Raw genomic sequence first — 72,089 nt, 5'->3', positions numbered from 1 at the left:
TTGCTTTGCTTTCTTGACTTCTGTGTCTTGTTTCTGAATTCTTTCTGTGACAAGGCAAGAACCTATCACCCACAACAAGATTTACCTGTGTTTTTGCTATTGAGTTGCATGAGTTCCTTATATATTTTGGATATTAACCCCTTTAATTCATATGTATCCACAAAAGACTCCAAGTAGCAAAAACAACCTTGAGAAAAACAAAGCTGTAAAGATGGCACTTTCTGATTTCAAACTATATTATAAAGCTATAGTAATCCAAACTTAACGGTACTAGCCAGAGTACTAGCCCAGAAATAAACCTGTGCATATACAGTCAAGTAATATTTGACAAGGGAGTCAAGGATGCTAAATGGGATTAGTATATGCTCTTCCATAAATGCTGTTGGAAAAGCTGAACATTCATATACAAAAGAATGAAATGAGGTTTCTATCTTAAACCACTCACAAGAACTAACTTACAATGGGTAGACTTCAATGTAAGACATAAAACTCCTACAAGAAAACAAAGAGAAAGTTCCTTGATTTGGGCACTGGCGATGACTTTTTGAACACAACACCAAAAGCAAAAGACAAGCAGAGACAAAAATGATTAAGTGGGACTACATCAAACAGAAAATCTTCTGCACGACAAAAGGAAGAATCACAAAAGTGAAAAGCAACCTACGAAATGCGACTTCATTCTTTCATAAGAAGAAATCTCGAGACATAAAAACAATCTCATTTTTTGAAAAAGGCATGCCTATAGATAGCCATACACATGTACAATGCAGTAGTTATGTTCCAAGACATGAGCGCGCCTTGTCTTAACAGGAAGATCCTGATTGCTCTGAGAAATTTTTCTTTGCTATTTTTCTGACTTATAAGAAGAGAGCTACAGCAGTTGGAGAAGTTTGGTTTTGTTTTGTTTTATCAGGTTGTCTTTAGGAGAGATATTTGGGGGATGATACTGACTCATTTAATTTTTTACTAGACCCTGTTGTCCGTGTGAGCAATATTTAGCTAGAGGAGAAAAAAGGGAGCATTCTTCCCTGACCTATATTCTTTCAGGCTATGAGGTATGAGAAACCATAACCTGGGTGCTCAGCTGGATTTTCCTGGCACTTCAGAGGGAAAATGCCAGAAAGGTTTGTGACCTCATTGTCTAAGGAGGTTTTTTTGTGGGTCTTCCCGAATGCTCAAATGTCCATGCATGACTGAAGTTCGGAACCTGCATTGGCAGGATTGCCAAGGGCTGCTGTCCCTAAATAAGATAAATAAAAATGACATGGATGTAACCATTATTGATCCTGATTTTGTGGACATATGCATCAAAGCACAAGTGAAGCTCCCTGGACCCTGCCTGGTGACTCATCAAAGCGGAAGAATGGATTGGTTAAGTACAGCCTTGTTTTGACTTAGTTGGGTTAGAATTATGGGAATGGGCATCCATGGACTTAGAAAAAGTGAAAAGAATCTTGGATTCAGTAAATAAGTCATTCCTTGCGCCTCCTAGTGATTAAAGAAGTAATATAGAAGAAAGAGAACCCAGTTATTGAGGTGATGGAGTGCTATTCTTAAGATGGTTGTAAGTCTCAACATTTCTGTGTTTCCAACAGGTAAGAGGCTAAGGGAGAAAATAAAAATATTTGTTAACTCGGTATATAAGGACAAATTTAATAACGTAGTAAAATCATGTACAGAGTGAAAAGGTGCTGAGCCAAGAGGAGACTGAATTAGTGAAAAAGGGAAATGTTACAACTATAACCAAGGCCCCTGACTTTGATGGGCTTTGTGATTCACAAAGGGTCCTATGCCGGTCAAATATTTGTTGACTTTATCTGCGAAAGAAACCTCCACCTTTGCTTACAGCATTATTCAATTCTTCAGGTAAGATTATTCAATTCTGTTTAAAGGACGTCCCATCCCGCCCTTGTAACTTTGTAGCCAAAATCTGCTTTCTTGTTTACTTGCCAGCTAATAGATGACTCATCAGCCTTAACCTCTGTCTCCTTTCATTCACCACAGATCATGCTGGCCTGTCCTCTCTGTTCTCCTTTGCTTTGTCCTTGCAAAATTCTTCCAGGTTTCTGCTTCCTGTTTAGACCATATCTCACGGTTTGATCGAAGAGGATATTAGAGTATAATAACTCAGTCCCACAGAAATAATTTGAAAGGCTTTTTTCTAATCTCCCTGAACTTGCTTTTAATCAGAATGCTGGCTATCCGGGGAGATGGTGGACTCAGTGTCCTCCGAAGACTATCTCTGAAGATTCAGCTCAGCTGTGAAAGCTTTAAAGGAGAAAGGAGAAGTAATCTCACTTGATGATTGAGATAGGACGTCAGAGTCCTTGCCATCCTCCACTGTACGCAGGCTGGTCAATCTCTCATGACTTTTTTTTAATAGACAATTTTTTAGAGCAGTTTCAGGTTTACAACAGAATTGAGCAAAAAATACAGAGTTCCCACATAGCCCTCCCCACCCACACGTGTGTACTCCCTCACCCTCAGCATCCCTCATCAGTGTGGCATATTTAGTAAAATTGATGAACCAACATGGGCACATTATTATCAGCCAAAGTCTGTAGTTTACATTAGAGTCGATTCTTGATGTTGTACATTCTGTGAGCGTTGACAAATGCATAATGACATGTAGCCACCACTATAGTGTCATACAGAATAATCTCATTGCCCTAAAACTCCTTTGTGCTCCATCTGTTCATTCCTCCCTCCCTGCCTCTCCCCAAACCCCTGGAAAATACGATCTTTTGATTGTTTCTGTAGCTGTGCCTTTTCCAGAACGTCATTTGGTTGTAATCGTACAGTTTGTAGCCTTTTTAGACTGGCTTCTTTCATTCAGTAATATGTCTTTTAAGTTTCTTCTGTGTCTTTCATAGCTTGATAGATCTTTTTCCACTGCACATGTATTTTAAAATTTACATATGTGTACTGTTCATTGTTTCTAAGAACGTTTAGAGCTTTAGCTTTTTTACTTACATAGTTATCGAAGGAATAAAGCCAATCACAAAACAAAAATTAATTCAAAAAAATACATACACCCTGCTATTAACAGCAACATTATTTATAATTGCCAAGATATGGAAGCATCCTAAGTGCACATCAGTAGTTGAATAGATTGTACACTGTTCGTTCTTGAGATTACTGAGGGAGAAGGTAGGGAAGAAGTCTGGTCATCTGTTAATTACTTATTCTTCTTTCCTACTTCTTTGATCTACAAAAAAAAAAACAACAAACAAACAAACAAAAACCTACCAATTAGGCAAAGCACCGTGTGATCAAAAGAGTTGAAAGTGGGGTGGGCTGATTTAAAAGTTAGTTACAATGTTGTTAAAGTGACAGGCAAAAAGGATTTCCTGCTGAAGGTGGTTTCTTGCGAAGAGCTGTTTACAACAGTAGCCCTTCGTGGGTCATGAAGGCTCTTGAAAAGAAATTAGAAATGCTTTCTCCCTCCCCTTCTCTCTACTTGCTTGATTTAGATATGTTTTAAACCATTTCTCCGGCAACATGCCCACCTCCCCCCAAATATACAACTCAAATTTTTCAGTAATGAGAGAACCAACTTGCCATCCGTTTGTTGGGAAAGAATAGGTTCTTGCCTCGCGCAGGAAAGAATTCAAAAGTAAGCCATGGTAAAGTGAAAGTAAGTTTATTCAGAGAGATAACACACTCTCAGAAGGTGAGAGCTACAGAGGAGGACCACGAGGTGTGGGCGTGGTTAGGTTTTATGGGCCCGGTAATTTCACATGCTAATGGGTAGGAGGATTGTTCCAACTACTTCAGGGAAAGGGTGAGAATTTCCAAGAAATGCTCCCCGTCCACTTTTTGATCTTTTATGGTCAGCCTGGGAACTGTCATGGCGCCTGTGGGAGCACAATGAGACTCAAGGTCTACAGGAAGTCAGAACTTCTGCCGTCTTGGTTCTAACCAGTGTCTCCTTCCTCAATGGCTGTGTCATTCCTTCAGTGGTTGTGCCCTGCCCCCTTTCCTCCCACTTCACCTTCTGCATAAGCAAATTGTCATTCTTTTTCCTGCCTTTTAAAATTAAAAATCTTGGAAATGTTTCTCATGGTCTTCACTGTGCCAAACCCAAAGACGTTTTGCTTCATGAAAGATACTAAATACTACCGGCAGTAGTCAGGGTGACAGGTGTAAAACAGGGTGCTCGGTACAATAGCTTTCCACAACTTAAAACACTGTTCCTTTCTATTTTCCACATCCCACGGCTCCTAACCTGGTCCACATTCTACCTCTCCAGTCTCAACTTCCATCCCACTTTGCACAACTCCAGATGCTTCAGTTGCTCTGGGATTCTTCTGGGAGAACACATTTACTCTCATCTCAAGGGCCTTGTACTAAATCGATACTAAGACCCAGATGGCTTGCAACGTACCTTGCCAGTGGGAGACTCGGTTTTGTAAAACAATTTAGGTCAAAATTTAACCTGAATTTCTTGAGCTTATCAGTTAATTCATTTGTTCATGTCGCTCGACAGAAGCTTTGAGTAACTACTGCCAAACACTATTTTTCACCTTGAGCAAATGTAACTTTAAAATAAGACTCAGATGGATTTTAGACTCTAGGGGAGATGGGATGGCAATTAGAAGTTAAAAAAATATATTTTCAGAGAAGGATAAAAGTTATAAAAAACAGATGATAATGGGATAGGTTAGGATAGAAAATGACTGGAAGGCTTCCTGGATTAGTAGTCACTTAAAGTCTTGCAAATAATGTGAGTAATAAAATTCAATCTTACATAGATCTATGAAAAAAGAAACATAAACACAGAGGACAGTAAGTACAAAGTCTCAAGGTAGCAACAGGCATGAGGTGTTTGAGAAATGCACAGAAAAATCATATATGTCAAGCAAGAATGAAATAAAGTCAAAGTTTAGGTAGGGACTTGATCATACAGTTCCTCAAATGACATGTTAAAGCATGTGGATATAATTTTAAGTGGAGTGAGAAGCGACTGGACTGTTTCATTCAGTGCCAATATAATTGACCAGATGGTAAATTTAATTGTGAGGACAGAGAAATCCCTGATATCGTAAGCTTCTCCTTAGAGAAGGAATCATAAAATCATCTGATAGACACCTATGATTATGATCTAAGATGCATTCTTGAGTATATTTATACTGGTATTTTTGTAGGATCTTTGTTCTCAAAGATATTGAACCAAGGGCAGAAGTACACTGAATGGGCATCAGAACTGAGGGAAGAGAGTCTACATAGCTTTTAAAAAGCCATTCTCGAGGAGGGAAATAGCTCAGTGATAAAGCGCATGCACAAGGTCCTGGGTTCAATTTCCAGTACCACTATTAAAAGAAAAATTAAATAAATTTTTTGAAAAAAGCCATTCTCATTACTACTAGGGCAGTGGAATACAGTAGGATGAGAGCAGGTGCAGAGAGATCGGTTTTCAGGCTATTTCAGTGATCTGTATGGGAGACTATAGGTGCTGGGAGTGGGAGGGTAGCACTGGGAAGGTGAGAACTGATCTATAGTGTATATTTTGGTGGTACAGTTAACAGGATATGCTGTTAGAATGGATCTGGGTGGGGGTGGGTGAAATGGGTAGAGGTTGAGGAAAATAGTGGAATCAAAGAAGACCCCTAGGTTTTCAACTTGGGCAAATGAAGGGATAGTGGTGTCATTTATTAAGAAGCAAACATGAGAGAAAATCAGCTAGGATGGTTGAAGATATCAAGGGTTTTGATGCATTAAATTTTAAGATGTCTATTATGTATACAAGAGTAGTTATTAAGAAGATGGTGGATTACAGAAGTCTGGACATCAGAATTGGAAATAGAATGTTGGAAGCTATCAGTTAACATCATGGGAATTGACAAGATCACAATGAGATATAAAGTAAAAAGGGAACCAATGGCAAGGCACCAGGATGATCTCAGTAAGCTCCGGGAGCAAGGTACTTATCCAAAACAAAACTCAATTCCCCCATTATTCTCAGCAACTAGCCAGACAATCCTTATAAATCAGAGACTAGATTTAAAGGGGATTCTTAGTGAATTCCAAGAATTGAGGTAGATCAATAGATTATTATTGGACCCTTTCCTTCTAGTCTTCACCAAAGAGTCACATGCATGCATTTTGGAATCGTGTGTAGATCTCATAATCAGATAACTTCCCTGACAAAGGAGCTGTCTCTTGCCTGACAATTCATCCCTGTTAACAAGGTGTTGAACAAAACTGCAACTCTTAAAAGCTAAGTTATCTTCTTACAAAGTTTTCTTCTATCTTTCAAAAGAATAATGACTCTTCTCTGTGATGGTTTCTAGGGTGATATAGGATATTGGGACCAGCAAGACAGCCAGTATACTAGGCATTACAACTCTATGCCATGATTTTTACAGCTTTTGCAGAAATTCTTTCCAGAAGAACAAAGGCAACACCCACAGAACCCATAGGCAAACTTCACCTTGCCCTCCAAACATCAGTGTTCTGTGGTCTCACTGTGCATCCCTGTTTTGGACCATTGAGCAGTGGGCACAGAAGCTCGATGTTACTGTTTCAATCCCCATGGATTGAGGTGGCTTCCAGATTTAAAGGGGTTGCACTTATTATTTTTTGGACATTAAAAAGCAACTTCAAATATGAAGGAATTTAGAAAGCCACCACCTGTTCCCAGGGCCCCAAAATACCAGAGAAGACCTTAAGCATTTCACCTCAGGCTGATCTCAGACACAAAGACAGATTTAAACAAGAGCAATAATAATGGATAATAAATAATCATAGCAATAATAACAACAACACTGTCAACAACTGCGAATGCTGGGATAAGGAGATAATCAGATTCCTAATGTCATTACATTATAAAATTCAAATATCCAATTTTTAACAAAATATCACAAGGAACATGAAGAAACATGGAAGCACAGGCCATTCAAAGGAACAAAATAAATGGAAAAAAAATCCTTGAAGAAGCCCAGATGGCAGACTTATTAGACAAAGACTTTAAAGGATTGTTTTAAAGATGCACAGATACTAAAGAAAGACATGGGAAAAGACATAAATAAGACAGATGAACATAATGACAATATTAAAAAAGAGATAGAAATTATAAAAACTGGAACCAAAAAAGAAATTTTGGAGCTGAATAGTATGATAACTGAGTAGAGTAGAAAGTCAAGAGAGGAAATCAATGAAAAACCTTGGTTCTTTGAAAAGATCAGCAAAATTGACAAATCTTTAACTACACTGACAAAACAGAAAGAAGGCACAAATTAAAAAAATTAAAATTAAAGTGAGCATATAACTTACAGAGACCAAAAAAGTTTTATTAAAGAGCACTGTGAACAATTGTACAACAGCAAGCTGGATAACTTATGAAATGGACACGTTCTTAGAAAAACACAACCCAATAACTCTGAATCATGAAGATACAGAAATTCAGAATAAACCTACACTAGTGAGGAGATTGTATTAACAGTGAAAAACATTCACAACAAAGAAAAGCCTTGGACCACATGTATTTACTGATGAATTCCACTAAGCAGTTAAAAAAGAATTAACACCAATCTCTTCAAAAAATTAAAGAGGAAGGAACACTTCTTAACATATTCTATGAGACCAGAATTATTCTAATACTAGTGCTAAATAAAGACATCATTAAATACATTAGAGAGCAATATCCCTTGTTCATATAGATGTAAAAATCCTCAATAAAATAGTATTAAATGGAATTCAACAACATATTAAAATGATATTCACCTTGACCAAGAGGGATTTATCCCGAGAATGTAAGAATGTTTCAACATAAAAAAATAATTGATCAATATAATATACCATATTAATGGAATGAATGGAGAAAAACATGATAATCCTAACTGATACAGAAAGTGGCATATGAAAAAAATCCAATATCCTTTTATGATTTTAGAAAACTCTTCAGAAAACTAGAAATAAAGGGAAAATTTCTCAGTATGATGAAGTATATTTATGGAAAATCCACAGCTAACATCAAAGTCAAAGAAAGACTGAAAGCTTTCTCACTGAGCTCAGGAAAAATGGAAATGTATAACTTTCATTCTGCTATTCAACATTATAATGGAAGTTCTAGCTTCAGCTATCAGACAGAAAAAAAAAAAAAAAAAAAAACCACATCCAAACTGAAAATGAAGAGGTAAAATTATATGGAACCATAAAAGACCTAGAATTGCCAAAACATTACTGAAGAAAAATAAAGGGGCTGGAGGAATAACTCTCCCAGACTTCAGACAATACTATAGAGCTATAGTCATCAAAACAACATGGTATTGGTACAAAAACAGACATATAGACCAATGGAACAGAATAGAGAGCCCAGAAATGAACCCACAAACTTTTGGTCAACTAGTCTTCGACAAAGGAGGCAAGAATATACAATGGAATAAAGACAGTCTCTTCAGCAAATGGTGTTGGGAAAACTGGACAGCAGCATGTAAATCAACAAAGCTAGAACACTCCCTTACACCATACACAAAAATAAACTCAAAATGGATCAAAGACTTAAACATAAGACAAGATACAATAAATCTCCTAGAAGAAAACATAGGCAGAGCATTATCTGACATACATCTCAAAAATGTTCTCCTAGGGCAGTCTACCCAAGCAATAGAAATAAAAGCAAGAATAAACAAATGGGACCTAATTAAACTTACAAGCTTCTGCACAGCAAAGGAAACCATAAGTAAAACAAAACGACAACCTACGGAATGGGAGAAAATTTTTACAAATGATGAAACCAACAAAGGCTTGATCTCCAGAATATATAACCAGCTCATATGACTTAATAAGAAAAATACAAACAACCCAATCCAAAAATGGGCAGAAGACCTAAACAAGCAATTCTCCAAGGAAGAAATACAAATGATCAATAGGCACATGAAAAAATGCTCAGTATCACTAATTATCAGAGAAATGCAAATCAAAACTACAATGAGGTATCACCTCACACCAGTCAGAATGGCCATCATTCAAAAGTCCACCAATGACAAATGCTGTGGAGAAAAGGGAACCCTCCTACACTGCTGGTGGGAATGCAGTTTGGTGCAGCCACTGTGGAAAACAAAAGACTAGGAATAGACTTACCATATGAGCCAGGAATCCCACTCCCGGGCATATACACAGAAGGAAACCTACTTCAAAAAGACACCTGCTCCCCAAAGTTCATAGCAGCACTATTGACAATAGCCAAGACAAGGAAACAGCCTAAATGTCCATCAACAGATGACTGGCTGAAGAAGCTGTGGTATATTTATACAATGGAATACTATTCAGCCATCAAAACCGACAACATAACGCCATTTGCAGCAAAATGGATGTTCCTGGAGAATGTCATTCTAAGTGAAGTAAGCCAGAAAGAGAAAGAAAAATACCATATGAGATCACTCATATGTGAAATCAAACAGAAACAGACCCATAGACATAGAATACAAACTTGTGGTTGCCAAGGGGGAGGGGGGTGGGAAGGGATAGACTGGGAGTTCAAAATTTGTAGATACTGACAGGCATATGCAGGATAGGTAAACAAGATTATTCTGTATAGCACAGGGAAATATATACAACATCTTGTGGTAGCTCACAGCGAAAAAAGATGTGACAATGAATATATGTATGCTCATGTTTAACTGAAAAATTGTGCTCTATATTGGAACTTGACACAACATTTTAAAATGACTATAACTCAATAAAAAATTTTTTTTAAAAAAAGATATCAGTTTTTGCTTGCTTCGGCAGCACATATACTAAAATTGGAGTGATACAGAGTAGATTAGCATGGCCCCTGCACAAGGATGACATACAAATACATGAAGAGTTCCATATTTTGAAATTTTACATACTGACAGGCCTATGTAGAATAGATAAACAAGATTATACTGTACAGCACAGGGAAATACATACAAGATCTTCTGGTGGCTCACAGCTAAAAAAAATATGACTATGAATACATGTGTGTTCATGTATAACTGAAAAGTTGTGCTCTACTCTGGAAATTGACACAACATTATAAACTGACTATAACTCAATAAAAAATGTTAAAAAAAAGCAAAGACATTCAAACTGAAAATGAAAAGGTAAAATTATCCCTGTTCATAGATGACATATCCTATGTATAGGAAATCCCAAATTATTCACAAGAAATCTGCTAAAACTAATAAACAAATTCAGCAGAATTGCAGGGTTCAAGAGGAACACACACAAAATTTAGTTATATTTCTGTATACCAGCAATGAACACATGAAAAGAAAAATCAGGAAAGCAATTTCATATAAAATACTATCTAAAATAATGAAATACTTAGGAATAAATCTAACCAAGGAAATGAAGACTTGTACACTGAAAACTATAAAACAATGATGAAAGAAATTAAGGAAGGTCTAAGTAAGGGGAAACACAGCCCATCTTCATGACTTAATAGTGTTAAATTTCAATAATACCCAAAGTGTTCTATAAATGCAATACAATCCTTATCAGAATTCCAATAGCCTTTTATTTACAGAAGTGAATGGAGAAAACAATCCTCAAATTCATATGGAATTACATGGGGCCCCAAATAGCCAAAACATCTTGAAAAAGAAAAATAAAGTTGGAAGACTAATACTTCCCTACTTTGAAATGTACTATAATGCGATAGTAACTTAAAACAATATGGTACTGACATAAGGACAGATCAATGGAATAGAATAGAACAACCAGAAATAAATCTTTATATGTATGGTTAATTAATTTTCTAGAAGGGTGCCAAGACTTTTCAAAGGGGAAAGGACAAACGGTACTGGGAAAATTGGATATTCACATGCAAAAGAATAAAGTTGGACTTATTCCATATGACCTTATACCATATATAAAACTAACTCAAAATGAATTAAAATAAACTTAACAGATAATGCTATAAAACTCAAAAGAAAACATTGGAGAAAATGTTCATGACACTGCATTTGGAAACAACTTCATGTTACCAGAAGACCAGGCAGTAAAAGGAAAACAATAAACTGGACTTCATCAAAATTAAGAAGTTTTATGCCTTGAAGAATACAATCTACAAAGTGAAAAAAATCTAAATAATGGGAGAAAATGGCTGCAAATCTTATATCTGATAAAGGACTAATATTCAGATTATATAAATAACTTCTAAAACTCAACTAAAACAAAAATAGGTAGGTTATTAAAACAGAAACACACACACATGAAAAATAACAGATACTGGCACAGGATAAATTGGAACCCTGTGCTTTGTGGGTGGTAAAATGGTACAGCCACTGTGGAAAATGGTTCAGTTTTTTCTCAAAATGTTATGCTACTATATAATTTACCAATTCCACTTCTAGGTATATGTCCAAAATAATTGGAAGATAGGGATTTTAATATACATTTGTACACTAATGTTTATAGCAGCATTATTCGCAAAAGCTAAAAGGTAGAAATAATCCAAGTGTTCACCAACAAATGAATGGGTAAACAACAGATGGTATAAACACAAATGGAATATTATTCAGTCATAAAAAGGAATGATATTTTGATATATGCTACAAGATGAATGGGCCTTAAAACATTATGTTTACTAAAATAAATCAGGCACAGAAGGACAACTATTGTATGACTCCATTTATATGGTGTATCTAGAATATGCAAATTCATAGAGAAAGTAGAATGGAGGTTGTCAAGGGTTGCAAGAAGAGTGTAAGGCAGAGTTATTGTTTAACTTGGGTAGAGAGATTTTGTTGGGGATGATAAAATTTTTGAGTCTAGATAGTGGTGCTGTTGTATAAAACTGAAAAAGTATTTAGTGCCACAGAATTTTTGGTGTGGGTCTCTTTGGACTTATCCTAGTTAAAATCCTCTGAGCTTTTTGAATTTAGATGTCTATTCCTTCTTCAGATATGGGAATTTTCAGCCATATTTCTTCAAATAAACTATCTGCCCTTTGTCTCTCTCTTCTGAGACTCCCATAATGTGTATATTGATCTGCTTGATGATTTTCCGTAAGTCCTTGAGATTTTCTTCATTTTTCTTCTTTTTCTCCTTCTTCTTTTTACCTTTGAGTTCCTGTGACTTAAGAATTTCAGATGACTTATCTTTGAGTTTAATTCCTTCTTCTCTTTAATCAAGTCTGCTGTTGAACTCCTTGAATGAATTTTTCAACTCAGTTATTGCATTTTTTAGCTCCATAATTTGTTTGATTCTTTTTAATAGTTTCTATCTGTTGATATTCTCATTATGTTCTTGCATCATTTTCCGGATTTTCTTTAGTTTTCAATCTGTTTTATTTTAGCTAATTGAGCTTCTTTAAGACAACTATTTTGAACTGTTTGTCAGGTAATTCAAAGATCTCCCTTTTCCAGTGTCAGTTTTTGGAAATTTATTTCATTCCTTTGATTGGGCCATGTTTCCGTGTTTCTTTGTATGCCTTATTTTTTCCCTTGGGATTTGGGCATTTGCAAAATACAACCACTGCTCTCAGCTTTTACGGCCTAGGATTGGATAGGAGAAGGCCTTCACCAATCAGCCCCACTAGAAATTCTAGGGGCATCACTAACCTTTTTCGGGATGTGTTTTCTTTGGAATTATGTGTGTAATTTCTGAATTAGAGGAGTTTGCGGCCTTCTTTTTTCAAGAGGTCATAATCTCTTCTTCTCTCTAGTGTCTGTCTGCAGCACTGCAGGTTCTCTGGTGCTGTAAAAAGTCACTGAGCTTTCCTTTATTCTCAAGGGCCCTCAAGCATCCAAAGTATTCTATTTCCCTGTCAGTGCTCCAAGTCAGACAAGACAGCAGCTGGTCCCTTGGGAGGTCCCCAGAAAACCTTTAATATTAGTTACACATTCCACTCCTCTCTCACCTCTGGGAGAGACTCCAGTCTGTGAGCTGGGTGTTTTCTTCCTATCACACTGAGGCACGTCAGCTTGAGGAAAGGGCTATCATGAATAAAATGCCACAGCTCCCTTACCCATTTCAAGGTAGCTATTCTTGACTTTGCACTCACTTGGGTTATTATAACTTCTTAACTGATTTCTAGAGATTTCATAAAGCCTCTTTGGTAGCAATAGCTGTGGTTGGCAACTTACATAAATGGCTAGAGTACAAGATGCAGTTCATGATAACCTGGGTCCTAAAGGACCACAGTATGATGGTAACTGCATTTAGCTTCTGGTTTGTCTGTGTGTGTGTGTGTGTGTGTGTGTGTGTGTGTTCTCCTCACATTTGTTAAAAAAAATAAAGCATGGGTAATTTTGTGATGAAAAGGATATTACATTCAGACTGTTATGTAGTCATACAGAGCCATTTGACAAACCCCCACACATTGTTGTCTATCGCTGGGAATGATCAGACTCTGATTTAGCAGAGGTGATCAAATATGGAGAAATCAAGTCTTGGATTAATTGAATGCACCAGTATCTTTATGTGACTCTGACCTGAAATCATCATGAAGTATCCTAGGATGTATATACTGTTGACACTGGAGACTAATAGTCTATTATTATTTCAGGAAATGGCTTAAGGTAGCTTTTGCCAAACTGTTCCTCTCTCCCTTATTTTCTGCAGTTTCCTAGACTAGAAAAAAAAAATTCCCAGTCCTCCAAGTTTATGTTATTTCCTGCTGTATCCCAGTATATTCTAAAACAAATTAACTCTTTGTCTATTGAGTTCTTTAATGGGAAATGCAATTGATTGTCAATGAGAAAATGGAAAAGAGGAAACTTGAGAATAAAGGAAAGGATTTGTTAATTTAAGATTATTTATTGTTCATTCAATTTGTGCTAATGAGTAGGCTGTACTTCAACTGAATTCAAATTCAGTAGCCTTGGAATGTTTTCAAGATATGACTTCAGTTTAAGTTTTTTGCTGCCTGCACAGAACCTTGGATTTCTGCTGGCAACTTTTCTTGTATTTATATCTTGTAATAGCTGAGAGAGGGTCACTGGGAAGAAGCCCTTTGAGCACTGTTTCAAAACTTAAATGTACAAATACATTTAAGGTAGTTACCTGGTGATCTTGTCAAAATGCAAACTCAAATTCAGCAAGTCTGGGTGGGGCCTGAGATTCTGCATTTCTTATGAGCCACAGGTAATTCTAGTACTGCCAGCATGAGCACAGACTCACCATCAGGGATCTACCTGATGCCTGCATCACAGCCTTCCAAATATGAAACAAGAGGAACTTTCTAAGGACAATTTTAAGGACAAACTGAAGATCATCATTTAGACCTACTACTGAGTAACTGTTGTGTTGCTTTAGTTAAGAGGGCAGAATTTCAAATATCTTGTTATCATCCAGTATTTCTCACCGGACTCAATGGTACTTAGACTGATAAAGGTCAAAAACTGTATTCAGTGCCTCTTGTGAACTTACTTTCTTATTGCTTTTATCTTGCTGTTAAGTCACTGAGCAAGTAGGAGATGAATATTTAATAAATATTTTAATGTTTAACAATTAGTTTTTTTAATCTGTTTTCAAAGCCTATTGGGATAAATTGGTTTTGTTTTAAGGAGTATTCTTTTTTAAGGAGAAGCGAAATAAAGCTTTGACTGTTTGTGGGAGGTTGGAGGAAGTGGGTTGTGAGTGAATAAAGTGTGTGTGTGTGTGTGTTTGTGTGTGTGTGAGAGAGAGAGAGAGAAAGAAAAAGAGAAAGACAGAGATGTGGGGGATAATGACGGAAAGAAAAGGAGAAACTGAGAGAAAATGTGTAAGGATGTCTACACTGACGTTTTCTTGATTTTTTCAGTGAAATTGCAGTGCATCTATTTTTCAGTAAATGCACTCTTCTCTGTGAAAGAATATGTATGGGTGAAGAAGTCACTAGGCTACCTGGGATTACTTCCTTGCTGGACCCAGATGACTCCATTAACAAAGCCCAGGGGAGGAAGGTTTTTCTTGCTTTCTACCCTTCAGTCTCAAGGACTTAAGATTTCTAGACAGTTTTTATGAGTTGAGGTCACCAATACCCAGACTTCAATAAATCCAAAAAAAGAAGGAGCAGGAGGCCAAGCAATATGAAGACCCAAGTGAAGACATTTAGACAGCTGAAATGAGTGTCTTCGTATTTACAGTGATTTCTTTTTCCATATTGTTTTATGTATTCCTTCCTGAGTTATCTCCAATACCACTTATTCACAGAAAATAAGCCTACACATTCCTGCCACACTCAGTTCACTTATCATTTAATGACCTCTTCAAGGAGTAGTGAAAGATCACAGAGGAATATGTAGAGATCCCTCAAGCAAAACAAATCAAAACTCAAAAATAAATAAATAAATAAATAAATAAATAAATAAATAAATAAATAAACAAACAGGAAGCTTTCAGTCTGACTAAGCAGATGAGACAAATACTTTAGGGATTATTTGGCAGCTTGGTTTGCCTAAAGTTAGTGAATGAATATTGTGGAGGGCAGTGGGGAATAACTCTGATGAGACACGTTAGAAACATATTTTCAGGCTTTAAAAGCTAAGGTAAAAAGTTGTTGCACAGGCTATTAAAAATAAGTAAACTTACATTGATTGTACCAGATATGCCACACTGATGAGGGATGTTGAGGGTAGGGGTGGTTTTGTGGTATGTGTGGTTCAGGAGGGCTATGTGGGAGCTCTGTATTTCTGCTCAATTCTGCTGTAAATCTGAAACTGCTCTAAAAAAGCAAAGTCTATTTAAAAAATAAATAAATGAACCTAGCATCCATCTAGTATCCCAGATCCATCATCAATCTGTCTAGGTTGGATTTAGGGAGTTAAAATAATTTGGATATGTATTCAAATCCATCTTGTTATTAAATGTATGATTATATGTGTAATTAACCCTAGCTAGAGATTTTCATCTGTGAGGAGAGTTAACACTACCAATCTCAGTGTAGTAAGGATTACATGAGATAGTATATGTAGAAAATGAAACATAATACTTTCCACACAGAAAGTGCTCAATTAAAATGATGATAACAACAAGAATGATGATGAAGATAATGATGGTGGTGATGATGATGGTGGTGGTGATGATGATGATGGTGGTGGTGATGGTGATGATAATGGTGGTGATGGTGATGATGATGGTGGTGATGGTGATGATGATAGTGGTGGTGATGATGATGATGGTGGTGGTGATGATGATAGTGGTGGTGATGATGATGATGGTGGTGGTGATGATGGTGGTGGTGGTGGTGGTGGTGATGATGGTGGTGGTGATGATGGTGGTGGTGGTGGTGGTGGTGATGATGATGATGGTGGTGGTGGTGATGATGATGGTGGTGATGGTGGTGATGGTGGTGATGATGGTGGTGGTGATGGTGATGATGATGGTAGTGATGGTGATTTAGATATTGTCTCAATTCAAATGCCCCTGGAAGCAGATACAGTGTCAGGGATTTGTGTGCAGGTAGCTTATTTGGAGGCTTTACCTGAAAACAGCAGTGAGGGAGTGGGAAACAGCAATGAAAAAGAGAAAATCACCTCAAAAAATTGCATCAATGAATTCATTACTACTCGGAGCAACCAGAGAAGGAGAACCAGGTTCTTCCTGGGGGAACCTCTGGGACACTGTAGAATCTACCATCTGAGAAGGCGGGAAATTGGAGGATGTTTATCAACTGGCTACTGTCCTCCATCAGTTGATGTTTGACAGAGGCAGGCCCTAACCGAGCCCAAATTTCTGGGTGTGTATCATCACACCTGAGCATCCCTCAGTATTTTGATGAACAACTCCAGAAGCAAAGCAGGAAAAAACCTGAGGCACAACGGCTAGCCACATGCACGGAACTCTCCACCACTGCACCATTCAAATCAGATGGGCAAAGGGGCAGTGGCATGTGATGACAGTGATTTCCTTAAATTCATAGTGCAAATTAGCATCACGTACAACATTGCTTGTGAAAGTTATGTAATACTATTTGGCCTTTAAATTTCTTTTCTTTTTTCAATCAATATAATCTCCATGTCTCTCCACACCTCCCTCCTCCACCCTTGTAACAGCTGTAATTTTTCACTCTTTTGAACTCCTTGCAAAAACACACAGTTTTTCTCTTGTGCAAACTTTTCTCTTACGGCACTTCTCATTTTCTACTAGCATTACAGATACTTGAAGAATTATATTAAGGTAATAATTACGTTGCTGAATGTTCACTGTTCAACAGGTGATACTGGTTTTCAAGCATTAGATTTAACCCATCCAACAACTTCTCAAAGGCAGAAAGTTTACAGGTAGAGAAACTGAGACTTGAGTTGGATAATCATCACACCAATTATTACACCGATGTTAAGTGTTAATATTATTAGGAAATGGCTGAGTCCAAAATCTGGCCTTTGATCCCTGCATCAGAGGTTGAAAATGTAAACAGTCCATAGCTTGGTAAGAAACACAAATTAAGATAATGAGGTTAAGTAGGTACAGGGAAAACGGGAGCGTGTATGAATGCAGCATTACAAACGTGGTTCCAGGTAATTATTGTCATGTGGAAATTCAGGTAAGAGAGAACTGCATTCCAAAATTTGATTTGAAATCTGTTAATTTTTAATGTCTGTTAAATAATCAATGCCAAAAGAAATCATATCTGTGAGGCTCAACAAAAACACATCTTTGCTCATGATGGAGTCTGTGGACCACCGATTTTTGACTTCTGTTATAACTCATATGATCTCAGCTCTATTATTAGATTATACATCCCTGAGCTGAGATTGCTCCTCTCTCATGACACCAAGCAGTTCATCTCTCTGAGCCTTTTCTCATCTGCAAAATGGAAGCAACAACGCCTGTGCTCCTTTCGTAGGACAGCTGGAACAGAGCAGCACGAATTGGGAGGCTTAAAACAGAAATGTATTCTCTTATGCTTCTGGAGCCTAGAAGTCCTAAACCAAGGTTTCAGCAGGGCCATGCTCTCTCTGACAGCTTCTGGCTTTGTCCCTGACAATTCTTGATGTTTCTTGGCTCACAGCGCATAACTCTAATTTCTGCTTTCAATATCATCTTGCTGCTTTCCATCTGTGTGTCTTTATATTCACATGTGGTGCTGTCTTTCTGTTTCTGAGTCTCTTTTCTTTTTAAAACGTCACTGGTCATACTGAGTTAAGGGTTCACCCTACTCCAATATGACCTCATCTCATGTGCAGGAACTCTTTTTCCGAGTAAGAGCACATTCTGAGTTACAGTGGGTTAGGACTTCAGCATATATTTTTGTGGTAGAGAATTCAACCCAGAAGAATGCCTAACTCAGAGGGCTGTTATAAGGCAGTCATCATTTGGATTTGTCCTGTCTGAGTTACGTCATGTTTCCCCATTCAGCGGACTCATTCTTCCTTTGTTCTGGAAAATTCCTTGTAAAATTTTGTCTCTCTTCCATTTTCTCAATTATATCTTTCTGGGATTTGAATCAGATATATATTAAAATTCCTCATTCCATCCTTCATATGTCTGAATCCATCTTTCACAATTTCCAGCTCCTCATCTCTGTTTATTGCATTCTAGATAAATTGTTTGTGTGTCTCCAGATCACCTATGCTCTCACAAATGTTGTATCTTCCTTATAACCTGTCTGTTGTTAATTGCATTTGATATATGTCCTTTATACACGTTCTACTTTCGTTAAGTTGTTCTGATCGTTCTCCATTATAAAATAACTGATTTTTGTTTCCTTTATTTGAATCCCTCAGACACTGCCATTCTATACTCTGTGTTTGATTAGTCCAGCGTCCACATGTCGTCGGGGACATAAATTTGGAGTTTCTTGTTTCCGCTGATATATTCTCACGGTGGTTTGCTTTCTAGTGTGTTTATAAACGTTGTCTGCTAGTACAGCTCCTATTCTGAGTGAAAGACCTGGGGGCCAAACTTGGGAAATAATTCCTTCTGCTTTTGCTGCCAGGTGACAAGACCAGATTCAAGACCTCATACATTTTCTCCCCAGGGATTTGGCCCCAGTGCAATTCCCAGGTCCACCTTCCACCTTGTGCAGCTTCCATAGGTCAGCATTTTTATGATACTGCTGTAATAGAAATCTGATGCCAGGAGACCACGCCCCTCCCGGCTGCTGCTCCTCTCCAGCTCACGATGTCTGCAGCTTCTCTTCCCAGCCAACCCTAGCTCCCAGGGGTTCCAATCCCATCCGTGGGCCTGAGTGCCCTGGCTACTCGAGGGCCAGTTCCTGTTTCAATACCTCAAAGAACATGTGCTGTTAAATTCTCAATGCGGTGGTGGATGCGGGTTTCAGAGAGCTCCCAGTTATCTCTGGTACTAGATGAGGACATCCAGCAGTGATGCTTAATAGAAGATATGTATCAAAAAAACACCTAGAATTATGTTTGTATATTCAAACCTGGAGCCTCACCCTTGGAGCTTCTGAGTCAATAATCTGGAGTCAACTTAAATATCAATATTTTCAAGCATTTCCACTAGCAGGACCAATGTAGATTAAGTACTTATTTCAATGTCTAGTTCTCCTTAAATATTGAATATAAATGAGCGACTTTAGAGGCATGTTCATTTGACTCTCCTTCTCAAGAAGCTACATTGGCTCCATATTCCTTTCACATCAGTTTAAAATTCCACACTGAGGCTGTTTGTGATAAATCATCTTAATCTAGATCCAATCTCTCTCTCAAACCACACTTTCTGCTGATCCCAAACAAACATCCTTTGATTCAAACAAAAATTTAAAAAAAATAAAATAAACTTTCCCTCTTCTTTGACTCTGGCTTTGGCTTAAAAAAAGTTTTTTTTATTCTTCTCATTGGATTGCTCTGGTCTCAGAGAATAGAGAATTTCTATTCTCTATAGCTGTTTTGTTTTTCGTTTTTTGTTTTTTTTTTTAAATCATGGACTTTAGAGTAAAGCAATCAAATTATACTTTGCGGTCACGGACTCTGCTTTTGACAAGGGGAGCTCTCCACGGTGAATCTCGTTTTCTGGTCTTTAAAACTCAGATACTAGTAATAACTGTTCAGCAGTATTGAGTGGGTGAAAGGACCTCACTGTACCTAGAACGCAGAAATGCATCAGTGAGTGAGTTACGTTCTCTCTCCCCCGTTACCAATCCGAGCACCACGCCTCTTGCTTGCTGCTCTGCGAGCCTGTGCGCACTTCCTCGATTGTTTCAGGTCATGTTTAAGTGTGGCTCCTTCCTGATGCCTCACAGCACGTTTGCCTATGCCCTCATTTATCACCGCTATAATTCTTACCAATGCTTATATTTTATCTTCCTAAATTATCTTCAGTTCCATAAAGACAAGTGCATAGTTCAGTTCTCTGCTTTTATCTTCCATGTTTCCTGAGCAGTGCCCAGCTGGGGAGTGGCGCATCACACAGAGCAAGCAGTAGATGGGGACGAAAGCGGGCTTCTCACCCAAGTTGCAAAACTTGGGCTTCCGAGTCTCTGGACTGTTTACCTGATCTTATTTGTAGAATAGAATCAATGCTCATTTAACCTCACTTGCACAGTTGTTATGGCAGGCTAAGTCACATGAAAAATTGAGAAGCATTTTACAAGGTATACTTTGACATTACCTTGTTTTTGGAATATAGCACATGGCTACTACAGGGAGACACTGTGGTATGGTCTTTGCACACACCCTGCCATCCTACAAAATAAGAATGATTATGAGTTCCCCCATACAGATGAGAAAACCGAAATTTAGAAATGTTAAATAAATTGTCCAAGATCTTCAGCTAGTAAACGCAAGTTGATCTTAGAGCTATTGAATCTCAAAGTCCACCTGGATAAGCTGTACGAAAGGGAAGGTTTTAAATAAGAAACAGATAAAACAACCTGTTATAGCTGGTTAGTACTCTCATTAAGATGCATTATCACAAATGTCCTAAAAACATAAAGAAGAATAAGAAATAGATAAATTGTAGGGGTAAGTGGATGTCTAACGGATAAAAATGACACATCTATAACACAAGCAGAGGGATCTTTTACTTTCCGTGCAAGGGCTTTTTAAAAAAATTACTATGCTTCCTTGAAAACACTGCTTAAAATTGTACTGCTGCATTAATTTTTTTTATTGAGGTATAGTCGGTTTACAATGTTGTGTCCATTTCTGGTGTACAGCACAATGCTTCAGTCATACATGAACATACATATGTTCATTGTCATACTCTTTTTCACCGTGAGCTGAGACAAGATCTTGAATATACTTCCCTGTGCTATACAGTATAAACTTATTCATGTATTTTATATATACCTGTCAGTATCTGCAAACCTCGAACTCCCAGTTTATCCCTATGTAACACTCTAGGTATGTATTACTATTTTCTGGTTCCATATATTAGTTGATAAATTGGTCATCTTTATACATCATCCCTATAACTTATTTGCCTTCTGTCTACAAATCCTCATCCAACCGCAGATAATTCCATTTCAGTCATTATAGGATCCTCTTCCTTTTACCAGGGTTTTGACTGATTTGAGGTTGATTACGTCAAGAAAAACACAAAACGGAAAGAAAACCCTTTTTAGTCTATCGCTACAATAGATTTCAGTTTTCAAAATTCAATATATTACTGGGGTACAATTTATGTAAAATAAAATATGTCTCTTTTAAGGACAGCGTTGGATTATCAACGGCAAATGTACGTCGTGGTATACCACCCATCACCCCAGAAAGTCCCCTTGTGCTCTTTGCATTGAATGGCCCTCCACCTCTCCTCAGGCAGTTAGTGATCCTATTTCTATCACAGTACATGACTTTTCCTATTCTAGAACTTCATATAATTGGCATCATAGGGCAAGCATTCTATTGTATAAGAGTACGTGGCGTATTTCACTCACAATAGTCATAATGTTTTCATCCGTGTTTCTGCATGTATGCATACTTTGTTCCTTTTTTAATTGCTGAGTCACATGCCAGCATCTGCATTTAACACAATTTATTTACTCATGCCATGCACCTATAATGGATATTTGGGATGTTTCCGGTTTTTAACATCTTCATTTTTGAGGAAACAGTGAACCCTTGCTCTGTAGCGGCTCTCTGCTGAGCCTCCCAGAATCAATGGGATAATCAATTAATCATGTAATTATGGTTTTACATTCCCAGGCCATCCCCTGTAGCCCGAATACCACCTCAGCATGCCTCAGTTCAGTGGCGTGTGGCCCTGGCTGGTGGAGGAACCCTCGTGTGAAATCCTTAAGGCGTTTGGGATCAACAAATAAATATAAAAATGGAAAGGAAGAAGTGTACAGTGTCTCCCTGTGGCAAGGAGCACAAGACGGTGCTGCAAACTGGACTGAGTAATTACAGCAAAGGAGTAAAGATAAAGACACCCGGAGAAAACGCTTAGATTCAAATCAACACAGTGCATTTTATTCTAAATAAAATAATTTCACACACGTGGCCTAGAGTGCAGGGAGCAAAACTGGTACCCACAGGCCCAAAGGCAAGTCTGTTTCTAATTGCATAGTTTTAAAACAATAGTAATAGAGCTGTCAATATTTAATTTAGATATTTCATGCCCCTGTGTATGTATGCACACACACACGTATACACACATCACTGAGCATTTTAGTAACTCTGGGTCCTCATTCTCTTAAGATAATAAGGTAATAATCCCCATGGTATTTTCAGTAATAAATTAATAAACATGAAGTTCTGATATCTGTATTTTGTTACTAGCCTATTTTTCCTCAAATAAATCTGAAAGATAAATTGGTCACCTTGAGTTTATTTCTCGGATAACTGATTGCACATGTGTTTACAAAAAGCAGTGACCTCCTGTGCCTTCTTGGATTCCTCCATCTTCAGTATTAATTAGTATTCCAATATTTTATAACCTACTTCTGTAATTAATTTATTTTCCTCAGCACTCACCCCATCTGATGTTCTGAATATCCCCGTTACACATATTAAATTTCATGTTTGTGTTTTCATTTTTGAAGGTGAGGCCATGGGGGTAGGAGACCACTGTCTCACTTGGCTGAGTCCTGGCCCTTAGCACAGAGGTATGGAGCAGGTCATCCACACATATTTGCTAAATAAATAAATAGATTAAGATACACTCAAATGGGGAATTAACTTTGGCTCTTTTTCTGGTGTGAAATATTTATATTAAAAATAATCACACCACTTATCAGGTCCTTACCATGTGTCAGGCAATGTTTTGTGCAATTTCCACATTTTCACTCACTAAACGCTCAAAATTCAGTAGGTATGTACTACTAATGAAAGTGTTTTATGGATAGAGGAACCAAAGCAAGAAAAAATTTAACTATCCAAGAATGGATAGCTAAAATGCTAAATTTGACCTTCTGAGTCCAGAGTCTGTGCTTTTAGCATCTATCGTGTCCCTCAAAGCAGAACCACCTGAAAAGGAAGAGTGTTAGATTTGGTTGTGGAGAAAAATGTTTCCTTCCTAAAAGCGGAAATTTTAGGAAGTTCTTTTAGTAGAACTTTCAGGAAGTTCCCTTCCTAGCACAGGGACACATAGTTCCCAGGACATGGTCCAGAGCCATGGGATGGGGGGCATGGGTCCCAGTGGTTCAACTTCTCCCAATGCTAGAAATCAAGTGTCTGTGTGTCCCCACCAAAGTCACATGTTGAAAGCCTAAAGCCCAAGGTGACAGCATGTGGAGGTGGGGGCTCCGGGTGTTGAACTGATCGTGATTGCAGATCATGAACAGGACTGGTGCCCTTATAACAGAGATCCCAGAGAGACACCTCACCCTTTCTGCTGTGTGAGGGCATGGTGAGAAGTTGGCAGTCTGCAACACAAAAAAGGAATTTCACCACAACCCAACCGTGCTGGCACCCTGATCTAGGACTTCAGCCTCCAGAACTGTGAAAAACACATTTCCTTTGTTTATAAGCCAACCTGTCTGTGGTGTTTTGGTGGGTGGAGATACCGAAGGACTAGTTACTTTTACGGACCACACTTCCTAATGAATAGGAGGGTCATTACTGTGTGAGTTTAACTGTATGAACAGTTTCTCTTTCTTTTCTTATTCTCTAAGCCCCACTCTCTTCCTGCAGTGAGCTGATTCAAATTCTGGTGAAGGAAATCTCCCAAGTATACTCTCCCTAATGCAATCTAACTTTCAGCAATCTGATTATTTCTTTGGAAAAAAAAAATAATAAAGTCATATATATGCATGCGCAGTGGGTGTTTCTAAACGCGTACACACCCTGCTGAAAAGGAAGGTGGAACACGCTTTCAGTTTCATACCACACAAGGCTAAAGGAGAAAAGCCATGGCTGGTGAGTTTGGTTTTTTTTTTTTTTACTGTCTAAAAGGACACGTCTTGGGGAAGGAGTAGTTTTGGAAGGGCTGTTGTTTTGTGAAAGCCATAATTAAGTTCTGTGACTATATAAGTGAGCAGAACAGAGGGGGTGCAAAGAGAGGGGGCGGGATGGGGGTAAAGGGAAGGAGGGCAGGGGCCCAGAGGTCCCACAGTCTCTAGAAAGGAAAGGCGAGAGTCAAAAAGGAACTGGGCTTCCCTGCTACACTGCTGTCATTTTGCAATCTTAACTGAATTCTTCACGTCTTGATCGGACAGAGGGTGCAGAACTGTCACAGAATGGGAACCACGAGCTGTTGTCCCCAAAGGAAATAAACTGTCACTGTTTTATTCTTTATCGTGCACAGTTGAATAGACATGAGGCGTGTTTAGGATGATCCCCGGCTCCCGGCAGTAACTTGGAGGTAGTAAATCCCGCCTTGAGACCGCTCACTGAGCATCTGTGAGGAATAGTGAGGGAAGAGCGGGAGACGTGGGCGTCCTCGGGGTCACCGCACTGTGTGCGGAGGGGCGCTCTGCCCAGTAACCCTGAAGGACGCTACTCGCTGTTGCTGAGATGAGGGGAAAATGAGGCTGCTTTTCCCAGCGTGAGTCATCCTTGTGCTTCCAACAGACAAGGTCCTGAAGGAGAAGAGGAGGCTGTTTGTCCGCTCCGTGGGCGCGGGCACCATGAATGGCTTGCTGGATGCGCTGCTGGAGAAGAAAGTGCTGAGCCAGGAGGAGATGGAAAAAGTCAGAGACGAAAACCCTACCGTTATGGACAAGGCCCGAGCTCTCATGGATGCGGTCATTCGCAAGGGGCCCCGGGCCTGCCAGGTCTGTGTCAATCACATTTGTGAGGACGACGCCCACCTCGCAGACGTGCTGCAGCTCCTCCCAGGTGAGGTCCGCGGCGCAGGCTCGAGTTCACGGAGTCCCTGTCTCTTATGCCCACCAGCCGACTTCTCCATTGGCCATGTTAGCAGACGACTCCATTGGCAGACGGCTTCCTTACCTCTGGATTCAAGGCCCCATTTCTGTATAGGTGGCTATCCTGCAGGCCCCCTGTGTCTTTTTTCTTCTTTGTTCCTGTTTTTTTTTTTTTTTTTTGGCTTCAGTGACCTTCTTTTGATTAAAGCTCATTTCCTACTCTGAGTATGTTTTAGCTTGTTTGTGAAGTTCATGGAAACCGTCTTGAAAATCTTCATGCTATATTCTCCAGTTCTCTTGGCAAGGCACTTTATTGCTTTATGTCTGTATGTATGTATTTATTTATTTAGTTAGTTAGTTAGTTGGAGTCTAGAAATTGCTAGGAATATATGTAGTCAGCAGATACAAAGATTTAAGGTCTATCATGCAATATTTTGTGCAACATCCTCTAAAATTTTGCTCTCCAGAAGGAATAAAAATATATTTCAGTGAGAGTGGAACACTCGGAGAAGAAATTCAGTGCTCAACAGGTGCTATGAGATAAAGGCTCGGAGTAGTTGTCATTTGCTGGCTCATGACAGTCCTTAAGGTTTCTGGAATAAGCTTCTCAGGTGGGTGTTGCTACATTGAGATCCTTATAACACCTTAACTCCATTTAAGTTCAATTCTTGTCCTTGGGATTAGCAATCATAATGGACATACTAATACCCCAGAGAAAATACTAATAGGTTTGAGTGAGTAGGGCAAATGCCGATCATAGATGGTGGCTGGGGCTCCCGTCACGTGCAGAGTTGCACAGAACCTTCTGTGGGCTGGCAGAGTGGCTTAGTGATGGACCGACCAGCACTGACAGCCAAGACATTCATGTTCACAGCCTGGATCTGTCACTTTCCTGTCCTATTACATGTATTTTTTTCTATATTTATTTTGATTTATTCTATCTGTATATTTTGATTCTATATATATTTTTATTATATTTTGATTCTATATATATAGATAGAGTTTGTTCTTTTTTATTTCATTCTATATATTTTTTGATTAATATTATATATATTTCTGATAAATATGTTGCTATATATAGATATATATTTTGATTATATATATACACTCTCTATATTTTATTCTATATATTTTTTGATCTGACTTATTCTATGTATATTTGATATATATATTTGATTTACTCTCTATATATTCTCTATATATTTTGCTTATATTTTTTATTCTCTATTTTTTGATTGATTTTATTCTAGATATATTTTGATTTATTTATTCTATATATATATTGATTCTATATACGTATTTTCTGATTCTATATATACATTTATATATTCCATATATGTATTTTGATTGTTATAGTCTGTTTACAACGTTGTGTCAATTTCTGGTGTGTAGCACAATGCTTCAGTCATATAGGAGCATACATATATTCGTTTTCATATTCTTTTTCACCATAAGTTACTACAAGATATTGAATATAGTTCCCTGTGCTGTACAGTATAAACTTGTTGTTTATCTTTTTACGTATATTAGTTAGTATATGCAGATCTTGAGCAGGAAACTTACTTAGCACTGGTTGGGGGCAGGTAGTGGGTCCCCGCACCTCATTTTCTGCTGTGAAAAGTCTTGGCATGGCTAAGGGTCCCAGCAGAGATACCTTTTCTTCTTAGTTTCCTCTGAGGTCCAGGCCAGCTCCGAGCTGGACCGCGTCACTCTGCATGCCCATCTGTCAGGCGGTGGCAGTCACCTCAGGAGCCTCCTTGAAACAGGCGTGGTTATAGAGCTGAAGCTGTTTTAATGCTATTTTCATCGTCGAAAGTCGAAATCAAGGGAGGCACTTGCAGACGCTTCCGTTCTGCCTCTGGTGTTACAAGTCTGACTGTTCATGTGTGGAGGCTTTTGTTTCCCAGCGATGAGTGTGGCTCAGGAAAGTCACATCGTGAACAACATCCAGGCCCATGGAAAGTGTCTTCAGCAGAGAGTGTCCAGCACATCGGGGTAAGCATGCTCAGAGGTTGTAAGTGACTATTTCAATGTCCTTCATCTCTCCTCAGATTCCCATTCTGGAAACATTCCTACTCCACTAAGACCTCAACCAGTGGTTCGTTCTTTCCCAGGTAATGGTATTTTCATAGCAATATCATTCTTTGAACCCTACCTTCCTTGACCTTAATGACAGAGTAATGGGATGGACCCAGGCTGAGGGGCTATGGATAATTCTCATGGAGTGATTCTGTACCTTTTTCTCCTTTTAATCTATTCTGCTTAGCAGATGCTGTTCCTCCAGCTTCATTATCATGTTTATATTAACAAATTCCGAATCTGTATTCAAATCCTGACTAACCACTTGCGTGCCACACTTCATTATCTCAAATTTATATCTATCTCTCCATTTCTGCCTTTACTACTAGACTTCGGAACCCCCATTCTGCACTGTTGCATAATTCTCCAGCCATAATGCTTACTACATTTTTCTTGTAATTTTTTAAAAACTAAATGCATCCTTTCCCCTCATAAGACTTTATACTTTATGAGGAAGTTGAACATGTCTGATTTATTTATAGATCACACCTAATAGTTGACTTACAATGTACATGCAACAAATACTTGTTAAGACTTTTCCACTAAATTCTTTGGCCAGAATTACTATTATTTACTATTCAATTAGAAAAACATTTATACATACCAGCGGTATTATAGAGCCTGTTCTGTGGACTGTTTAGAGAGTAATGAACAAAACAGACAAGGCTCCTGCCTTTATCGTGCTTTCGTGAGTATGTGAATCATACATGAATAGGTATTTAAGGCGCTCCACCATCAAATTAAAGCCAGCCAAAAATTTAGGGATGGAGATGACACGACACATGTCTGCATCCCTTAACATGATATGGAATGCTGTTAACACGGTCAAACATTTATAGTGGCTCAGTTATGACAGAAATCTTTTTCAAATTCATGAAGATTATAAAATGGGCATTTTCCATCAGAATGTGGTTCTCCTCCAAGTGCTAACTCAGATACCTAAGCCTCTGCCATCCGATGGCTCTGATATCTGTGGCACGTGATGCCAGAATAACTGTGGTAATAACCACCCAGTTAATGGTATTGGAGTGAATGTGGAAGATCATTTGTGAGTGATTTTGCTGCGCTGGGCCCGAGTGCATCACACCATATTTCTGCCTGCATCCCATGGTCTAGAACTTGGCAACACTTAACTGCCGGACTGGTTGACAATATAGATTAGCTGTGTGACCAGGAAAAAGAAAACGTATCCTGAATGGCTAGCCAGTCTCTGCCACAAAATGTGAACACAAAGCTTTTCATTCCACACAATATTGAAAGTAGCATAGGAAGTACCTGGGTCCCAGGCGACAAGGAAGTTTTAAAAACATTTCGGTGCTCTGGCCTGTCAATGGTGGTCTCAGCTTTACTGAATCTTGAGAAGGTTAACATGTGTTAGATTTCTTATTAGCAAACCTTATTTTTGTCCAAACTCATCCTCTTGCTTACCAAAATAATCAGTGTTTTACTTGCCCTGAAACAGTATTTCATCCGCAATTGTGGACTAATCCCAAAGTGACCCTTTTCTTTTAGAATAAAAATATATTTGTAAGAAATTTAGAGGCCAGGGAAGAAAATATTCCACCACGTTTAGAAATTACTCTAGTGAATCCATTAAGGGTACATGTTTTCTCAGAAACTTCATGGGATGGGACACTTACTATACAGCCAAATGCCCTAAGAAAAATTAGTTCTAATATAATCCAAATATTTATATTTAATTTTTTCTATTATTCTTCAGACTCTTTTATGAAGAAATAGAACATTTCTTCCTCATAATAATGATCGCTATAGTTTTCTCAAATAGATCCATTCTTTTTCTACAGTTAACACATTTCACACTACCTTGGTTTACCTAGCTGCATATACTACAGTTTCTTCCAATTTCCCCTTCAAAATTGAATATCATATTCTTTTTTTGAATAGTTTCGTTTCTAAAGGATCCCCCAAATACTGAGAAAAATGCATTTCTGCTTTGAAACAGACAAAGATTTTATTAATTTCTTTTGCAGTTACACCACATTGTTGGATGGTGTTGAACTTGGGATCAAATAAATCTGCAAGGCTTTTCTCACGTAAACCACTGTGAAAACCTCTCCTCATATACTTGTGCAATCAGTGTTTAGTGCTATGAATCCTTCTAAGTATGCACCTTTATTTTAGCACTTATCACTCTATATCATGTTCATTCTAGTTCATATATTTAACATCCTCCTCTTCATATGTACACACAGTAGAGAGATGTTAAAGGATAGGCCAAAGGTTCGTTCTTTTTCTTTCTTCCTTTCTTTTTCTTTCTTTCCTTCTTTCTTTCTTTCTTTCTTTCTTTCTTTCTTTCTTTCTTTCTTTCTTTCTTTCTTTCTTTCTTTCTTTCTTTCTTTCTTTCTTTCTTTCTTTCTTTCTTTCTTTTCTTTCTTTCTTTCTCTCTCTTTCTTTCTTTCTTTCTTTCTTTCTTTCTTTCTTTCTTTCTTTCTTTCTTTCTTTCTTTCTTTTTTTTTTCTTTTTCCTTCTTTCTTTCTCTCAAATCTCTAATGCCCACTATCATGCCTTTTAAGCAAGTAAATAAACAGACATATAAACATATATTTAAAAAGCATTGAAATCTATTTATTAAGGCTTACCTCCATTAAATTTTATCCTAAGCTTTAAATTATTCGAAATAGAATTGTATCTTAACTGTTTATCTAACATATTGTTTTCAGAGAGTTTTACTTTGCATGTTCTTGAACAACCCCTTTCAATGTTTAAATCAAAAATATTTGTAAAATGCCAAGTCTAAGAGACGAAGGCGGGTCCCTGTTATCACACCCCTGGGCATCTCCTCTGGTCTGGAATGTATCCCAGTGTGTATTAGCAGTGATGCATTCAACAGTGTTATCAACTAGCTCAGGATAGTTCTCTGAAGAATTTAACTTCCTTGTCTGTGGCTTCACACACAGATGATCCTAGAAGGAACATTAAACGGGACCCTATTCATAATGACTCTGGTCTCTTGCAGGGCCTCAGGCAGTACAGGACAACCCGGTTAGGTTTGCATCTTCAGGACCAGAAGGGAGCCTCAAGCTTTGCCCCGCGGAAACAGCCGAGAAGATATGGAACGAGAAGTCAGCGGAGGTGCTGAGCTCAGAACACAAGGACTGGGGTGAAAGACACACTGGAGACAACTCCAGACTTTAGAATTGTCTTTCTTTCTTTCTTGTATTGGTTCTTTCTTAGAGCTAATTTCCTTGAGAGGTTCTGGAATACCATCCTGCTGCTTCCATTGCATAAAGGATTCCTATTTTCTAGAATTCCAGGCTTATGTAGAGACTTCCACATTTGGTCCAATTCTCTGAGTAAACAATTATAATAATAACACCGAGAGCATCTCTTTAATGCTTGATATGAATCAGACATTATTCTAAGGATGTTCTATGTAATAACACCTTGAACTCTGAAAATGGCTCATTTTAGAGATCAGAAAACTGAGGTAGGAATTATCAAATATTTTGGCTAAACCAGTAAGTCAGTGACTCGGTTTTAGAACTGAGTCACTACGGCTTCAAAGCCTGCTCATCTCTCCCAGTAAGAAGTAATTCAGTCAAGCGCTTGGCTGCTATCTGGGCGATTACAAATTCCGTTCCCTCTCCTATGATGGGACTCACTCCCCCTCCCTGTTTTTAATCTGTGTTCCAAGAGGTTAGGTTTCTGCAGTGGACGAAGGGAGGGGAAGCTGTCTTTAATCCTCAAGATGGATATTAAATTAAAGAGAACAAGACTATTGACACAATCTGCATTTCTTACAGATTTACCCAATAATGGAAAGGTCGGTCCGCACACGTCTTGCCCTCATCATCTGCAACACAGAGTTTGACAGTCTTCCCAGGAGAGATGGAGCTCATGTTGATATCAGAGACATGAAGACGCTCCTGGAAGGCCTGGGGTACAGCGTGGATGTGAAAGAAAATCTCACTGCTTTGGTAAAGTCTGCCGTAATGTGGAGGCAATGGTCATGCCCTTTACATTTCTAAAGAATGTTAGAAAGATTGGTTGTAACACCAGAAACTAAATCTCTTGATAATCTAAAATCTAAATTTACTCTTAATCAGTACTTAATGATTCTAACTTTTAGCAAGAGGCTGATGGAATTTTTAACTGGGAAGTGTTCTAGTAACTCAATAATGCCCTTTCTCTTTACTAGGAGTCCCTGAATGACATCCCATAAACTTTTTCACCTTTCTGGGAATCAAAAGTTAAATTTTCTTTTTGTATCTCATCATTTCATATCATGAATTCCTTAAGTGTGTCTTCATTGGATTCCAAGGGGCCATGATAATGAATCGCATGGTCCAAACTCAGTGGTATGGTCTCTTCCAGGACATGAGGAAAGAGCTGAAAGTGTTTGCTGCCCGCCCAGAACACCGGACCTCTGATAGTACTTTCCTGGTGCTCATGTCTCATGGAATCCGGGGTGGCATTTGTGGGAAGAAATACTCTGAAGAAGTCCCAGATGTATTAGATGTCAACACGATATTCCAAACTTTGAACACCATGAATTGCCCAAGTTTGAAGGACAAGCCTAAGGTGATCATTATCCAGGCCTGCCGCGGTGGTGAGTGTTGACGTCTGTTAGAACACAAGATGAATTCCAGTGTTGATCTCATCGTCTGTATGCATCCAGTATTTTTCAGTTTTTCTTTGAGTTTGCTCCTTCATGTCAAAGAATGCCTACTGTCACCAAACAAGATTGTAGTTTCCTTGAATTGTATGATTCATTTGTAGATATTTGTTCCATTTCCAACCAAAGAGAGAACATTTTTAATCTTCAGACTTTGATACTGGGGTGGGATGTTGTTGGAATTCATTGGAAGTTTAGGAGAGTTAAGAGTTATTGAAGATAGCTTTTGAGATGCATGTGTGTATCTGCATGTGAATGAAAGATAGCGATAAGTGAATTAATAAATATAGTTGAATAAATGGAATACTATACAGCCATAAAAATGACAACATAATGCCATTTGCAGCAACATGGATGTCCCTGGTCATTCTAAGTGAAGTAAACCAGAAAGAGAAAGAAAAATACCATATGATATCATTCATATGTGGAATCTAAAAAAAAAAAAAAAAAAAAAAGACAAATGAACTTAAATATAAAACAGAAACAGACTCACAGACATAGAATACGAATTTGTGGTTGCCCAGGGGGAAGGGGGTGGGACGGGACAGACTGGGAGTTTGAGATTTGTAGATACTGACAGGTATATATAGAATAGATAAATGAGTTTATACTGTATAGCACAGGAAATATATACAAGATCTTGTAGTAGCTCACAGTGAAAAAGAATATGAAAATGAATATATGTATATTCATGTATGACTGAAAAATTGTGCTGTACACCAGAAGTTGACACAACATTGTAAGTTGACTATAACTCAATAAAATTTTTTAAAAATGAAAATAAAAATAAATAAAAATAAATAAATGTAGTTGACTAGATGTTTAGGGGAGAAAGTAGTTCTTTTGGCTATTGGAAGTTACAAGAAACCAAATCTTGTCTTTCCAGATAGGGAAGGGGTGGTGTGGTTAAAAGATTCAGCAGAAGCTTCCGGACAAAGTAACTTACTGGATCCAAAAGATTTTGAGGAGGATGCCATTAAGAAAGCCCATGTGGAGAAGGATTTTATTGCCTTCTGCTCTTCAACACCAGGTAATCAGTATCTGTGTAAGATATCTTTCTGGTCATTACCAATGCAGAAACTCACACTTACCTGTTAGAGTGTGGATAACTGTGCTGAGCTTTTTATGAGACTTTTGAAGATTAAGTCAAGCCTTCCTCTCAGTTTTCCTTTCAGTTCCCCTTATCCATAGAGACAAAATAAATGTACATATATTTTTATTAACTTAGTACTTAGTAAAGTCATGCAGTGCAAAATGTTTTCCTGGAACTGTGAGGGGTAAACAGAAATGTATCTATACCGAAATAAATTAGAAACTGACTCCACATACAAAAAGGTCTGCAGTGTTGGGATAATTCCGTGGTTCAATTTGCCTAGACTTGTCTTTATAGAATAATGGTATTTACAGATGGTGTAGGGGGAGGCAGAAAAGCAGACAAGGTGTATTGAATCCCTAAATTAAAGTTGCTTCAACTAGAAGTTTGGAGTGCATGAAACAGAAGAAACCTACCTGATTCTAAATCTAGATTTTGGATTAAGAGGACTATCAATTATATTCTGACTTTGCCATTTAGTACTTTGTAAACCAGTTTTAATTATTTAGCCTCTCTTGGCTTCCTTTGAATTCCTCACTAATATATGTGGATACAAATATTATTGTTGTAAGAATCACATGAGATAAAAGTATGAAATATTAAGCATGACAGAGTAAAGCACACATTAACTGACTGCTGTTATTAAAGACGTAACTCAGTTCAAGATTTCACCTTGAGTTACTTTCCATCTCAAGGTTTAAAGAAAACTTTTTGGAGTTCTTTCACCCACTATGTTTTGGAATTTCTTAGGCATTAATATTCTCTTGATTACCTCTGGCTTTAAGGCCTTGCCTCTGATCACATAGTTTAATTTACAGATTATTTTCTATATTGAGGTACCATCTCTCCGGAGATAGTTTGCTTTTGCATTGTGTTGACCATGTCTTGATGTAGAAATCAATTAGTTTTTTTCAACCATCAAAAACAGTGACACTAGGCAAAACTCCCACACATTTACAGCTTGACTATATTTAACAGATGTTAACAAAATTAGGCTTAACTATTGTTTAAAAGCCTTTGATCCTAGCCTTCCACAAGAGATTTACCTCTGGCCATTAGCCCTTCATTGGCCCCTGGCTTCTTGACATCCATCTTGCTGATTTCTGTCTCCTTTCATTCACTTTCCCCACCCTTCCTTTCCAGGTGATTCTTAGAATCTCCAATTAAGTTGTCTTCAGTTTCCGCTAGTAAACCTAGCTTCGCATTCTCTACCATTAATCTCAGTGACATTGTAGTTCTCTCCTGAAGAAAAGTGACCATCCACTCCCTTAATTTTACAAAGAACTTGCAGATACCTGCCTGCAACTCTCCGCCACCCACTTCCTTTAACTGGAACTAGCCTCCTAAGACAGCTGTAGTTTTAGGTAGGATTTTAATCAATTATTATTATACATTTTATTACCATTTTATTGGCTAAAAGTTTTGGTTAAAGCATATGTCCATGGTTAAATGCACACAGCTATTAATACTTTTTGTTATATGTTTCTTGGCATAATTTTAAAATGGCTTCATGACTTCTGTGTCTGTTCTATTTTGTATAATTATTCTTTTTCATTATGTCTTCTCCATAAGACTTTATTCTCCAATAGAACAATAGAATATTATCTTTCCCCCTTAAATCTTTCCTAGGTGTGTAATTCTTTTCTGTTGGTACCATTTTCATATTTAGTGAACATTTTCTTTGTCTAAATACCTCATGGTCAATGTTACTTGATTTTAATTAAATTATTTATCAAGTAGATAAATTGAAACACTATTAATGTAATTACCTTGTGTAGACTGGGTATTACACATTTCACATTATCCCAGACTCCTGTGATGCATTGCATCTAATCTTAAAGTATCTCTTTGGGGCAGAAAAGATTACCCTCCCCTTTGCAGTCAAGTCCATTGCATTTTGGAGTGTAAAAATCACCGAAGTCAGTAGGTAGCACTCTTGGGATCCACACTCAGGTACTTCTTCCTCAAAGCCCAATCACTTCCCTCCACCCCATTCTGCCTCTCTCTCCCTCTCTATCAGGTTTGGGGACCCCTGAACTCAGAGACCATGCCACTTAACATCTGTACTGTATACACCGTAGTTCGTTTGACTTTAACAATTGTCGAGTATCAGTGAAAATATACACACCGAATGTTGATTATAATCACTAAAAAATGACATGCAATATGTAGGGAACAGCATGGACTCAACAGCCTGCCTCAGCTGGAACAGAAATCTTTAGCCTTCGTCGCTGTGGGCACGCAAGACCGTGCATGAAGTTTGGAATGTGCTTTCTTCACAGATAACGTTTCTTGGCGACATCCCATGTTGGGCTCTCTCTTTATTATTAAACTCATCAAAATCCTGCAAGAACACGCCTGGTCCTGCGACCTGGAGGAAATTTTCCGAAAGGTAAGACCCTTAATACTCCTCACACTTTCCTTCCTTCCCTGTTTGACTGTTCTAGTGGGAAACCGAGGGAGCAGCTCTGGATATGTCTATCTTCTAAAAATGCCCTTCTTCGCAAATGGGTTTTGAGGTTCTTTGCTGAGTCAGCAAATCTGGAAGCTAGTTCCAAGCTGTTATAATCTAGAAAACAACCCCCAGAAAGCAGTCATTTATTTTAACTCCCCTCTTGCCCTGAATAGACAAGTGAGTGGTGTCTAAGTTGCTTGTGTCCATAACGATTGGAGTCTGCAGCAGGTTTTAAAAGTGTGGTCATTCCATTCTTAGATATGCCTATTGCTATGAGTTTGACAGATGCACACCTTTTTTTTTTTAATCACTTATTTTGCTATTTCATTTTTTGCAATTTTTCCAGCTTAAATGAAAATCCCCCCACTCAGAAAAAAAAAAAAAAAATCTACAGACCTTCTTTTCCTTTTAGGTTCGATTCTCATTTGAGCTGCCGGATGGCAAGGCACAGATGCCCACCACTGAAAGAGTGACGTTGACAAGATGTTTCTACCTCTTTCCAGGATATTAAAATTCGTAAGTTACATCAGCGTCTGTGGGCGGATGTGTGTGATGAGGTTGAGGTGAGGCTGGGTGAAGAGTGCTGAACTTCTCCCTGGTTCAGGTCTCAAGGTTTAATATAAGAAACAGAGGGCAATGAAAGGATGCCTTTCTGCTGTGCAGTGCAGGGCACGTTGCATTTCTCTCAGAGTTAAGCAGAGTTAGGGGGCCTTTTCTCAAAGTTACCTGATTAGATTGAGAAGTGGCCTCAGTTTAAATGTTCCTCCCTTTCACCTCAGAAGGCCGAGATTTAGGCATATGATAGACTTTCCTTTTATGAGTGTTTGTAACCCCTCAGTGGAGTGATTTTACAACTTGCATTTCTTTTAGTGGAACTCTATTTTTTATTTTTTTTATGTATCCTTTTCCTACAGAAAGCCAGGACTCCTGTCATTCTGTACCTGTTTTGGAATCATGTATGCAGAAAGCAGACATTTCTTTAAACATTTCAATAAATCTGAAATAAACATGAAAGGCTGTCTGTTGTGTTCTTTTTTTTCCCCCTTCACCACTCTGAGAAAGCAGAGGGTGGAATTTGGAGCAAGCAATGGATTTCGAGTCTTCAGACTTCATATGAACTGAACTGGCTAATAGCAACATTCTTTCTTTCTAGAAATGATTTGCTAAACTTTCTGCTTTAGGGACAGAGATGCAAATTACAGTAGATACCTGACTTCAAAGAATTTGAAGCTCAACAGGAGAGATTCAGAAAAGGTAATGTGATCTGTAACTTACCTGAAATCCCCAGGTTTACCACTGACAAAGCCATGACTACTGTTTACATAATTCTAGCCCTTCCTTAAGGCATTTCAGGAATACAAAGTATTTTGATTCAACTCCAGATGCCTAATAGTTTACAGTTTCATTGAGAAGACAAGACAGTCAATAAACATGAAACCAAATTAGCAGACAGAACCTGACACCCTATGAATAAGTGGCAGGGTGAGCTGTAGGCAAAATAATGTCCCTGTGTAGTGCAGTGATAATGAATTTTGGGTGAAATTTTTCACTTAGCAAGGTTAGACTTACTACTGTTTCACTTGGCAAATATGAGCCTTTTCTAACGCTAACCCATTAACAGTGAAAGCGAGTTTCTGACCTTTTGAACACCTTCAAAGTTGAGCATGCCACAGTCCTTTTTTTTTTTTTTTTTTCCTTTCACTAACTGTACTTCTGGATATATCTCTTTTGTACTATCACATAATAGTTCTACTGCAGCCTGAAACTGTTTTCATAGTCTGTTCACCTTCGGTAAAAATTAAATCTTAAAAGGAAGCTTAGGCAGTTAAAGTGAAAACATGAAAGGAGTGGAGCCGAAGGTTCAGAACTTACTTCAATACAAGTTGAAGATAATAGGGAAGTGGGGAGGGGACGATACTGCCGTGATCAGCACAGTTAAAACAGGAAACAAGTTTTTTGGGAAGCCCTTATCCGGAAACGACAGGGGACTTGTTAGTTTTAACTCCTTCATGATTTGCACTTTTAGGTGAACAGAGGAGAAATACTGAGCGATCAGAAAGAGAAGGACAGAGAAAAGGAGATGTGGAGCCATCAGGAAAGAAAACGAAACAGAGGGAAAAAGCAGTCAGAGGTGCCAACATAGGTTAAACAATGTTTTGTCATTTCATTTTTTCCTTCCAAAAGGAAGAAATGTTTCTTCCCAAAGGGCTGGAAAATCCACTTGCTGACTACAGGGGACTTCCCGACAGTGAACCCAGAAATTCTGAGCTACACTTTCCCAGCCTATGATTAGAAGTCCCCGCCCCACCCCCTACCCCACCCCCAACTAAGGAAATGTTCAGTGACTTTTATTTTCAAGCCTGTACTCCTCTCAAGACAGCAGAAAGGGACTCGGGCTGTTACCTATGGCTGGTAAGTAGGGGTCCTTTTCTCGCCAGGGGTCAGGAGCTTGGGTCTCAGAAGACAGTGTATCCATTGCTCTGTAACAGGCAGAGATATCAAAAGGGAAGTGAGCCAACCCCGTGCAAGCTGAATCTGTCTCCCTCTTAGCTCTGGGTAGCTTGAATTGGGGGACACCACCTTAGAGACACTTAAGACAGTATGGTCTCCGGATATCTCAGAGCCAGGAGGAAGTTAATTCCTTTTTTGCAGCTTCTGGGAATCAAAGTAGGGGGTTGGTAAAGACAAACAGAATAAGTTATTTGTGTTTGAGAAAACTCTGAAAATGTCTAAATGTACTCTGAAGTCTTCTCAGCTTCCTCTTGATTCCATCAACATTGGTCCCCAAATCAGATCAGCGAGCCTTGGAATTCCCACCTTCCTTGCCATCTCCTCTACTGAATTGTACTCTTGGGCTCTATAAAATAACTCCCCTTTTTCCCCTCCTTTCCAGCCCTGGTGCTAAGTGCTCTAGTGCAGTACTTCTTGGACTGCTATCACGGTTTTTAAACTGGTCTCCCTTGCTCCGGGATTTAAGCTCCAGTCCATCCTGCATGCCGCCTTCAGGTCGCACAGCTTACAGAGAGAAGCTGAAAAGCATTAGGGATGGAGTCATGAGCTGTGTATGCAGCTAGTATTCAGGCATGTCACAGCACTTCTCTGGCTTCATCTCACTCATTTGAAAAGGAAAAGGGTCAACTAGATCAGTGGTTTCTAAATTTTAAAACGTATCTGGATAATCTGTAGACATTAAACAAACTTAGAGGGTGGTTAGAGCTCAGTGGTAGAGCACATGCTTAGTGTGCATCAGGGTCCTGGGTTCAATCCCCGGCACCTCCATTAACAAAAAAACAAAACCGAAAACAGACAAAACAAAATGGGTTATTTCCCCTTCCCTAATCCCAGATTACCCAACCATAAATAGACCATAAGCGTTTGTAGTCTTTAAAGATCTATAGATCATTCTTATGTAGCTGGTCTGGGTTTGCCTTCAGATTGTCATAATTAGGCATGATGACCAGTTGGCTATCTTTCATTTCTCACATTCTAGTAGCTACTAGTGCAATCTTCTTAATTAGGACTATGCAACGGCTCTGTATTGCCGTTTAAAAAAAAAGTCTAAACTTGTCAGACAATTTTCTTACCTTTCAAAATATATTTATTCACTTTCCATTAATCCTTCTGAAGCATGATTTCAGCTTCATTAAAAAAATATATTTACTGTATTCACTCCACTCATACTTCCTTTCTGTTGTGGTTCTTTATTTCTTTCATTTTCCCTGTAGTAGAATTCTTTCCAGGGTTTATGTCTCACCTTACACATTTAATTTAAGCTCCTAAAATGATGTAAAGATTGACTGTTTTCTTACCTTCTTCATGATACTAATACAGCATTTGGCTGGGGAGTAATAAATTAAATTCACACTCACGACTGCCTCTTCAGCCAGGCAGGATGACCTCCATGGTTACTGAATTGAAATCAGGGCATCATTAGATAACAGATTTGAGAAACTGAAAAACAGTAGACAAAACAATGTAAAGAGACCCGATAAACATAAACTCATGAGTTCGGTTGCCATTGCTAACTAATTAACACAAATAAGGGAAAACGTGCTAGCTTAGGGAGAAACAAGCTTCCCTGAGGGCACAGACCTCTGACACTCTGTCTTCAGCATCACGGGCAATTCCCTAAAGGAAGCGGCGTGTCATCTGAGATGTGAACAGTCAGCAGTTGGGAATGAAAGGAATGCTGTGTGCAGGAAATTGCACACCTAAGAGCCTTTATTAGGCTTTCTAGAAGCTGAAAGAAGGGCAAAGTGTTTAAAATGTAGTGAGCAAGGTGGGTATAGTAGGAAAGGATGGGGCTGAATGAGAAGACCTCGATTAGATTAAGCTGAGACATCTCATGGTTAAAACTAGATTTCAGAACCCTGACTCTGCTTCATTGTAAAGACTGGCTTCCAAGGGGACAGGAGTATATTTATCAGATTCTTAGAGTCATTAAGGAAGAAAGGATGTTGGCGTAAACTGGAGTAACGAGCAGTTAGAAATGAGAGAAGTGGTCAGATTCTGCAAGTATTTTGCAGATAATTTGAAGTGAGATGGAAAATTAGATATAAAGAAGGAAGAAGAGGTTTAGCAGCACCAGCTTTTGCTGCGTTGGTGTACTTAACGGTAAGGTATCATTTGTCAGCATAGGGAATGCAGCAGATGGATGAAAAAATGAGCAGTTCGGATTTTTACAAAATGAGTTTAATGAGTGTGTGGAACACTGAGAAGGGATGGATACATGAGCCTCAATTTTAGGATCCACCTTGGAGCTGAATCTATAAACCTGGGAATAATTTATTATTTTAAAGTGAATAATTGAAGCCATGAGAACATGTAAATATTTGCTTTTATTGTTTTCCACCGTATTTCTCCCCATACCACTCATTGAGGCAACACTCACCCTTGTTGAGGGCAGAAATCAATAAAACAGAAACCCAGGACTCGGATAGAGTGAATACTTTAGACACTAACCTGCATGTTGTCTGTAAGTCTTCAAACCCTCTGTTCTAGCTCTATACTCTGCTGTAAGACCAGTGTTTTTTGTCACCTTTTCTAAGAGGTCTTTTGTGATGTCACCTGCAAGAATTAGCCAAGTCTTTTCTGAGTCCCTGGATCGCTGTCCATTCTCTTAGGTAACTCTTCACCAAGTCACATGCAATGTAGTTTGAAAGTGGGGACTCTGCGTTCTGAGTTTGAATTCCTTCCCGCCCCCTTACTAAACTATGTGCACTATTCACATAACCTGGATGAAATGCTTAACTAACTTCTCTGTGTCTGTTTCCTTAACTATATCACAGAAATATTGGTCTATCTGTTATACGGAGCTTGAAATGAATTTTAGTGAGACGATTTGTGCGAAGCATTCGAGAACAATGGGGAGTCAATGAATATTAACTATTATTACTGAAGCTGTGCTATGGTTAACTGTATAGAATATGGTGGAAGAGCACGATTTGAATCCTAATTTGTGTGATCTGGACATTTAATTTAAATGAGCTTTACAATAAGGAAAATATTAACCATCACATTGAATTATTGTGAGGGTCCAGCATATTAATATTTGTAAACTATTTTGTACAGAGACTTATAATAACAAAAGCAACAATAATAATAATGATTTACATTACTTTGTATGTATTTCTTTTTTAATCGTAAATGTGTAAGAGATGTTAGCTCTTATTAAACAGACTGATATTTGGTAACGTTTTCGTTATGATTTGTAATTTCCATGTTTCTTTCTCATAATAGTTGCTTAATAAATATTTATTGGGAGAATATTTCACCATAACATGAGCAATGAGGCTGGTGTTTCTGGGCCAAAGTTCTTGTTCAATGTCTTTTCACATTTCGTTTTTTTTTTTTAGAATATGTCGTTTTGTGTCAAGATTATTTTTACATCTAGATGGACTGTATAATTATCATTAGTGATTTAATTAAGAATTGATGATTTATCCTGCCTTCCCATGCACTATCTGTTCAAATAATATCTGTGGTATTACAATAAAATGCTTCTTAATTTGACTTCAATACTCCCCTACAAAAATTCAGATTATCCAGAGGGTAATAAATTAACCTGGTGTCGTATTAATCTACCAATATTGAAAAGTGAGTCATCAGATTATTTTCAATTCTGAATTTTTACTGAGACAAGATCAAATCAAAGGAAACTTTGTATTTCTGACAGAACACAAACACAAAAAAAATCCACTGAAGTTTCTGGAGTCGGCGGGCAAAGAGTTCCTCACTGGCTTCGTAGAGGACTTCATGGAAAAAAATGATGTGAAATTGGAGGAAGCGGAGAAGAAAAAGATTCACGATTTAAAATTCTTGGTGGATTCTATACGACAGAGACGCCATGAGGCAGGTCAAATCTTACTCCAAACCTTCCTTAACACAGACAAAAATGCCACCAGTGTAGAAGGTAAGACTGGACTCATTTACAAGGAATGTCTTAAATTTTTCAGAATCTACTTGACTCTAAGGCCACTCCGCTGTTCTTCATAATCCCTTCCTCCTTTCATTACTAACATACAATTTTCACTAAACCTATCTCTGGTTTTATTAGAGGCCGCCTTGTCATTTGTGGGAAGGGATCCAGTTTCCAATTAGCTGAGAAGCTGAGTCCTTCATAGGACTCAACTCATCGTAATAGCTGGCTGCAGACACTTTGCAGTAAGGGGTACCTGAACTGAAATCAGATGTCTGTCACTCAACACTATGTGACTTCATCCGAGTTGCTCAACGCTCCCTAGGCATCAGCATGAGCATCTGTGACATGGGGACACCTTCAGGAACTTTGTCACCATCTTTGTAAGGCTAGGGTTGTAAATGGCAGGCGTAAGCTAGCAATTCCCAAGATTTTAGCTCTCATTCAGAACTCTCCTCCGAGCTCTAAATACCTTTAGCTGTAGCTACGCGGTCAACAATTCCACCTGAATATTCCCCTGTCTTCATAGAACTAAGATATAGGAAATGAAACACTCGATTCCCTTATCAAATCTATTCCACTTTGATCGCCTTCCCATCTCATTAGACAGGACTATAATCCACTGAGTTTCCCAATCCGGAGCACAACTGTGTCTTCACCAAAGAGTCATAGCTCTTAGCAGAGTGCCAAGCACAGAGCAGACACACAATAAATACAGAATGAGAAGACAAATGGAAAACACTCACCCAATGAAGATTAGTTACCGTAATTATTATTTGGCTTATAATATTTAGATCTTTCCAGTGCTTACTTATTTGTGTGAGTTACAAAATGTGATCAAGAGAACATCCATCAGGTGTCCGATATACTAAAATCTTTCAAAACTTTTGACTTGGATTGAATTATAAACATTATTAGAGTCTGTAATAGCCTCAGACCCAAGTTCACCAGTGATGGGCTCAATTCGCTATAGAGTTTAACCTGAAACCCCAGTCTTGAATACTAGAGTTCATCAATAATAATAAGCAATGATGAACAAAATGCAACATAACTATAGAGACCTCACTTGCTCAAGTGAGCTTTTCCAACAAGCCCTTCTCTATGGAGGAAGCACATGCTCGTCTGATAGATGTCTGCGATGCGTCCTTGTGCAGGTTCATTACTGTCTCTTAAACTTGACATGGGATGAAACTAATTTGGATTTAAAACCAAAATCAGGGATAATTCAGCAAGTAGGAATCAGAACTGAATTAATGGGAACTTCAAAATGATTTTAGCAACTCCAGGAATCACAATGGACCTTAAACTGAAATAACCTATCCCATCAGCAGTCTGCGGCAGGCAGGAGGCAGGTATGGGCCCTTTCATGAAGCATCCAGCAGCCCCCTGGGGCTCTATCTTTACGTGGAATCTCCAGAGGACTCCCAGGCCACCCAGAGAACACTGGCCCAGCAGGCCAGGAAGCTGGGCACACTTACGTAAAAGCCCTGGCCAGTCCTCTTGGTCATGGATACAATTCTGAGGCTTTCTAGTATAGTGCTGAGGAAACCGAGTCGGGGATGGGAAGAATGCAAGCTATCTATTTGTTTATTTTAATAAGCAGTCTGTTTATTTAATATGCACAAAAATATTCAAGAGATGATCACTCGAATTCTACCTCCCAAGGGAGACGGCCTTGTCTTATCTAGTATCAGTCTCATCATTTTTGTTTCAGTTTAAAGAGCTTCCTGAGCATTTAATTAGGTAACGGATACAACTTAGATATTAATTTCTTTATCTAAACTCCTCATTTTCTTACTTCTTTTTGCTGTGCTGTCGAGCTCATCAGAACTGCACTCTAATATTTATTATGTTGTAACGAAAGGACTTATTTTCATGCTAATTTTACTATTAGATAGAAGATAGACATCCTAATTCTCAGTTTTGTCTGTAAATTCTATATCTACACATAAACACATCATGGTCAGGAGGAGATGACATTTGTTAAATTGGAGAGTTCGCCAAGCCTGTAAATGACCTGGAAACAGGAGACTTTCGATAACAAAACATACCCTCTGACCAGGGACTACGCCGGGACCTCAGACATCTCCATATTGGAAGGATGTTCTGGAGTCTGAAGGGAGAGTATGTATCACTGCTTAATCTACAAAAGTAAATGTTCAGAAAGTTTGGTGCTCTTAAAGACTTACCATTCGCCGCATCCCCAGAGCTTAGATTTTTAGCATACTTTTTAGAAAGACATTTATCAGAAAAAATTATTTAAAAATTAATGGAAACAAATGAGTGAAGTAGGAAAAAAAAAGCATAACATTTAAAATCTGAAAATTTTATACAGGATAATACTGCTTTTCTAATTTAAATAAAATAAAATCAGACAATGTAGTGGTTGGTTCATGTAACAACATAAAGGTTTATTTCTTTAATAGACAAAAATCTGGTTACCTTAGGTCTTAGAAAACTTCTCTTCTGATTTCTGTTTGTGGTTTCCTCTTTCTTCCTTCTCCGCGGGAAGACTCTGGACTTTCCCAGTCTCTTGCACAAACTCAAGTAAAACGAAACTGTTTCAGATACTTCATTTCTCAAGAGATTAGGTCAGGGTGAGTCAGAAACAAAAATTATTTCCTCCCATTGTAAAACATGGGCTGAGAATTTTGTGTATGTTGTGGGAATTAGGAGTTCACTCGGGATGATATGCTATCCAACATAAAAGCTACTGGGCATAGGTGGCTTTTAAGTGCTTGAATTGTGGCTAGCAACACATGGTGAGATGATAATATTTTGGGTATATTATGTTAAACAAAATGTATCATCAAATTAATTGAATTTATCTATTTTTATTTAATATGGATACTAGAAAATTTAAAACTGTACGTGTGACTCAACAGTATTTCTAATAGATGGCACTCTGATGAATATTTACTCAAGGTCCTCCTGCTCAGAGACAATAGGAAGTCCACATAAAACAATTGGAAAAATTAGACTAGTTTTGCTGAGTACAGAAATGCTAAATTTAGCCCCATATTTATTTAGGTGTTTTCCTCAGAACTATCAGAATCTATTATTGCAATTTTTGCATGGACCTGCTTTCACACCAAGGATTTCTCCCTCTTTCTCTGTCAAAATACATCTATCTGCTCATACTAGAGGTCAGCTACAACCATGACCCCTACTTGTTAAAACCCTTTTTTCCCAGGATTTCTCCTCTCTGGCAGTTTTCTTAGGTGATAACAGGGTCGCAGGGACAGATACCACAATTCATATTGTGTGATGTGTCTTGCAGCTCCTGCAGAAATTGAGGCTGGACCGGATGAGTCAGAAGAAGCTACCCTGAAGCTTTGCCCTCATGAGGAATTCCTGAAACTGTACAAAGAAAGGGCTGGAGAGGTGCTGTGCTCTGTACACAAAATAGAGAAAGCAAAAACAAGTGTTTTCACTAATTACACGATTTCTTAAAGCACTAATTACAGAGTGGCAGGGGTGGGGACAGGGGTAATCTTTTTCATAGATGCTTTGAACAGTAGGAAATCACATGGTCTCACCCAGATTCCAATCCTCTTTCAATCTTATGATAAAATGCAGATCTCTCTCTCTCTCTCTCTTTTTTTTCATTTATTTGTTTTCATATATATATTTGGGACTATTATTAGAATTCTAGCTGTAGTCATAGAATCAAAATATTTATAAGATAATGTGGCTGAGTAATAATTGTTTGCATTCTAACGAAAAAAATTAAAGACTGCAAAGCATTAGAAGTTGATGTGTTAAAAATGCTACCAAAATAATAGTGTTCCTCAAGGCAAAGAATATTGGTGTATTTATTTTCAGCTGGGTCCAGTGGTAAATGTCTCATGGGTTTCATTAAATTTGATCTGAACCTTGAGTGTTGGGAAAGTTTTGACTAGATGGAGAAGAAAGAGGAGAAGGCGAGGGTAGGAACTGTTCTGGTCTCTTCTAGATTCTTGCTTAGCCATCACAAATGTGATCTGGATCCTGTCTGGGCTCCTGAAAAGTAATCCACTTCCAATATACCCTTCCGCTGTCAACTCAATTCCTTACCAAAAGAGGGGAGGCGGTGTCTTCTAGTACAGGAGAGGAGAGGGAACTATGTGAGTCCTTAAAAGCAACAGTGGTTGGTGTATGAAGGTCTAAGAGAGAAGTCAAACTCACTGCATATCTACTTTCTGCAGATCTATCCAATAAAGGAGAGGAAGGATCGAACTCGTCTGGCTCTCATTATATGCAATACAGAGTTTGAGCATCTTCCTGTCAGGGACGGGGCTGCCCTTGACATCACAGGAATGAAGGGGCTGCTTGAGGGCCTTGGCTACAGTGTGGATGTGGAAGAGAGGCTCACCGCCAAGGTAAGGGCACCTTGTGCACCCCAAACACACATAAATTCAACGCATAGCTTCTTACTAACAAGCATGCTTTGTAATGTTAAGCAAATACTTTAACCACTGTAGATCTCACTTCTGTGTGTGTGTGTGTGTGTGTGTGTGTGTGTGTCTAAGTGTGCGAATGTGTGCTATAAATCAAAATTATTAGGAGAGGTGATATCTCTGTCTCCATACAGCTCCAAATGTCCTCAATTTCATAAAGCTGGACGAAGAGTGATTGGCATGTGTACCCACACAGTTCTTAGTTCTAACGTGGGATGACTGAGATTCAGCCCCAGTGTTCCCCAGAAAACTCCAGAATAATGAATGTTACCAGGAGTGTACTCACCATGTAAATACTGAGTCCTGACTGTGTCCCAGGGGCAATTCCTGGCGTTGGGGATGGGTTTGTAAATGAGACTGAAGGGTCCCAGCTCACACTGATGTAGGTTCACTCGGCAGGGGTGATCAAACTATAACAAAACAGAAAATTTCGGAAATTTGATGTGTCTATGTGTCTCTAAGATTGAACAGAAAGTGAAAAGCAAGTGAAAAGGAAAAAAGGAAACGTAAGAACAAACCGGTGTGTGGGAAGTAATAGCATTTGATGGGATGGCTAGTGAGAACAGATTTGAGGAGATAATATAGGAGCTGTCATATGACTATCAGAGACATGCTAGCTCTGGAAAGACATGAATGAAATACATTCCACGCAGGGATGACTGCAAGTGAGAAGTGTGAACTGCACATGAAACTAGTGTGTGAAAAGTACAGAAAAACCAGTGTGACTAGAGCCTAGAGAAGGAGGAAGGAGGGCAGCAGGAAGAAGTATGCATATGTCAGAAGTTTTATTTTATTCTAAGTACAGTGGGAAGTGTTTTAGAAGGGAGGTGATTATGATACATTTATTATTCAAGGTTCTTATTAAGTATTGAGAGAAAAAACAGAGATGGAAGGGAAAATATATTAGTGACAATAAGCAAAGGTAAAATATATCAAGAGGACGGGCTACATCATGTCATCAAGAACAAAAAGTGGAACCCACTGATCCATTATAGAAAGAGAAATAAAAGAGCGACCACTGCGTGACGCATCGTGATTGGAACTCACAGACGTCTCTGACACTGCTCATGATAAAGAGGAGGAGGTCAGGTTAGGTTTAATGCTTATCCTGCTACAGTAAGACTCTGTGGGCTTTTTCAGGACATGGAATCAGTGCTGCGGAGGTTTGCTGCCCGCCCAGAGCACAAGTCTTCAGACAGCATGTTCTTGGTGCTCATGTCTCACGGCATCCTGGATGGCATCTGCGGAAAGACGCACAGTGATGAGAAACCAGATGTGCTGCCTTACGATACCATCTTCCGCATCTTCAACAACCGCAACTGCCTCAGTCTGAAGGACAAACCCAAGGTCATCATTGTCCAGGCCTGCAGAGGTGGTGAGTCCTGAGATGAAAAGTTCAGAGGCCATAAAGTTACTTACACAGAGGACTGTAACGTATATTTCATTTCTAGGAGAAACCATCTTAGACCCCATCCAGTGCAAAAAAAAAAAACTCAACTGAATTATTAGGAAATTCCATCTAGGGGGCTGGTATCATAAGAATTTGTCTTGACAGCTGAGAAATTTCCATTCAGTTTAATCCAAGTTAAGTGGTGAAGAGACCAGAATCCTCAAATCAAAGTTAAACACAAATATGCTGACCTTGGAATGAAGTTCTCTTATGGACAGCTTTACTTGTAAACTTGTAAATGTTTTACAGACATTTTGACGATCTCTGGCTTGAAAAGAATTTCATTTGAAAGTGGGACTATTATGCAACAGCAGCACTGTTTTTTTTGTTGTTGTTGTTTTTTCCTCATACATTATTGAAAGGGAAGTGAGTAGGGAGATGAGGGAACTTGGGGTTGCAGTTAAATTTTTCTTTTCTTTTCTTTTCTTTTTTTTTCTGACTCCCAGTTGCCTTTTCACTTTTTGGTGCAGCGTTCAAAGAGGAAAAGCAGAAATAATTCAGCTATAAAGTGATAACTATGCTCTGAGATTATGCAGATAAGGCTTTAACTCCTTTGTTATTCTCGGCAAATGGGTTCTTCCAGTTTTACCACACTGCCACTATTTACTGACATGGTGCTGTCACTATGAATTGGCACAATGCTCAACAGCACTAGAGAGAGGCAAGATGCGGGTGGGGTGGAGATGCCACCACTCGCGCGCACGTGTGTGTGTGTGTGTGTGTACGAAACTAGTTAGAATAAACATTGTAAAAGAATGAGGTAGGCAGTTGTAATAATCACGCTGAGGGAGGCACAATGCACAGAAGGTTGATGTCTCTACAGCAAATCGGGGAGAATTGTGGGTCAGTGACGCCCCTCCAGCACGCTTGGCAGACAGCTCTTCAGAGCCTCCTGACAACCTGGAGGAAGATGCCGTTTACAAGACGCATGTGGAGAAGGACTTCATTGCTTTCTGCTCCTCCACCCCACGTACGTGTGTCTCTCAGTTGCTGACAGTGATCTGTGGGTCTGAAGCTACCCCTGCTTGATTCTGGAAAATCAAGATAGTCTCAATGCAGCAATGATTTAGTAAAAATTTTGAGTGCTGTCAAAATATTCTACTTTTTTTCCCACTTTTAAAAATTGACTTTGATTATACATTGGTTGTATTTTAGAGCCAAAGGGATAGCAAACATTAAAACAACTGAATACAAGAAAACCCCTTCACCATTACAACAGTTAAAAACAAATGATCAGTTTTCTATTAACTTCATTTAAGGTTTTGAGTAGAATTTGTATGGACCTAGGGACTGATTGTTCTTTCTGAAAAATTATCATCTATAAGGCATTTTTTTTTTTTACCGTATTTCCCATCTGGATGCCAGTTAGAGTAGTGTCATAATGTGCCCCAGCAAGAAGGGAGATGCCCTTTAAAAAGAGGAAGAAAATGATACAACGGGGTTATCAGACCTGATAACAGGGGAGCAGTGCTTAGTCCTTGACCTCTAGGTAATCATCTTAAGAAGACTTATATTGGAGTGTTTCTAATTTGCAAATTTTATTTTAAGTCCTTTTACCACTTTATAAAGGTATAAATAATATATAAAAAGCTGTATGTATTTAATATATATGTATCTTAACGAGTTTGGAGATAAGTACATACCTGTGAAACCATTACCACTATCTATGCCAAAAATATATTCCTCCCCTCCAAAAGTTTAGTCTAGACCTGTCCTTTTATTTTGTTCACTGTGTTGTGAAAGACAGCATGATATGCAATCTGTAAACAACTGCTTGTGTGAACATGGGGAATTTTTTCATCCTTCTGAGCTCCTATTCCTTCCTCTGTAAAATGAGATAATTACAGTTATCTCTCAAGCCTCCTTTCAGAGCAAAGTGAATAAACATTAGTGACATACTAGAAAGTCAATCCCCAAAATACAATGTAATCACTATGTAATGTTCTGCAGCTTTGATGAGCTGCCCCTTTAGTTCATGGAACGTCTTCATGGAAATTGAGTTCATGGAAGATTCTTCCCCTAAACACGTCAAGAAACTTCCCAAGCTATGCTTAAAAAGACAAAAAAAAAAAAAAAAAAAAAAAAGGTGGAAAAAAATAATGGTGAAGGCCACAACTCAAGGCTTATCACTCCTTATCTTCATAGATAATGTATCCTGGAGAGATATCACAAAGGGCTCTCTCTTCATTACACAACTCATCACATGCTTCCAAAAATACGCTTGGCGCTGTCACCTAGAGGAAGTATTCAGGAAGGTAAGCTTCTCTTTCCTCTTCTAATCAATTACTTTGTTCAGGATGGCTCTACTATCATTCGCCTTTCAGGTGACAGTAACAGACTTTGCAAGACAAACAGAAGAGTTGTACCTGGTTTCTGTAATTCAGGTGTTCAAATTCTGATTTAGGGGAAAAAAAATGATGTCAATGCCCCACAGCAGAAGATCAAAATAGAACAAAATATTATAACATATGAACTTGTATGTCATGGACTATAAGTCCTTAAAATTCAAAGAATTGGAAGTATCTTGAATTAAGTTTCATTGATTTATTTATGAAATAAATATATATTTTGGGTGGTCTATTGGTAATGGCTTCGATCCCAGTCATGCAGGGTTAAATTAGACATATGTGACCTAAGGCTGTGTAGAACCAACATGCTTGTGAGAGATGGATACTGACCAAGTAGGTCAACAACAACAAAAAGTGTGTGATGCAGACTGTGATAGGAGCCATGAAGAAAAAGACCCAGGACACATGCAAGAGGGTACAGGAGAAAACATGTTTTGAATGGAGTGGTCCAGAAAGAAAGACTTGCTTCTCCTGCCCCAACTCAGGACATCCCTTATCTCCCACTTCCTTCCTAGTTCATCTTCCTCCATGGCTTTTACCACCACCCACCCAATATATACTCTTGTTGTTTGTTTTTTACTTGTATTTACTCACTTGAATGCAAGTTTCATGAAGCAGGGATTTGTTCAACACCACAATATGCCGGCACATGGGAATTAATATTCATTGACTAAGTAAATGCATGAATGAATGGGTAGATGCCCTCTCTCTTTTTTAGAGAGGAGGGGATTAGTATTAAGAACGTGGGGAAGGGTGTTTATTCTTAAACTAAAACCATAGAGAAGAGTAGCACTCCCATGGGAAAGGAGGGATATACCTTAAGGAGTTGGAGAAGATTACACAGTAACAGAAGTCAGGGTCTCTGTGAGTAGGAACTTAGTCCTATTGGATAAATAGTATTTAGACATTGTAATTTCAAGAGAATTCTTAGAAAAATATTGGAAATAGTGGATCTAGGGTAAGTAGGATCTTACTGATCAGTCTATGGCAAAAGATTTCCAAGGTCAGCTTGTTGGTGGGGATGTGAAAATTGTTCATTGTTCAGGCCTTAAGGACAAAATCCTGGGGCTTAAGCCTTTTTGAGTTGAGAAGTAAGCCTTGCTGGAGGTCGAAGAGAGAGAATCTGAGGTCCAGTTATCAAGAATGGACACCAATGGATAATCAGTCATCAGATATGGAAAGTAGAGGAAATGCAGTTGGAAAAGATTGGATTAGGCATAAAGTGCATCCATTCTGAGATAAAGAACATATTCTGACATTCAGTGTCACTTCTAATAGGTAAGGTAGCAGTGACAGGGAGTTCGAACGTCCATGAGCTTGGTTCCATCAATATTAGGAACATCTTTCATTCCAATAATTTTCTGGCTCATTGTGCAGAATGTTTTCTGAGAGTGCATACGAAGTATGTGTCATCTAGAACCTCTTTTTGTCTCTAGGTACAACAGTCATTTGAAAAACCAAATGTTAAAGCCCAGATGCCCACCATTGAACGACTGTCTATGACAAGATATTTCTACCTCTTTCCTGGCAATTGAAAATAGTAAGTATCAAACGTTGTTGCTGGCAGATAAAATAAATGGGAGATTTAATATAATATATATTAAGGATGAGGTCGGAGGTCCAATGGCCAATGACAGCCCATTTCTCGCGTGGTCAGATTTGTGTTCCTTGTTGATGTAGTTGGGTGATTAGTTGCTATTTTTTACTCTACTTACATGCATTTGGATATCTCTCCTTCTCCATAATTATCAATCAGTCAATCAATCAATCAGTCAGGCAAGCCAAACCAAGATAGGAAGTAATAAACAATGAAGGACAAGGGTAGCAACTATTAAAATGGAAAGGTACTCAGACTCCTTATATTACTTATATTCATCTCTCTCTCTCTCTCTCACACACACACACACACTGAGTTACCAAATATTGCCTCAGATCCTAAAAATACAGAAACCAGAGGAGAAGACTCCAGAGAAAGCAGGACTGCGGTCCTCTGAGTACAGGTGTCACATTACTGACACTGACTACCATAACCATACAATATCAAACACATCCTGGGCTGAAAATTTTGTGTCAGTGCTAACTCTGGTTCTCTGACTCTTCTCACAGTGTAGCCCACAGAACATTCAGTGTCAGTTCTCAGATTCTTAATTACCACCCAGAAACCTTTTCAATCACCCATGTTAACATTTAAACAACTTTTTGGTCAAAATATTTTAGAATGAGTATGTCAAGTTTTGACCCAACAATTACTTTACTCACTGGTAACTGCTTTATATCACACGATCTTATAAGAATATTGTGAATTTCCCTCTCAGAAGCATAATTAAATTGTACATCATAGTAAACTCTATCTCAATACTTTAAATATGTACCCACCATCTGCTACCCCTGGTTTCTGACACCTTGGTTGCATAAGTGCAAAGATACTTCAAACGAACAGCTTTTAGTGCCTAATTCGTCCAACAGACCCATATTTAGGGATTGAATTATTTATTTGACTAATATTTATCAAGCACTTTGTATGTTCCAGGTTCTATTCTAGATACTTGGAATATGCCAGTGAAAAAAATTAATGGAATCCTTGCTCTCAGAAAGCTCATACTCTAGAGAGTGAAGACAGACTCTAAATACACAACAAGTAAATATATTTTATGTCAGAGAGTGGTAAGAGTTAAGGAGAAAAATAAACAAAGAGGCCAAAGGGACACAAAAAGGTGGATACTGTATTGTTATAGATACATTATTCAGGAAAGGCTGTTTTACAGTGATGAAATGATGAAACCAGAACAGAGAACAGGCAGAGCAGGAGAGTGAGCCTGTGATTCTATGCAGGAAAAGTATCTCAGCACAGGAGATAGGACGTGCAAATGCCCTGAGGAAGAAATGTGTTTAAGATGTTTAAAGAACTGCAAGAAGGCAGTGAGCTGAAGGAGAATGAGAGTGGGGAACATGGCAGAGTAACATTCAGAAAAATGGTGGGAAGCTTGATCACATGAGCCATGGTGATCAAAAGGCAAATGTTTTAAAATATTTTATCCTGAGTCATGTAGGAAATCCTTCAAATGCTTTTAAATAGAGAAATGACAGAATCTAATGCAGATTTTGCAAAGATCCCTCTGAGTACTTTTTGGTGGATAGAGTATAAAGGTTAAGAGATAGATGCCAAGGGAAACAGCAAAAGTGTACAGAATAAGATCAAAGAAGCATCATGATAAGGTACGGATTGAAAGCTTCCAGAGATTACTACTTTAACCTTCTGTTCTTTTTCTCTTCTTCAGAAAATCACAGGCAGTCTGGCCCTTTATCAACTTCAAGAAGCACCATTTATTACCAGTACATTACACATGTTTAACTTCTGGCTTTCAGTAAAAATGAAAACAAGTGAACTGTGTTTTGGGGGTCTTCTAAGAGAGAATAGAATTTCAACTCAAATGGCAGATGAGCGGAAATGAAGTGGAAGAAGTAAACTGGATTTTCTAGCTTTATGACTCATATCATATTTGCACTTTATTGAGTGAAGGAAACTGACCATGATTTGGTGTCAGCAACAGAGTGAAAAAAGTTGGTGCCCATCTGGATATGAGAACTATAAACTGGTCAGCTTCTTTTTTGCACATCCATCAAATCCTGACTCTAGAATGGTCCAGAATAAGCTTTCTAATTTATCCTTTAGCCCAAATCATAATGAACTCATTTATTTTTCTTCAGCAAGTTATTATGATTTTAGCAAATTGTACCTATGTATCTTTCTTTCTTCTTGCCTATAAGTTAATTCATTTTCTTGATGATTATCTCTTTAGATTTCCAAGCTTCAGCAAAATTGTATTATTTAACAAACACTTGGTTATTGTTTAAAATAAATTGAGATTTTGGTTTAAGATGGTGTAACTTGAGTGTATTTGTATATAAATAAAAATGTCATTAGAAAAAGCACAACAGAGAGAATGGGGAGTGTCAGCATTGGAAGAATGAATGTTAAAATTTCTGGAAGGATGAATGTTGGTAAAGGAATTTTGCCAACATACACATCTGATCTACGAAGTAAGGGGATGTACCACTTTTGCTACATACACACAGACTGCTGAATAAATATTTTAGTGCACACTGAACTGAATTAAAAAAATTAAAGATGCTCCAGTTGTCAAACATAAATCATAATAGTTAATATTTATTACTGTATGTCAGGATTATTTTTAAGATTTTTATTATTTTAAGGGATTTTTTTATATATAAATAACTACTTTAACCTCACAAAAGCCATGTAATTACTATTAATATCCCCATTTTACAGATAATGAGACAAAAGGAAGTAGGTTCTAGTCTTTTTCGATGGTTGTTTAGCATTCAGTTGTGGATTTGTTATAGTCCTGAGGAGAGTGAAGCTTGTGGTCCTACCACTCCACCATCTTGACCGGAAATCTCTCTCCTATGTATCTTGTTGTCCTCTTTGATGCCTCTGTTATCAGGTTCCCCGCAATGGCTCCTGGTGGCTTCAGGCTCACACCAGCCCTACAAGGGCTAATGCTCATGGAAAGAGGAGAAACAAAAGGAAATGGAGCTCAAGTGATGTGTCCAAAATCACACAGTTAATAGATGACCACACCAGGATTTGAATGCAAACTTACCTGCTCTGGAATCTGCATTATTAACCACTGCACTACATTGCTTCTCCAAAGAAAGGAGAGACTGAAATTGTATGTGTTTTAAATTGTAAGGGTTAATTGAATTTTTAATTGTAAGGGTTAACTAACATTACAAAGATTTATGATGTTTATTTTTCTGGACTTTGCTTGTCCACGTGGAAACATGAGGCACACTAAAGATCCAAAAATACAGAGGAGGTTCAAAATGGCTGAAAAGAAAGCAAAGCTCACTCTCTCCCATGAATACATCAAAACTCCATCTACATGTGGAACAATTCTAACAGTATACCTACTGAACTTTGGCAGAGTAACTTGTACAATTGGAACCACCAGGGAAATATTCACAAAACCAGGGAGAAGGCAAAAAAATCAAAAGGAAATCTGGGCTGGACCTGCCACCTGGGGAGGGAACAGTGAGGATGAAAAGTGCCCTCACCCTTGGAAGCCCCCTCTCCAGTGGGGAGGTCAACTGGGTCAGAAAGGAGGCTTCAGAGATTCGAAGGAGAAAGCAGCAGCCTCTGGGCAGACAGAACAGAGAGGAACTGGAATAGAGGTTATGTGCAATTCCTAGCCCACGACGCGAGCTGGCTGGTGCAGGCCAGGACTGGGTGCTGAAGCTGGGGCTTCAGAGGACGGACTTGGGGAGAGGACTGGGGTTGACTGTGCAGAAGCATCCTCAGGGGGCTGGAGTGTATGCAGAAGAACCTGGGTCTACCTTAGAAAGCTTCACTGCTGGTGCACGAGGAGGGAGGGCCACAATGCAGCCTGGCCATAGCAGCCTTTTCTACTAGCCCAGAGGATATTGCACCATTGTTAAAGCACTCTTGTGGAGGAAAGGGTGGGATCCAGACATAACAGACTTCTGGGCTTGCCCTGGAGGAGCACAGTGGCTGACGGACAGCTTCCAGGAGGAGGAGGAGGGGCTAAATCATGAACACATCCCCAGGGATAGCACAGCTTTGCAGATGGGACTGAGATTTGAGTCAAGCCCCAGTCAACTCGGGTTGACTGTGCAGAGGCAGCCTCAGGGAGTGTGGTACAGGCTGAGGTTGGGAGTGTGCGTAAAATAACCTGAGTCTACCGTAGAAATCTCCACTCCTGGCACACTCCTGGGGCTGGGTGAAAGGTGGCTGACCACAGCGGACTTCTCTGTTAGCCCAGATATTGCTCATCACTCATGTCGTCTTGTAGAGGGAGGGGCCAGATCCAGACATAGCAGTCTTCTCAGCTTGCTCTGCTGGGGCATAATCACTGGTAGGAGGATCCCAGGCAAAGGTGGGGCTGAAATCTAAACCCATTCTCAGGAATTGCATGACTTCACAGATGGGACTGAGAATTTGGTCAAGACCCAGGCAACTGTGGTGGACTTGTTCCACGGGTGCCTTGGTGGACTGGGACATCCAAGAATAGTACCGGTGCATGGTGGGGTCAGGAGTGGTGTAACGGCAGTTGTGCACATGCGGATGTGGGGCTGGGCACAGGGTTGACCTTGTGGCCCAGAGTGGATCATGGCGCATGACAGCACATGCACTATGCCTGGTCCTGGTCCCTGAGGTCTGTGGGCCTACACTGTTGGCTTTGTCGGTGTGGAGCCTGGTGACCAAAGGGCAAGATGCCAGCATTCCCACAGCCGTGACTGGGGAAAGGCAGCATCAACAAACTGCTTTGTAAGCCAGCACAATGAGTGACAGGTGGCACCGCAGAGGGCACTTCCCAGTGGACGTTGGCTGTGGAGGAAGACTCCGCAGCTCCTTTCCTAGCGGAAGCTATCCAGTCCCACCTATCACACATCACAGCTCAGAAATGGAGCTTGGGGCACCTATTCCAACACAGGGGTGCAGACATGAGCCTGGACAGGGCTGTGATAACCACAGAACAAACAGGAGGTCTCACTCAACATCCAGGGCAGACTCCAGTCACCACAAAACCCAACACACTCCCAATCAAGAGAATAATAGTCAGCACATACAGGAGAAAGACGTAGCAGCCAGCCATACTAAAATCAGCCCTTGCAACAAAATTTTTAGATACACACAGTTGACAAAGGGACATTCACACATAAAAACTGCCCTTCAAGTAGATGTATGTTACTCTTAAATTCATAGATTTAGAGAAATATAAATGAAATGAAGAGGCTGAGGAACAACTCAAAATTAAAAAAACAAAGAAGTCCCCTAAAAAAACGAACAATTAAATAGACTTCTAGATTCTACCAGAACTTAAGTTCAAAAAGGAGAGGATAAAAAACTGAGGAAAATAAGGTGATCAATAGAAATATCGAATACTATAAAAAGGAACTAGAAATTATAAAGAGGGGCCAATTAAAAATGGAAAACTCAATTGCTGAGAGAAAAAGCAAGGTTAAGGAAATTCATAGCAGATTTAATTATGCAGAAGAAAGAATAAGTGCTTTAGAAGATAGAATAATGGAAATGACCCAATCAGAACAGCAGGAAAACAAATGAAAAATATTAAAATAATGTAAGGACTTATGGGATAATATAAAGTATGACAATCTAAAAATAATAATAGGAGTTGCAGAAGAGGAAATTGTAAATGGGATCAAAAATATATTTGAATAAATTATGACTGAAAACATCCAAAACTTGTAGAAGGAAACAGATATCCAAGTACAGGAAGTGTAGAAGGTCCCAAACAAGGTGAACCCAAACAGATCTGCACCAGGATATATTATTCTAATTAAGATGTCCAATTTAGAGATAAAGAAAGATTCTAAAGGAAACAGAAGCAAAACAGTGTGTTCCAAGGGAACTCCCATCAGGCTATCAGATGAATTCTCTACAGGAATGATGCTGGCCAGAAAGGAGCGGCAAGATATATTTAAAGTCTTGAAAGAGAAAAAAAAATTGCATCCTAGGATATTTTACCCAGCCATGCTGTCATTTAGAATACAAGGAGAGATAAAGAATTTCTCAAACAAGCAAAAACTAAAAGAAAAAAACAGTACTAAAGCTATCCTAAAAGAAATGTTGAAAGTCTCTAAATAGAAAAAAAGCAGGAATCTATAGAAAAGAAAAAAAAAACACACAATTGGAAATGTGATCATTACAATGTGCTGCAAAAGAATAAACATGAAGATGTAAAAGAGGACATCAAAATCATAAAATGTAGGAGAGGAGAGCAAGAAAGTGTAGATTAATTTTCATCCTTTTTAGGACGTATTTGAGCTTATATGATTACCAGTCTAAAGGGAATACATATGGTAAAGTGTTAACATACATGAAAAACACTGTAAACACAAATCAAAACCACGCAGTAGAGTCACAAAAACCAAAAAGAAAAAAAAACAAGTGAATACAAAAGAAAATTATATAAGCACAAAAGAAAAAATAAAAAAGGAAAAGGAAAACAAAGGAACAAAGAAGAAATACGAAATCAACTAGAAAATAAGGTTAGAAATGACAATAAACACACATCTATCAATAATTACCATAAATGTCGATGGAATTAATGCTCTAATTAAAAGACACAGAGTGGAGGATTAGATACTAAAACAAGAGCCTACAATATGCTGTCTACAAGAGACCCACTTAAAGACAAAGGACACACATAGATTGCAAGTGAAAGGATGGAAAAAGATATTTCATGCAAATGGAAATGACAAGAAAGCAGAGGTAGCAGTACTTATAACAGATAAAATAAACTTTAAAATAAGGGTCATAAAGAAAGATAAAGAAGGACACTATATAATAATAAATGAGGTAATACAAGAAGAGGATAATATGTTCATTAACATATATGAACCAAATAAATGAGCACCTAAATACATGAAATGAATACTAATAGGGAGAAATTGAAGGGAACACAATAATATTAAAGGCTTTAACACTCCACTAACATCATTGGACAGATCTTCCAGACAGAAAATCAATGAAGCAACAGAGATACTAAATGACACAGGATGCTTAGATTAATTGATATTTTCAGGACATTATTAAAAAAAACCAAAAACCAGAATATATATAATCTTTACAAGTGCACATGGGATATTCTCTAAGACAGACAATATATTTGGATACAGAACAAGCCTCTACAAAATTAAGAGGCTAGAAAATATTTCAAGCATCTTTTCTGACCACAAGGGCATGAAACGAGAAATCAACTACAAAAAAAACAAATGAGAAAAGACTAACAAACAAACAAACAAACAAACAAAACAACTGCATGGAGCCTAAAAACAGGCTAAAAAAAACCAATGAGTCAATAATGAAATCAAAGGATAAATTAAAAATAATTACCTTGAGACAAATTACAATGAAAGCACAATCACACAAAATTTAGGGGATGCAGCACAAGCAGTCCTAAGAGGAAAGTTTATAGTGATCCAGGCCTTCATCACAAAATAAGAACAATCTCAAATAAACAACCTAACCTACTGTTTAAAACAATTAGGAAAAGAAGATTTAAGAAAACCCTAAAGTCAGCAGAAGGAAAGGAATAATGAAAATGAGGGAAGAAATAAGTAAAATAGAGATTTACATAACAATAGAAAAATCAATCAAACTAAAAGCTGGTTTTTTGAAAGAGTAAACAAAATCAACAAACCTCTGGTCAGGATTACCAAGAAGAACAGGGAAAGGATGCAAATAAACAAAACAAGATGTGAAAATGGAGAAATTACAGCCAACAACACAGAAATACAACAAACCATACTGTGAACAACTACACGGCAATGAACTGGACAATCTAGAAGAAATGCACAAGTTTCTAGAAACATACAATCCCCCCAAAAACTGAATCAAGAAGAAATAGATCATCTAAACAGACCGATCACTAGAAGTGAAATAGAATCAGCAATAAAAATCCTCCCTGCAAATAAAAGTCCAGAGCCAGGTGGCTTCATTGGGGAATTCGAGTAAACATACAAGGAAGAACTTATACCAAAACTTCTCAAACTTGCAAAAACGTTGAAGAGACGGGAACACTCCCAAACTCATTCTGTGAAACCACAATCACCCTGATACCAAAATCAGACAATAAAACTACCAAAAAATAAATTTACAGGCCAATATCATTCATAAACACAGATGCAAAAATTCTCAACAAAATATTAGGAAACAGAATATAACAGTATATAAAAAAGATTGTACACCATGATCAAGTTGGATTCATCCCAGGGACACAAGGATGGCTCAACATATGCAAGTCAATCACTGTGATACACCACATCAACAAGAGAAAGGACAAAAATCACATGATCATCTCAATTGATGCAGAAAAAGCTTTTGATAAAACTTGACACCCATTGATGATAAAAACTCTTGTCAAAATGGGTTATAAAGGGAACATTTCTCAACATAATAAAAGCTATTTATGACAAACTCACAGTGAACATAATACTCAATGATGAAAAGTTGACAGCCTTCCCACTAAAATCTGGAGCTGCGATGCCTACAATCACCACTTCTATTCAACATAGTATTGGAAGTCCTAGATAAAGCAATCAGATAAGAAAAAGGAATAAAATGGATCCAAGTTGGAAGAGAAGAAGTAAAATTGTCACTATATACAGATGACATAATTCTGTATATATATATATTTATAGACAACTCTAAAGACTCCACAAAAAAACCACTAGAGCTAACAAACCAATTCAGTAAGAGAGCAGGAGACAAGATTAACATACAGAAATCTGCTGCATTTCTTTACACTAACAATGAAATATAAAAAAAAGAAACTAACAAAAAAAATTCCTTTTAAAATCACATCAAAAAATAAAATACTTAAGAATAAACCTTTACCAAGGAGGTGAAAGTCATATGGGGAGAACTGTAAAACACTGATTAAGAAAATTAAAAATGATTTAAAAAAAGGGAAACATATCCCATGACTCTTTAATTGGAAGAATTAATATTGTTAAAATGGCTGTACTACCCAAAGCAATCTACAGATTTAATGCAAACTTTATCAAATTGCCATCATGTTTTTCACAAACTAGAAGAAACAATCCTAAAATGTATATGGATTCCCAAAAGACCCAGGATTGCCAAGTCAATGCTGAAGAAAGGGAACAAAGCTGGAGTAATTAGCCCTCCCAGACTTCAGACAATACTACAGAGCTATGATGAGCAAAACAGCTTAGTATTGGCACAAAAACAAACATATGGATGAATGGAACAAAATAGAGAGCCCAGAAATACAGCCACACACCTACAGTCAATTAATCTTTGACAAAGCAAGAATATACAATGGAAAAAAGACAGCCTCTTCAGCAATTGGTGTTGACAAAACTGGAAAGCTGTATATACATCAATGAAGTTAGACAACTCCCTCAAAACATACACAAAAAATTTTTTTAAATGGCTTAAAGACTTAAATGTAAGACAAGACACTATAAACTTCCTAGGAGAAAACATAGGCAAAACATTATCTGACATAAATCTTAGCAATGTTCTCCTAGGGCAGTCTACCCAGGCAATAGGAATAAAAGCAAAAATAAACAAATAGAACCTAGTTAAATTTATAAGTTTTTGCACGGCAAAGGAAACCATATGTAAAACAAAACAAGAATCTACAGAATTGGAGAAAATATTTACAAAAGATGCTACTGACAAAGGCTTAATTTCCAGGATACACAAACAGCTCATCCAACTCAATCACAGAAAACAAACAACCCAATCAAAAAATGGCAGAAGACCTAAAAAAACACCTTTTCAGTGAAGACATACAAATGTCCAACAGGCACATGAAAAGATGCTCAATATTGCTAATTATCAGAGAAATGCAAATCAAAACTACAATGTGGTATCACCTCACACCATTCAGAATGGCAATCATTCAAAAGTCCACAAATGATAAATGCTGGAGAGGCTGTGGAGAAAAGGGAACCCTCCTACACGGCTGGTGGGAATGCAGTTTGGTGCAGCCATTATGGAAAACAGTTTGGAGATTCCCTAAAAAAACTAAAAATGGATTTATCCTATGATCCAGAAATCCCACTCTTGGGCACATATTCAGAGGAGACTCTAATTCGAAAAGACACCTGCACCCCAATGTTCATAGCAGCACTATTTACAATAGCCAAGACATGGAAACAACCTAAATGTTCATCAACAGATGTTTAATAAAGAAGAGTGGTGTATATATATATACACACAAACACACACACATACACATATGTATGTATATATACATAAAATAAATATTTGTATATATATATAAATTCTACTCAGACCTAAAAAAGAATAAAATAATGCCATTTGCAGCAACATGGATAGACATGGAGATTGTCACACTAAGTGAAGTAAGCCAGAAAGAGAAAGAAAAATATCACATGATATCACTTATATATGGAATATATATGTATACACACATACACACACACACACACACACACACACACACAGTGGAAAACTACTTAGCCATAAAAGAAATAAAATTATGCCATTTGAATCAACAAGGATAAATCTAGAGATTTTCATACTAAGTGAAGTAAGCCAGAAAGAGAAAAATACCATATGATACCACTTACGTATGGAATCTAAAAAAAATGACGCAAATGAACTGATTTACAAAACAGAAACAGACTCAAAGACATTGAGACCAAACTTATGGTTACCATAGGGGAAAGGCATGGTAGAGGGATAAATTGGGACTTTGTGGTTTGCAGATTCTAACTACTATATATAAAATAGACAAACAATGAGATCTTACTGAATAGCATAGGGAACTATATTCAATATATTGAAATAGCCTGCAATGAAAAAGAATATGAAAAGAAATATATATATGTATAACTGAATCAATATACTGTACAGGAATTCACACAGCATTGTAAACTGATATTTAAGTGAAAATTAATAAAAATTAAAAATTAAATTTGTAAGAGAAAAAATAGAGACCTCATTCTCTGACTACTGTATGATCATAATAGAAAGCCAGTAACACAAAGACAGCCACACATCTACACACAGTTGGAAATTAAAAAGTACACATATACAAACACGTACATACATGTGTATATGTACTTATACCAACATATAACTTAAAACATATGCATACACAGATAGAAAAACAAGGAAGGAAAAAAGTATGAACCAAGCATTCAACTCAAGAAGTCAGAACAATAATAAACCACTAAGAATAGAAAAGAGAAAATAGTAAAGATTAAATTGCAAAACATTTTTGAGATAGTAATGAAACAAAAATTTGAGCATGTCAACAACAAAAAAAAAAGCTAGTCCTTTAAAAGAGACTGGTCAAATAGTAGATATTCAGCAAGAGTGATATTAAATAATAAAATTAGCACAAAAAGAATATTAGAGATAGGAAGGTACAATAAATATAGATAAATATAAATACAGAAAAAACATAAGAGAGTATCATTTATAACATAGATGAGATTCTAGAAAAAGGAAGTTAACAAAATTAATACATAAAAAAATAAAAAGCTAAATGGGACCAATAAACATTAAATTAATTTTTCTTTGTCATATCTAGTGCAAAAATATTTAATAAACCCAAATGATTGTAAAGAAATATCTTACTAAACTTTTAAGAAATTGATGAGTTCAATTTTACTTCAACACTTCTAAGTAATAAAAATACTATACTCCTTAAATTTGTATACAAAGCTAGTGCAAAACTGATTACAAAAATAAACTAGAGAAGTAGAGGCAAATTTAGAAAAATATAGGATTATTTCTCAGAAATATTGATGAAAACATTCTAAATAAGAAGTTAGCAAAGAAATTCCAGCCATGTATGAAACATTATTAATATCTGTAACCAACTAGTATTTACTCTGGGAATCCAGCTATAGTTTAATAATAAAATATTTATGATAGCATTCCTCAAATAAGAGATTAAAGGGAAAATTGTAATGTTTTAAAAGGTTTAGAAGTCATTCGATAATATTCAGAACTCATTTATGACATAAAAATTCTTAGAAAAACAGAGACAAAAATAATTCCTTAATCTAACAGGATGCATCTAATAAAAGCCTACAAGGAAAATAGCCACAGAGGAAAAACACTAAATGTGAGGAAATTTATAGCCCTCTTGTGCAAAATTACTTAAGCATTGTCTTTAAATAAATTTTAAATAAAAATAATTGTGTTATCTCTAAAACATGAGATAAATGAATTCACTTACAAAATAGAAACAGACTCACAGACATAGAAAACAAATTTATAGTCACCAAAGGAGAAAGGAGGGGGCATAAATTAGAAATTTAGGATTGGCAGACACAAACTACTATATATAAAATAAACAACAAGTTCCTATGGTATAGCACAGGGAACTATATTCAATCTCTTGAAATAATCTATAAAAAAAAAGAATGTGAAAAAGAGTATGTATATATACATATGTATGACTGAATCACTATACGGTACAGCAGAAAATAATGCAACATTGTAAATTAGCTATACGTCAATAAAAAAAATAATAATCCTATTCAATTTTGCACTAGACTTCTAAGACAGTAAGACCAAAAGCAAAAATGTTTGGAACACAAGAAACAAAACCATCACTATTCCTGGAAAATATGCTTTTATTCATTAAAAATTTCTTAGAATGAATAATAAAGTTCCCACATTTGCAAGAAATCAAATCAATATACAACATTCAATATCATTCTTGTATTTGAAAGACAATTTATTAGGAAGTATTGTTTTTTTGTTATTTTGCTACTTTAAAGCCTCTCTTTGTAAAAGCAAAAAATATCGTAAGACACTTAAAGAAAATTCTAAACAAATATTTGCAGAGTATACATGGAAAAAATTTTTTTTAATATTGGGTGACATAAAAGAAGATTTAACTAAAATAAGGGCTATACCTCCATCATTGATGAGAAGATAAATACATGAAAAGATTTCCATTTTCCACTCAAATTAATCTATAAGCCCCACAAAATCCCAAAGAAAACCTAACAGGGTATCTTCTTGAACCTGACAGCTTGTTTATACTGCTTGTTTGGAAGGTGATACAGTAAGAATAGCTTAGAAGGAAGGGTTTTGAGCAAGCTTCATGTTTTAAAGGTAAAGCCAACAGTTGCATAAAGTTTTGAGAAAGGGGGAAAAAAGTGTTCTACTCTGAATTCTTGGAAGGTAGTATATTGGTGGGGTGGGGTTTGAGATATCAAAATTGAGATGTCTACCAGACATTTAAATAGGTGCCCAGTTGATACTGGCTGTATGAATATGGTACTCAGGGAACAGGCCTAGGCTAGAGATTAGCATTTTGATTTGCTTTCTTATAAATAAACAGTACTGAAAATCAAAATACTGGATGAGGCTGCTAAATAAGTGAGGAAAAGCTAGAGCAAAGACCAAAGATGTGAATTAACTGGCAAGGGTTACTAGAAGAAGCAGCCAGTGAAGTAACAGGGGAGTCAAGACAGGGCTGTGATTTAGAATGAAGGGTTTCAGGGAGAAGTGCAAATATCAGTGTGAAATGCTTCTATAGGTCAGAATAACAATTGAGGTATAACATTTAATTTAACATCGTGGAAGTCACTGGTTACATTAACAAGAGTTGTTCTGGTAGAGGGGTAAAGAGAAAAGGGTGACGAGCTGGCTCAAGAGAGAATAAACCACATTTGGAGACAGTGAGGATAGACAATGCTTCTGAGTTGTGGGGAAGTGGGATCAAGAGTTTATTTTTTAATCTGGGATATTATAATGTGCTTTTTATGTTATAGCAATGATATGATTAAGTGGGAAAATTAACGACGTTAAGAACACAAAGGGAATACTGTTAAATAATGTCCTTGAGTAGGTGAGAGTGAATAAATCAAATGAAAAAAGTGATGGCTTAGCCTTAGATGGAGTTGGAGGAGTGAAGGCCAACAATATGAGACCAGGTAACTGTAAGTTAGTAGATACTGAGGCTGGAAATACTATCTTCGAATGGAAAATTATTTGGGAGATTTGGGACCAATGGGAAGGAAATTTAATCCCAACGTATCACTCTGCTAGACAGATTGCAATATATACATGGCCAAAAATACTGTAAATGTTTTTTCATTGGCTCTTTAACTTTAGTTATTTTACAGACAAGCATGGTAGACTTGGCTGTGGATGCAAATCTTAATAAGCTGACAAAGTAAAATAAAAATATAGATTAAAAATGATGGCATAATTGGAGGTGAGTAAAGATGGAAGAAATTGTGTTGGGGCAACTAAAATCAGCTTACATAGAGAATTAAACTACTGAGCAATACAAATGGAAGAAGAAATGGTTAATAGGTTATTTAATATTTAAAAATTAATCAAAAATTTTAAACTATGCTATCATCAAATATTAGGTAGAGTAGGATTTAAATGAGGCAGTATAAATGAACTGCATCTCATTTTTCATATGTGGTGATCAACAACATTGCATTTGATATATCAGAAAATAAAGGAATAAAATGGGCATGTTATTGAGAGTTCTGAAGATTATCATCACCAGAAAATAAAAACATACATAATTTAGGGAAATGATATGCAGGATATGGGAGAGAAGATGGGGAGAGATGTACTGGAGAATATGGTTTTTAATCATACATTTTTCTGTACTACTGGATTAGTTGCCATATGTATGCTTTAATTTGACAAAGATTTTTAAATTGTAATCTAGCAACACTTTAATATATAGTCATAAAAATGAGATAGTTCTTAATGTGTTGACTTTTATAAATGTTTGTTATACATTGTCAAATTTTTAAAAAGCAAATTATCAATAATACAAGAAAGAAGTTATAGGTAAATATGTATTTGTCAGTTATCTCTTGCTGAGTAACAAACTACCTCCAAACTCAGTGGCTTGAAACAATAAGCACTTAACTATTATTCACAGCTTGACCAGTTAGCTGGGCGTTTCTCCTTGTCTCTGGGATTATCCATGTGTCTGAGGGCACCTGCATGTAGGGGAAGCATTTCTACTGACAGTACTAGGATCTCTCACATATTTGGAAAGCATCTGGCTTTGGAAAGCTTAAAGATGGTCTAGCATGACCTTGGCTGAGACAACTGGACTTCCCTTCCTTCCTGTCATGTCTCTTACTCTTCTAGCAGCCTAGCCCAGGCTCACTCACATGAAGGTTCGGGTATCCAGGAGGAAGGAGCGCACAGTGCTTCCAAAGACCTGGGCTCAGAATTGCACAATGTCCCTCTACTGTGTCACAAAACCAAGTTATAAGACCAGTCTGTAGTCAGAGCAAAGGGCCTGGATACGGGAAGCCAATGACAGCGTCCATCAATAAAATCAGTATTGTATTGTGTTTTTTAAAAACATAAGAAAAAAAATCACAAAGATGCAAGCTAAACAATTGTGGTTACTTTGTAGTGTGCAATTAAAGAAGCTGGAAGATCTTACTTCATTTCACAAAATTTTCTGTTGTTTCATTTTAATGGCAAACAACTATCTATTATTATAGGAGATTTTAAAGTAAGAGTTCCTTGTGCATTTAACAAATAAAATATACACATGACTCTCAAGGATAAACAATAACCAAAACTGACAAATAGCAGATGAGGAGAGACGAAAACAGAGTCTTCATCTTGTTTTTTGTTTTGTTTTTTTTAAACTGTTTGGCAGTTTTCAGTCAGTTTCACCCTCCCATCAAGGCTTCCAAATTCACACTTCATTTCCGGGGTTGAGCAGTTAAGTGAGGCACCCCTACCATTCAGTCCCTACGGGTGACGCAGAGACAAGTAAGGGTCAATTTGACCTACTGTGTTAAAAAAAAAGTTTGGAAAATAGAACAAAGAAACGCGTGTGTGTGTGTGTGTGTGTGTGTGTGTGTGTGTGTTTCATCCTCTGGACTTTGTCGCAGTAAAACGACAAGGCAGTATCTGCTTCCTGTTTTCCAAAGGAGAGAAGCTTTATGTCAGAGGAGGAGTCAAGTTCTATCCTGGCAAAGAACAAGAAAATCTGAGAAGCTGCAGTTTCCCATTTAGGTAATGTTAGCACGCTGGTCCACAGAGAGCAAAGCAAGAAGGCTGCTTTCCCTTCCCGGGGAGCTGGAGCAGCAATGGCTGGTGGGATGCTGCAGTTTTTCTGCTGTTCATGGCTGTGTACTGGGCGAGAAACAGCTCAGGAGAAAGGGGGCGGGGCAGGAGCCACGAGGGAGGCACTCACCAGACACAACTGTCCCACTCTGGAAATGTAAGTGATGGCGGCTTGGGCACAGTGATGGTCATACTAACAAAGTGTTTTAGGTAATATGTTACAGCTTCTTGGGAAAAAGGAAAATATAGAAAATCTGGACCTATGTTCTTGAAACTTCCTTGTGGTTTTAGGCTTTTCTTTGGGTTCATTTTCTTTGGACCCAGAATCCTCACCCATTTTATGAATGTTCTCTTGTCAGGGTGAAAGACCATGCAGTTGAAACGCAGAGTAACTTGAGTGTCCTCCCTGTTTCTGCTCTCTGTGTGAACTTTCATTTATAGCAGCGAGCAAACCAGATACTTGTGTGTGCAATCTTTGCGTACAGCTCCGCCCTGCCAGTTCTGCCCATGGAAGCAAAAATGCATTCTTGTGGCTGCCAAGGGGGTGGAGGGTGGGAAGGGATAGACTGGGATTTCAAAATTGTAGAATAGATAAACAAGATTATATGGTATAGCGCAGGGCAATATATACAAGATCTTATGGTAGCTCACAGAGAAAAACATGTGACAATGAATATATATATGTTCATGTATAACTGAAAAGTTGTGCTCTACACTGGAATTTGACACAACGTTGTAAAATTATTATAAATCAATAAAAAATGTTAAAAAATGCATACTTTTACAGGTATAATATGTTTATATTTTACCATACATATTGAAGTATAATGCGTTTTTAAATTAGGTATTGATAAAAATGCCAGGAGGTGAAGGGATCGTGGGTGATACGAAGACTAAACTGAGTCAGCTCTCACTGACTTACACAGTGAAATTGCGTCACTTCTCTGGACCTCAGTTTCCCCAACTGTACAAAAGTAGAAGATTGAACAAGATAGCTGTTCGTCTAAGTGTGGTCCTCAGACCAGCAGCTTTGGTACCACCTCAGAAATTGTTATAAATGTAAATTCGTGGGCTCCACCCTGATCTATCAAATCAGAATTTCTGAGAATGGGGTGCAGGAAGCTCTGCTTATCAAGCTTTTCAGGAGATTTGTTTTTCTTAATTTGATATCTAAGCCCCTGTCCATATCTAAAATCCTATCATTCTTACAGAGCCAAAAAGATTAGGTCAACGTGGTGAAGTTGATTGCAAGGAATGTGCTGGGTCGCATATTTGCTGACTTGATGGAAAATAATGTGTTAAATAGGGGTGAGTTACAAAGATTAAGGGAAGAAGCAAACCTCACTGTGAACAGGACTGACGACCCGGATGATGGTCTCACTGAGAAAACGCAAATAGCAGGCAAAGGTTTTAACGGGCCGTCACTTCAACCCCAAGAAATGGCTGAATGTAAATGCGTACCTGGGAGAAGGGCAAGTCACTTGTTCTTTATCTACTAGCCTTATGCGGTTTCTATCTTACTTCTGGCTGCAAGTGCAGAATAAACTGTTCACTTCTGCAGCATCTTATTTGCCCATCTATCCATCTATCTTACTTAATGTGGCAAAATGCCCTCATCTGCCCCAGTCCCTGTTTCGGCATCCCCAGTCGCTTTACAGTGCTGCCCATTTTCTTTTTTCTTTAGCAATTGTCACTTTCAATCCTTTGAAAACATTCATTTATTTATTATAGCTTTCCCTGCTAAAGTGTAAGCTCAGTGAGGCATGGATCTTTGTCAGCTTTGTTCATGAACATAGCCCGAACTCATGGAAATGACACCTGACACATAATAGGTGCTGAGTGAATATTTGTTAAGTGAATAAATGGTGTTGGTGCTGTGTTAAACTAAATGATAGTCTTTAGTTAATCTGTGCTGCTCTGGCCATACACTGTGGCCTCTAGAATCAATTCCAGATACAGAATGTTCAATAGAATAAAAATCTACCATCTTCTGCTTAGCTCTCAATTAGACCAAGGGACAAATATCTGAGAACCTAGATTTCTCCTTATTAAGGAAAATATAGGGAATTGAAGGTTAGAGGGACATAGATGTGTCTTTCTCTCTAGAGCACGTGTTGGCACACTTTTCTCTGATGAGTCAGGGAGTAAATATTTTAAGCATTTTGGACCATATGGTTTCCTGTAACAATTACTCAAATCTGCTGTTGTAGCATGGAATCAGCAATAGATAATAAGCACAAAATAAATGTTGGTGTGTTCCAATAAAACTTTATTTACAAAAACAAGTATGAGGCTGAATTTGAACCTGGAGATCATAGTTTGCTGACCCCTAGTCTTTATATATGTAAAATATATCCATGAGTATATTTCCAACTCTTGGAACATCCCTCTGGGGCTATTTTGTTATTGTCAAAAGACTCTGCTTTCCATACAGAGACGTACTTTTTCTTCTCAGAATGAAAAATGTTATTGCACAAAAATCTTGGTTAAATAATTTGATTATTCTTTAAATTATATATTTCAACTTAAAACCTTATTTAAAGTACAGGCATAAAATAAGATGAAGCACTAATGTTTAAATTAAGTCACATTTAAGGATAATTGGCAATTGTTTCAGACTAAATTTACTAGGGAATTAATCTGTAAAACTGCTAATTAATGTAGAAAATATAATTAGACCTCATCTTGTTTTATGTATTATGTGCACTGTGATGTAATGGTTAAATCAGTGCAACTTAAAATAACTAAATTAATGATAATTTTTCTTGATATCGATATTAAGTGTTCTCAATTGAGTTACCAAGTGAAACCATTCAGGTTTAGATTTGGAGAATGATAAAGGAATCAGCTTTTTCTGTTGCTTGTTGGGGGAAAATACTAATTTAAGGTTATTAGATTTAGTGTTAGCAGATTTACTTGTTGAAAGCTGATGAATCTGATTATAAGCATCCAGTTAAGGCATATAAGAGTTGAAAACTAGTTGAATATTTAAAAGTTTAATATCCTAGAAACACCCAAACCAGTAATATGCCAAAAACCTGATGCACTGCCAAAAGAAAATGTGAATTTTTTTTAGTGGATAGTCATGTTTTAGTGAACTGTATGATAGTGAACGTGGAAGGGACATTGGGGTCTTCTCAGAACGAAAGAGTATATCCGAATGGCCCTGCTTCTGACATGCAGTGGATAGGTGTCTGCCAACAAATGCACCAGAACCATTTTTTACAGAAACAACGTTTGGTGTTCACCGAGTAGCTTTCAAAATTCCTTTTTGTATTACGGCACTGCACACACTATTCTGACAGTGATGTGGCTTCAAATCCCTGCAAAGCTTGTTTAAAGTGTGGAGGTGCACAGTGTGAAAGTTTTAAGTACCTAGGAAAGAGCCATGTAAATATATGGTATAAACTTGCAGTATATGTAAAATTTTGGTGACATTTATCTTACAAAAATAGAATATTTTAGCATGAGTTTGCTGATGTAAGACACGCACTCTTTATACTATGGCCTAAGTTTTTTTTGAGGTATAAATTTACAATGTTGTGTCAATTTCTGGTGTACAGCACAATTCTTTTGTCATACGTGAATATGCACATTCATTTTCATAGTCTTTTTCACCTTAAGCTACTGCAAGGTATTGAATATATTTCCCTGTGCTGTACAGTATAAGCTTGTTTATCTATTTTATACATACCAGTCAGTGTCTGCAAATCTTGAACTCCCAGTTTATCCCTTCCCACTCTCCTCCCCACTGGCAACCACAAGCCTGTATTCTATGTCAGTGAGTCTGTTTCTGTTTCATATACAAGTTCATTTGTCTTTTTTTTTTTTTTCCAGATTCCACATATAAGTGATCTCATATGGTATTTTTCTTTCTCTTTCTGGTTTACTTCACTTAGAATGACATTCTCCAGGGCCATCCACTTTGCTGCAAATGGCATTATTTTATCATTTTTTATGTCTGAGTAGTATTCCATTGTATAAATGTACTGCATTTTCTTTATCCAGCCATCTGTCAATGGACATTTAGATTGTTTCCATGTCTAGGCTACTGTAAATAGTGCTGCTATGAGCACTGGGGTGCAGGTGTCTTTCTGAATTAAGATTCCCTCTGGATATATGCCCAGGAATGGGATTGCTGGGTCATATGGTAAGTCTATTCCTAGTCTTTTGAGGAATCTCCATACTGTTTTCCACAGTGGCTGCACCAAATTGCATTCCCACCAGCAGTGTAGGAAGGTTCCCCTTTCTCCACAGCCTCTCCAGCATTTGTCATTTGTGGGCTTTTGAATGATGGCCATTCTGACTGGTGTGAGGTGATACCTCATTGTAGTTTTGATTTGCATTTCTCTGATAATTAGTGATATTAAGCATTTTTTCATATGTCTGTTAGTCATTTGTATGTCTTCCTTGGAGAATTGCTTGTTTAGATCTTCTGCCCATTTTTGGATTGGGTTATTT

General features: G+C 37.8%; 2 protein-coding genes, 1 long non-coding RNA gene and 1 other non-coding gene across 5 annotated transcripts; 3 read left to right on the top strand and 1 right to left on the bottom strand.

Annotated features, from left to right (window-relative positions):
* Window positions 1–9,716: 9,716 nt before the first annotated feature.
* On the top strand, window positions 9,717–9,823 carry LOC116155529 (U6 spliceosomal RNA). The gene has a single exon (XR_004139415.1). It is a non-coding gene; the product is annotated as a U6 spliceosomal RNA (small nuclear RNA).
* A 14,190-nt stretch (window positions 9,824–24,013) lies between these two features.
* On the top strand, window positions 24,014–36,388 carry CASP1 (caspase 1). Of its 2 annotated transcripts, none has more exons than XM_010993435.3 (10): window positions 24,014–24,161; window positions 24,816–25,082; window positions 27,163–27,225; window positions 30,168–30,283; window positions 30,955–31,128; window positions 31,526–31,760; window positions 32,713–32,856; window positions 35,202–35,311; window positions 35,787–35,890; window positions 36,289–36,388. In XM_010993435.3, the coding sequence occupies exons 1-9, from the start codon at window positions 24,155–24,157 to the stop codon at window positions 35,883–35,885; spliced, it is 1,215 nt and encodes a 404-aa protein (XP_010991737.1). In that variant the 5' UTR covers window positions 24,014–24,154; the 3' UTR covers window positions 35,886–35,890; window positions 36,289–36,388. The 2 variants fall into 2 exon arrangements, with proteins under 2 accessions (XP_010991737.1, XP_064348926.1); XM_064492856.1 differs by lacking the exon at window positions 24,014–24,161 and adding an exon at window positions 24,453–24,606.
* Window positions 31,992–44,607, bottom strand: LOC116155425 (uncharacterized). Its single transcript, XR_004139374.2, has 5 exons — window positions 44,235–44,607; window positions 39,244–39,325; window positions 37,778–37,854; window positions 32,918–33,006; window positions 31,992–32,071 (listed from the first exon to the last, which is right to left on the bottom strand). It is a non-coding gene; the product is annotated as an uncharacterized LOC116155425 (long non-coding RNA).
* LOC105100419 (caspase-13) lies at window positions 37,660–53,907 on the top strand. The gene is made up of 9 exons (XM_010993436.3): window positions 37,660–37,786; window positions 41,550–41,786; window positions 45,073–45,176; window positions 45,980–46,153; window positions 47,372–47,606; window positions 48,505–48,651; window positions 49,827–49,936; window positions 51,466–51,569; window positions 53,308–53,907. Exons 1-8 carry the CDS (start codon window positions 37,780–37,782, stop codon window positions 51,562–51,564), a joined length of 1,113 nt encoding a protein of 370 aa, XP_010991738.1. The 5' UTR covers window positions 37,660–37,779; the 3' UTR covers window positions 51,565–51,569; window positions 53,308–53,907.
* Window positions 53,908–72,089: the final 18,182 nt, after the last annotated feature.

The sequence above is a fragment of the Camelus dromedarius genome, chromosome 12, assembly GCF_036321535.1.
Source record: "Camelus dromedarius isolate mCamDro1 chromosome 12, mCamDro1.pat, whole genome shotgun sequence".
Lineage (NCBI taxonomy): Eukaryota > Metazoa > Chordata > Mammalia > Artiodactyla > Camelidae > Camelus > Camelus dromedarius.
Note: the sequence above shows the minus strand (reverse complement) of the source record. Positions and strands in the feature narration are given on the sequence as shown.

Coding starts and splice junctions, on each gene's coding strand:
- CASP1 (XM_010993435.3), top strand. Junction 27,226..30,167: donor AGTGGTTCGTTCTTTCCCAG/GTAATGGTATTT, acceptor GGTCTCTTGCAG/GGCCTCAGGCAGTACAGGAC. Junction 35,312..35,786: donor TGGAGGAAATTTTCCGAAAG/GTAAGACCCTTA, acceptor TTTTCCTTTTAG/GTTCGATTCTCATTTGAGCT.
- LOC105100419 (XM_010993436.3), top strand. Junction 47,607..48,504: donor TGTCCAGGCCTGCAGAGGTG/GTGAGTCCTGAG, acceptor ATGTCTCTACAG/CAAATCGGGGAGAATTGTGG. Junction 48,652..49,826: donor TTTCTGCTCCTCCACCCCAC/GTACGTGTGTCT, acceptor TTATCTTCATAG/ATAATGTATCCTGGAGAGAT.